Source organism: Panthera uncia, chromosome B1 (genome assembly GCF_023721935.1).
Source record: "Panthera uncia isolate 11264 chromosome B1, Puncia_PCG_1.0, whole genome shotgun sequence".
In the NCBI taxonomy this organism is placed as follows: Eukaryota; Metazoa; Chordata; class Mammalia; order Carnivora; family Felidae; genus Panthera; species Panthera uncia.
Window position 1 is genome coordinate 1794630 of NC_064811.1, and position 71089 is coordinate 1865718.

Below are 71089 nucleotides of genomic sequence, written 5' to 3' on the forward strand. Positions count from 1 at the left end.
TAGTTTGCTGAGTGTTTTTTTTATCATGAGTGGGTATTAAATTTTGTCATATACTTTTTCGGCTTCTATTGAGATCATGTGTTTTTTTCTGTTATTCTGTGAATAACATTTAATGCTTTTTTGAATAACCAATCTTGTATCCATAATTAAAATTCTACTTGGCTATGATTTATTATCCTTTTTATATTGAATTCAATTTATTAATTTTTTTAGGACTTTTGCCTCTATGTTCATGAGAGAGATTTGTCTTGTAATTTCTTGCTTTGCTTAGGTGTTTGGGGGTCATAAAAATGAGTTGGAGAACATTCCTTCTATTTGCTGAATGTATGTAAGATTGGTATATCTTTCTCAGATGTCTGGGAGAATTCACCAGTCAAGTTATCTGGGCCTGTAATTTTCTTTGTGAAAATATCTTTTTTTCTTTTTTCATTTTTAAAATTTTTTTCTTTGGAGAGAGAGAGATTGGGTTCACGCAAGCTAGGGAGAGAGGCAGAGGGAGAGAGAATCTCAAGCAGGCTCCATGCTGAGCAGCCCTGACGTGGGGCTCCATCCCATGACCCTGGCAACATGACCTGAGCCAAAATCAAAAGTTGGATGCTCAACCAACTGAGCCACCCAGGCATGCACCCCCCTTTTTTGCGTGAAAATACTTTTAATTATAGATTCAATTTACTTAATACCTACAGAACAGCTACTCAGGTTTTGTTTCTTCTTGTATCAGTTGCATTAAATTGTGTTTTTCAAGGAGTTTATCTGTCTCATCGAAGTTGTCGGATTTATTAGCATAGAGCGTTCATAGTACTCCTTTTAGAGATCTATACTGATGTCCCTCTGTTCTTTCCTGATTATCAACAATTTGTTTTTTCTGCATTAGTCATGTTAGTGGTTTATCCATGTTATTGGCATTTAAAAGAACTCTTCATTTTGTTGGTTTTTCTGTTTTCTGTTTCATTGATCTCTGCTCTCATATTCTTTCCTTCCCTTTTCTTTGGATTTAATTTGCAGCTCTTCTCTTAGCTCTTGAGAGGGGCACGTAGATTGCTGAATTTTAACCCCATTTTCACTCATTTCAGAGTATTTTCTAATTTCCATTGTGTCTTTTCCTTTGTCCACAGATCACTTAGAAGTGTGTTGGGAATTTGATATTTATCTGTTACTGAGTTGTAGTTTAACCTCACCATGGTCAGAGAACATAAATTCAATGATTCAATTGTTTGGAATATATTGTGACTTGATTTATGCCCCACAAATTTGTCTCTGTTGGTAAGTGTTCCGTGTACACCTGAAAAGAATTCTAGTTGGCTTTTGTTGGGCCTAATGTTCCACATAAGTAAATGACACCAAGTTTGTTAATTATTTTGGTTAAACCTTGTGTATCCTTGCTGATTTTTTTTTTTTCCCTGCTTCTCTCAGTTATTTAGAGGTGTGTTAAAATCTCCAGCTATGATTGTGCATTTATCCAGCCCTCCTTTTGTTTATATATGTTGAAGCTATGTTATTAACTGTATACAAATTTAGGAATGTTATATATTCCTGATAAATTTAGCCGTCTGTCATTATACAGTGTTCTACTTCTGCTAACACTTTTTGTCTTAAATTCCATCTGATAATCATGTAACCACTCTCATTTTCTTGGTTAGTGTAGGCATGGTGTGTATTTTCTATCTTCACCCTGTGTTCTTATATTTAAAGTACGTCTTTGCTGGGGCGCCTGGGTGGCGCAGTCGGTTAAGCGTCCGACTTCACCCAGGTCACGATCTCGCGGTCTGTGAGTTCGAGCCCCGCGTCGGGCTCTGGGCTGATGGCTCGGAGCCTGGAGCTTGTTTCCGATTCTGTGTCTCCCTCTCTCTCTGCCCCTCCCCCGTTCATGCTCTGTCTCTCTCTGTCCCAAAAATAAATAAAAAAACGTTGAAAAAAAAATTTAAAAAAAAAATAAATAAATAAAGTACGTCTTTGCTGGGGCGCCCGGGTGGCTCAGTTGGTTGAGAGACTGACTTTGGCTCAGGTCATGATATCATGGTTTTTGAGTTCGAGCCCCACGTCGGGCTCTGTGCGGACAGCTCAGAGCCTGGAGCCTGCTTCGGATTCTGTGTCTTCCTCTCTCTCTGCCCCTCCCTCACTCATGCTCTGTCTCGGAAATAAACATTAATTTTTTTTTTTTTTAATGAAGTACATCTTTGCTAATGGGCATGTAGGTGAGACCTTGTCATTCTCATGCAGTGTGACAATCATTCTTTCAGTGATCCATTTATAATGTAATTATTGATACAGTTGGGTTTCAGTCTGCCATCTTGCCATCTGTGTTGTCTCATCTCTTCCTTATTCCTTTAGTTCTCCTAGCTTGTCTTGGATTAGTAACATTTTCTGCTCTGTTCACTTTTTAAATATTTTTATTACTATGTTAGTGGTTACTCTAGAGATTATGCTTTCTTATTGCATTACAGTCCACCTTACATCAATGCAAAAACTTCTGTGTAATAAGTTCATTAAATACTCTCCCCCACCTAGGAAGCTCTTTTGGTCATATGCTTGCATGTTTTAAAGGCCTCCAAACATCGTTGTTTAAAAAGTAATTCCTATCTGCCCGCGCCCAGGTTCTTCATTCCTTTCTATATTTTTATCTGGAATAATTTCTGTAGTACAGATTTCTTGTGGTGCAGTCAATTGGATATAAATTTTGTTACCTTGTATTTGTCTGAAAAATACCTTCATTCTGCCTTTATTTTTCCTTTGCCTAGTATTTTCTTTCTTAAGATTTTAAGTAATCTCTACACCTAATGTGGGGCTCAAACAGCTCCAAAATCAACAGTCGTATGCTCTACCAACTGAGCCAGCTAGACACCCGGTCTAGTATTTTCTATTGCATATTGTCCTTGTGATTAATACAGTATAATGTCCTAGACTCTGTTGCCTGTATCTCATTCCAGGTGACAGCTGATTTACTGGTTGATTACCTGAAACTCTTACGCCTTTTTAGAGCAAAGGCTATTTCCATTTTGTCCTAGGATGTCAACTTTACTCCTAATGCAGGGCCCTTACAGGGTTTCAGAGGAAAACCCAAAGTATTTACCTTTGAAGCTTGAGGGACCCAAATTCAAAACTGTCCCCCTGTAATATTCAGCCACTGGAATGTCTGCTCAGCTCTTTCTGCTTTCCATCTGCTGTTCTCACCCCAGAATCCTTCGGTTCTTGCTCAATGCATGGAAAATTGGGGGGTCAGCCAAGGATTTGAGGGTTTCCCCTTGTGTGGCTCCCTTCTCTCTGGGGTGTCCCCATCCCCTGTTTCCAGTATTCAGGTGTCCACAAGCTCTTCCAGTTCCTGAGGTCAGGGAGATTGAGGCTTTCTGCTACAGTCTACCCACCCCATGCCACATAGGCTGGGTCTCTTCCAGCGGGGCCCCAGAGGAAGTGACACCTGAACTCTGACTTGAGGAGGACTTAGCCAGATGGAAGGATGAATTCCAGGAAGAAGTACAGACTGTGCAACTGAGAACATGGGTGCAGATGCCAGCTTTGTCCCTCAGGCACTGTGTGACTTTGGGCAAGTGACTTAGCCCTTCTGTGCCTCCTTTTCCTTGTTTGTGTTGAGGATGATCAGAACACTTACCTCCTGGGATTGCTATGAGGGTTCAGGGAGTGAACCCTGGCAAGCACTTGGCACGGCACCTCAGCCTCCCCTCCCGCCTTCTCTTTCGGGTCACTGATCACACCTTGCTCTGTCTGTGTGGCTCTCGTGTGCTCTCAGCAGGTACCTGCACCCTCTCACCGCATTCCCAGCCCTTGGCTACACATCCTGGGCTGGGGTGGAAACAGACCGAAGGCAAAGCGGGGCTGGCGCCAGGTCACGTGGTCCCTGACAGGCAGGTGGCAAACACAGGAGCGCTTCTCCTCCTCCTCAGCCAGTCTGACTGAAAATACTGCAGCCCCCGGGACACATTCTCAAGAGCAGTCACCATAGCAAGTGTATTTATTATAAAAATAAGTAAATGTAAAATGTCTTTTGACTTTGAGATAGGTGGCAAATGCTATTGCAGTGCATTTCAGTGAGGACACGTGTCTCTGCGGTGGCCGCGAATAGTCCTCGTGTGCAATGTGTTGCCACAGGGCTCAGTCTACAAACCTGGTCCCGACTCAACAGAACCGGGGGCCCACACACGTGGTCCCTGCAGGCAGCCACCTCTTCCCAGCGAGCTGCAGCGGCCCAGGCGCAGGCTGGCTGGGGCTGTCGTGTTGCCTGTGAGCGTTCGTGCGCCCCCTGCTCCTGGTCTTGACCCGACAGCCGGCCGGCGGGGGGCAGGGAGGGGCGCACTCCATACCAGAAGCCAAGCCAGGCCCTCCCAGAGGCAGACGCCCCACGAGAAGTTCCCTCCAACTTGGTCTGTTCCACCACCCAAGGATGACCAAGGTGAAGGATCAGAAACCCCCTCAATCTGTGCTGGGTCCTGGGTCTCAGGGGATCTCGCCCCCGCCCAGGGCCGAGCCCCCTCAGAAGCCACAGGGTCACAGGTAGCTCCAGCCTCAGGGCCTCACTGGCAGCACTCAGCCACGTGCCTGAAGAGCTCCTCGCCTTGCTCGTCATCGAAGTGCTGCAGGCAGTGAGGGCACTGAAGCTCCCCCTGCCCTCTCCGGGTCGTTGCTCCAGGACACCTGCCCTCTGCGGAGAAGTCCGGCCCCTGAGATCCAGTCCCGGCCCTCCGGCCACTGGGTGCCACAAGCTCCAAGACACTGGTCTCTAAGTACTTGGGGGTTTTGCTCCCCGTGTGCGTCCGGCAGGAGCCCCGCTCTCGGCAGTCCTGGAAAGAAGGCAAGTATCCGTTCACATGGGCCGCACTGCAGGCCACAAAGCCAGGTGTCGGGTTCTAGCACTCGGGAAATTTCTCCCGTCCCTGAATGGGACTTGCAGCCCCTCCCCACCTCCTGGAGTAGCCCAGAGCCCAAACACGGTGGGGCCCAGTCGCAGACGTTCCTGCACAAGTTCAGATGGGGCCCGCTCCCTGCCCATCAGCCCCATACGCCTCTGTGGAGAGACAGAGGTGGAGCCAGGGTGGGGGTCTCTCCTAGCTCGTCCCGGCGCACGCCCTCCAGACATCAGTCACGAAGCACCGTGGCCTGCATGCTCCTCAGCCTGGTGCTTCTGAAACTTCACATCTGAACTTGGGCTTTCCTCTGTGGGCCTGGGGCTTATTGCCCGCCCCTTCTGCACTCCTGCCCTGGCTCCTCAGCAACGGCAAGTGTTCCCCCACATTCGAGGGGCCACAGGCTGCAGCTGAAAAGGATGCAGAGGCCACGCAATGCAAACGCCCTGTCCCCCAACAGACTTGAAGTGGGTCCTGATCATCCCTGTTGGCCCAGAGTCACTGACAGGCTGCCTAGAACCACACCTTTAATGACCTTTCAATCCAAGAGCACGTGCTTCCTCAAGTTCGAGGCAGCCAGCAACCCACAGGTGAAACCCGATCACAGAAGACCGCCCCTGCCTGGGCCCATGGTGGAGCGTCCTCAGCCAGAGCCTCGAGTCCCAGGGCCTCAGGAGAACCCAGAATCTGTGATGGGAGCTGCTAAGGCCGCTGGGGACGATGAGGCCCTCCCGCACCTCCTTGTTAGCCTGTGGCCTCGGGGGGAAACAGGCCGCGGGCACGGTCCCCACCCACTTCACCCGCCAGTAGGAACAGCTGCCTCTGTCCAGGCCTGGTGCTCTGGACCGAGTCCAAGAGGGTGAAAGAGAGGGTATCTCCCGTGACTCCCTGCACCTCATGCAGGGTGGGAGCAGAAGCCACCGACGAACCCCAGCAGCATAGTACAGGCAGCACCCAACCAGATGGGGCAGCCCCGAGGTCAGCTCAGCATCCCTGCTCAGCCTGGTACGTCAATCCCCAGAGGTGCCACTACCGTCCAGTCCAAACGTTCTTGGAGGGGCCCAGTAGGTACTGGCTGAGGGGCTAAAGAAACCAAACTCTCCCAGGGTCTCCGCAGAGCACGGAGAGGGTCCAGGGCAGAGGGGAAGAGGCATGTGGGCGCCATGGGTCCTGCACCGAGAAACTTACCAATTCTGACTCACGCCAGGCCTCCCTAGTTGGGGTGGAGGCCTACTGGCCTGCAAGGCCCATCTCCATGCACACGGGCCGTGGGCCCAGGGACGTTACTAGACACCCGGGAATGGAGTAACCAAGTACCTGTGCCTCATCGCGAGGAGGGGACACGTATGAAGGAAGCTCCTAGCAGGAAGCCTGGGGCCCAGGACGTGCTCACCGGGTGCATGACCACGAGCATGGAAGGCAGGACAGGCCCTGTGGACTGTCACACAGTGTGACTAGGAGCTCTTCCACCCCCATGCCCCAGGGGCCGGGCAAGGCGGCTCTGACCTAAGCAGGGCAATCGGGGTCTCAGGCCGATGCTTGAAATTCGCGGAAAGAAAAGTGAGAGAAATGCCAGGCCTAAAGAGGCCTCGTACTCTACCTGCCTCCGGGACGCCTGGTGCCGCAAGGCGGCCACCTGCTCCTCCAGCTCTTGAATCCTCCCCTGAGCACGCTCTCGATCGGCCCTTTCCGAGGTGAAATCATCCTTGTAAGCAAGAATCTGAAAGGAGGCAAGACACGCGGCTGTCAGCACGCGGCGCCATTTCTGCTGCTCAGGACGGACAAGGTGCCCCCCCGGCCCCCCCCCCCCCCAACACCCCCCCCCCCCTCCCCCCCCCAGGGCCACACCTGCTGCTCCAGCATCTGCACCCGCTCCAGTGCCGCATCGCGGGCCCTCCTCACAGCCGTCAGCTCCTCCTTCACTTCCGCACAGTCATTTATCTTCTCCTCCAGCTGCCTGTTGAGCCTGGAGATCTCCTTCCTCATCAGCTCAGGAGGGGAGGGTCTCTCGGGCTCACGGGGGAACTGTAGCCCCTGAAGCTGCGCGTGGAGCCCCCTCACATACTCATCCCTGCTGGCATCGTAGCGCTGCCACTTGGCGTTAAGGTCTTCTACCTGAGGGGGTGTGGCCGAGACACGCGGTGAAGGCGGCCCCACGCTACGCCACGCTTTGTGTTTTTAAGTTTAAACTTTTTCTTCAAATTTTTATTAAATTCCAGTTAACATCCAGCGTAATATTGGTTTCAGGAGAACTCAGTGTCACTTGCAGACACCCCCAGTGCTTTGTCGCCATCCCCATCTAGCCCATCCCGCCCCCCTCCATTAACCCTGTTCGTTCTCTATCGTTAGAGTCCCCTATGGTTTGTTGTCCTCTCTTCTTCCTCCCCCCACTTCTGTGTTCCTCTGCTTGCTGTCTTAAATTCCACACAGGAGAGAAATCACTTGGCATTGGTCTTTCTCGGACTATGAAGCGCTTTGTTAGCGACAGTTAGCTAATGAGTTCTTCCCCTTAAATGGATGTCACCTCACTTTGCTCTTCTATCCAGAGGGGACACGGAGAGCAGCAGACACGTCTGAGGCACGGCGGTGACGTCCGCCAGCAACTGTTAAACACAAGTGGACTCGGTGCGGTTTTCCCTCCTTAAAAGCCATACTCGATAGTAATTCTTGCACCTCCTTTCTCGACCTACCAGTTAGCCTGAGGGGACAGAGCAGGACGGGGCACATTCTGTGCACTTTCAGACAAAAAGGTCAGGTCTCGGCATGGTGTGTGTCAGCCAAAGTGGCCTGAGGGGGACACAACCCCTGAGCACCATGGAGGACAGGACCCCCCTACACCTGCAGTTCACAAGGGCAAATTCTTCTTGAATGAAATATGACAGATACTCACATGGGTCACCTTCTGTCTCAACAGTCGATTTTCTTCCTGTAACTTCTCGATAACATCCCGGACACAGGTGTCCCCGCCTGTACGCTCTGGCTGCATGACAAAGGGAGAGTGGGAGGGCATTATGTCGCTGAACATAAAAAGTGCAACAAGAGGGGAGGAAGCTAGACCCGCGGACCAAGGTCGCAGACATCATCACATCCAGCAAGGCACCAGCTGGCGGTCGTTCATCAGGTAGAGACGAGAAGTGGAGACACAAAAGGACTCCCTGCTTCCCGGAGGTGGTGGGGGGAGGGTGTGCTCTGCCCTGACCCGGGCCCACCACCCACCGGGGCTCCCGCTGCCTGACATGCTCTGTCATGGCTCGGGGGAACAGGGGGCTCAGTCCCATTGTGTGGCAAAGGACACACCGGCCCTGGGCCACAGGGGGCAGGCCTGGCTGGGAACCCATCATGTCTGCAGACCATCAGGGTCAACCTTGGTGGCTTTGTACACAGGGTCTGACCCACACCATGCTCATGCCTAGAAGCCACATCCGAAACCGCCCCTAACAATGGTAGGCAGCCCTAACCGAAAAGTCTCGTTTGAGAAGTCTGTCTGAATCCGAGAAATGCAGTGCATTTAATAGAACAGAGGGCTGCATGTTGGTGACATCATTTTTGAGAATTCCCCTTGAAAGACAAAGGAAGTATGTATCCTCACGGCGCAGCCACTGGGAAGCCCCGGGTGACTCAGCCAAGTCCCAGGCTGAGAAATGATGCTGATTTAGTGACTGTAAGAGCCGCCAGCCCCCGGCCACCATCGTGTGTAGCTACTTTCAAATCCCCGCAAGGAAACGACCCAGTGACTCAACGTTGGAGAAGAGCACCCGCCTCCTCCCAAATAGCACTTTCTTTTGGCTTCTCAAATACGCTTGGTTCCTTCCGAGGTTCCCTTTTAGTGGAATCCACCTGAGAACAGGTGGTTCCCCATGCGAGCTGTGGCAAAGCCGCCGCTAAGGGGCCGGTCAGCCCATCCCCCTCAGAACATCGCGGCGCATTCCTCAGTGAACCTGGTCGCAGCCTAAGAGAACTGCCCGGAAAGGACCCCGCTCAGCAAGCCCACAGCCAGCTGGGCCGAGGTCCACGGCTGGGTCGGTGCCGCTCTGTGCAGGTGCATGGAGCACATGGAAGGCCAGCACCCACGGCCCTGCGGGCCTGCGCATGGGGCCTGTGGGGGAGCTGCCCTCACCTCGCTCTGCAGCTTCCTCATCCGCCTACCAGCCGCGGCTCCACCCTCTTGTCCTCAGCTAACCGAGGCTACAGAGGCCAAGAGGCTGGGCTGGTGAAGCAGGCTGCCCTGCTTTCCTATCACATTTTGCACGTTCCATCTTTCTAGAAGAAAGCCCTGAAGAGACAGGCTTTGTCACAACCAAGAGGAGTCTCCTTACTGGTGGGCTCTGGGCTCCCCAATCCCCGCGATTACTGAGGGATCCTGCGGTCTCTACGCGACGCCTCCTGCCCCGATGTGGTCTTCACTGTAATTTGCTTACCCACGTGCATGGCTTACCTCAGGACTTTTCTCCCTCGAGTCCCCCTGTGTGCACTGTCGTTCATCCAGACACTTGGCCAGATGCTGGCACATGTGGGCAGTGGCGGCCAGAGTCCTCCGCAGCTGATGGGTCTCATCAGCCAAGGAGCGGCACAGAATGTCGCTGGCAGCCCGGGCTCGTTCCTTCTCTGCCACGCTCTGCCGCAGCAGGGCAACTTCCTTCTCTCGCTCATGCTCCGGCTGGCTCATCAGCTGCTGCTTCTCCTTCTCTTTTTCTTCTAACTGCTCAGAAAGTCTTTCAATTTCCTAAGTGGAAGATTTAAAAGCACAGTTTATTTTATTAAAAGAAGGTAAAAAACAAATGTTCATAAGACAAGAGAAAAGTTCGGCACAGACACCCCATCACTAGATGACGAACAAACTCATTCAGAGGACGGCTTTTGAACTATAATTAAACTGGAGTTCTCAGCCTATAATGTTCTTTCTGAAACTTCATCTACAATTCTGTTTTCAGGGACGCCTGGGTGGCTCAGTCAGTTAAGCACCCAACTTTGGCTCAGGTCATGATCTCACAGCTCGTGGGTTTGAGCCCTGCGTTGGGCTCTGTGCTGACAGCTTGGAGCCTGGAGCCTGCTTCAGATTCTGTGTCTCCTCTCTCTGTCCCTCCCCTGCTCACACACACACACTCTCTCTTAAAAGTAAACATTAAAAAAATAGAAAAAAATTTTAATGTTTACTTTTAATAATTCTATTTTTATTTATTTATTTATTTTTACGTTTATTTACTTTTTTTGAGAAGAGAGACAGCATGAGCTGGGGAGGAGAGAGAAAGAGGGAGACACAGAATCCGAAACAGGCTCCAGGCTCCGAGCTGTCAGCACAGAGCCCAACGTGGGGCTGGAACCCACGGGCCACGAGATCATGACCTGAGCCGAAGTCGGACGCTCAACCGACTGAGCCACCCAGGCGCCCCAATAATTCTATTTTTATTTTCACAAACAAGTTCGTAATTTTAGATGGTACATCAGCAAATTACGAAGTGTGGCAACTGCAAAGACTCCTTTATGGGACGGACAGAAGCTGCAGCGGGTCAGTGCCTAGAAGGTACGTCCTCACTCCTGGTACTTGGAATGCGACTTGACTTAGAAGCAGGGCCCTCACAGACGTGACTGGTTAAGAGGATTAGAACAGACCCCGATCCAGTGACTGCTGTCCCTATACAAAGAAGGAAATATGGACACAGACACAAGGAAGGAGGTGGTGTGATGAGAGACCGGAGAGCTGCGTCTACAGGCCAAGGGGCACCAAGGGCTACAGGAGCCACCAGAAGCTGAAAGAGGCAAAGACACACCCACTCTGGAGCCTCCAAGGGAATTTGGCCCTGCCAACACCTTCCTCGGGCTTCCAGGGCAGAAGGCAGATGATTAAATTCCTCTTGTTCTAGGCTCCCAGCTATGGGACCTAATCCACCCACCGCTGATTACTTCTTTAAAAGAAAGTCCTTAAAATTACAGTCTGCTCTATACCTGGCCTTAATTTTGTACCTTCCTGTCTCAAAGAACTGCAGCGCCTGCAAATCTTTGAGGTGACACTGCGTGCGCGAATGTGACCCAGAGATGGAGCACCAGCCTTGGGAGACGCAGGTCAGGTCTGGGCTTCCCCGGGAGGGTGTGGGCAGGAAGGACTGGCCTCCCGCGGAGGAGCGAGCTCACCCCCACCACCCATCCCTCACCCTCACCGCCCCCCCGCCAACGTGAGTGTGAGGGGGAGACACACGGGGACCCTGGAACCTTCTCAGCACAGCAGAACGAAATGCTGGGCCACATTACTAAAGGACCCCTGAAGTATTATTCTCTTACGTGCTTGAAACAAAAACAAAAAATATGCATGGTTGTAACAAATCCAACGAAACCTAATTCCTCTTTTGCCACCAACCCCTCCACCCCAAGCGTCACTTTCCAGAGGCAGCTCCTATCCACCATGTGGGCACAGGTCTTTCCAGAATGTGTTTAGGCATCTACCACACCAGTCTTCATACACAAATGGATCCTACACCAGCACACTTTTCACCGCTGTCTCCCTCCTAAGGAACACCTCATTCCACAGTAGATTCCAGATTTGCAGGACACACTTCCAGTTGATGGACATGGGCCACTTCCTTACCCTCTGGTGCAAATACATCCACAGGAAACATGCCCAGAAGTCATACAGCTGGGACCGTTTCAAGACTGGATTAAGAAGTACCTGGTAAAACTGGGGAACACAGCCCGACACAGGGCCCCACCCTGTTCCTGGGCCCATGCCTGAGCCCATGAGGCAAGGGCTCCTCCACCCAACGCCCTGTGCACCTGGGGTGGCCTCCGCAGGAGAAGTGCAGCATGTGCCTCCATCACTCTAACCAGGTGACCCAGAAAACATTCTGGAATTCTCGCCCTCTCAGGGAGTTAAGGGTCCTTGCTTTCCCACTTTCCTTGAACTTCACTCTAGAAGTTGACAGCAAGAGAAGAAAGAATAAATCCTGGTAGGATGGTCAATTCGGCTCTCTTAACAAAGACCTAGAGGAAGAGACTGTTCTAGACCCATAATCCAAGACAGGCCCGAAAAGAGAGGCTGGAAGAGATGAAGTGAGGAGGTCAGACCCTAGCAAGTGGGACATGTCCGATACCCAGTGCAGAAGAGGTGACAGGATGAGGACAATGGGTGTGACAGAGTATAAGAAACCACACTGGTGATGAACCCAAAACAGATTGTCACCACAGGTGTCCAGTGCCCACATTCCCTCCCCCTCCGTAGATGGCATCCAGCCTGGTGAGGCCATTCCTTTCATTTTTCCACTTTATGACCTCACCCGTGAGTGGAGTCCAGGCCTTTCTGGACTGAAGGAGGAAGAGGCCTTTCCCTGAAAGTTGGCCAGTCGGCATTGCTACCTCCTCCCAGCACACGACCATTCAGCACCAGGCTGGAGCAGTGGGACCTGGAGGGGCTATATCCACGAGCTGGGGGCTGCCAGCTGTGTGCCAAGTGGCTTGGCCTGGATGTGGCCACTACCTGATACACCACAATGGGTATTTACACAGCTGAGAACCAACCGTATGGCCTCCTTAACATAAAATCCTATAAACAGGGAAAAGAAGGCCAAATCCCAGCATGAGCTCAGGTTCCCAGTGCTGATCATTCCTGTGACACTGAGCCTAAAAACACAAAACTAGGCCTGTTTATTAGCCTGGAATTTATTTTAAAAATTGACCACTTTTTAAAGGCATTTCAAGCTGAGCAGGGGCCTTGTCCCATGTTCTGTTTAGACGGTACAGCAAGAGCGTCTCATGACCACCTCTCCCTCTGAAGTGTCCAGACTCCTGGCCGGCCACTGTTCACCCCTTGCCCGGCTTTGGTTTCCCTCTACCTACATCACAGCTTAGGTGTTGCTTTGTTGCTACTGTTGGAAGGGAAGTGCCTGAGGGCAGTGACTTTTCTATTTAATGTTTATTTTTGACAGAGAGACGAGAGCGGAGAGCGGGGAGGGGCAGAAAGGGAGAGAGAGAATCCCAAGCAGGCTCCACCCTGTCTGTGCAGAGCCTGACATGGGGCTCAAAGTCACAAACTGAGAGATCATGACCTGAGTGGAAATCAAGAGTTGGCTGCTCAACTGACTGAGCTTTGCAGGCGCAGTGACCTTTTTTTTTTTTTGCCATTCTCCCTGATCTTAGACCTTGTTACCCTCAACAGTGGCTCAAACTTGTATATGGAGTACACAGTGCCTATAGAGGTCTACCCTGAAATTTCAGTTATTCTGGGACGCCTGGGTGGTTGAGCATCTGACTTCAGCTCAGGTCATAATCTCGTGGTTTGTGAGTTCAAGCCCCATATCGGGGTCTCCATTCTCAGCGAGGAGCCTGCCATGGGTCCTCTGTCTCCCTCTCTCTCTGCCCCCTACCTTGCTCTCTCTCTCAAAAATAAACATTAAAAAAATTTGTTTTTTAATTTCAAAGTTATTCAAATCAGCATGACAGAGAAATAAATGTCTCTATCCTGCTCTGTATCTAATACTGAAGTTTATTCAGGGTAAATACATATCTATGCATGATACAGAGATCAACGTATCTACGAATATATGTAATATGAATACAGACAGGAATCCTGTGAACATACCGATAAGGGCTAGTCCCCGGGGAGTCATGAATTTAACAAGTAACCACAGTGACAGCAAGAGCTGCTACTGCTCGCCACAGCCTTGGTGCCAACTGTGCAATCTCCGTACATCCTACAAGACAGCTTCTCCCATCTTTCCCATTCTACAGATGGGTAAACCGAGGCTCACAGGGTTGGCAGCCACTGGAGTGACCAGGTGAAGAAGCCACTGCAGCCTTGGTGCCTCCATGCAGTACAGCCTCCCTGCGTCCTCTTGGGGCCGGAACACCTCAGGCAAGACCTGCGTTCCCAGGGTCCTTCCTCACTGGTCAGTGGGAGACAGCGTGGACACGTGCATGTCTATAGACAGCACGGCAGCATGTCCTCCAGCTCAGGGGGCTCTGGCTCCACACTCCAGCCCCAGGCTCCGGGCCCAGCCCCATGTGGATGCCAGTAAATGTCTGGGAACAAGACTGGACGACACAAGGATCAGGACCTGGGCCCTGTTCTCAACCCGCCACAAAACAGCCATGTAACAACCAGACCCGGGGCCAACTACAGTTAGTTCTGAAGGACGCACCAGCCTTATTACTGTCTTAAAAACCAGCTTTCAAACATCAGTTTAGAAATAACCTAGCTCGGGGCGCCTGGGTGGCTCAGTCAGTTGAGCGTCCAACTTCGGCTCAGGTGGTGATCCTGGTCCATGAGTTCAAGCCCCACGTCGGACTCTGTGCTGATGGGCACTCCTGGAACCTGCTTTTGGATTCTGTATCTCCCTCTCTCTCCGCCCTTCCCCCACTTACTCTCTGTCTCTCAAAAATAATTACAAAATATATACTAAAAAGACATTACCTAGCTCACATGGAGGCTTGTGGGTGACAACAGTACCCTACTCGGGGCTGGCATCTTCCCTCACAGCTGGGAACCTTCCAGAGCTAGAGAAACAAAAGCAAAACCACTGGGCAGAGGGGGGGTGCAAAACATGTCGGGAACCCCCCAAAGAGTGGCCCGACGTGTCCTCACATGCTGGAGGGACCCCAGGACTTCGGCACACGTCACTCGTTCTGAAATTGGAGAGAGACGTCCTGGCTGATCTGACCAAGTGCCTTTGTTGAATCTATGACTGTTCTCATGGACCACTGTTGTCAGAAAGCCAGGCTTGTCACAGAAGCCCAGCTTCACACACACATGATGCACATGAGTCAGCAGGTGGGCTGATGTCCCCCAAGAGAGCCTTTTGCTGGGACCCACAGTTCCACGGCTCCATACTCAGGACACAAAAGTGTGAAGAATTCCATAGTCTTGTGAGTTAACCTTAAGAGGCATGGCCTCCTGGCCCTCGTCCCTGTATTCGTCTGCCCAGGCTCCCCTAACAAAGTCCACAAACTAGACAACCTAGAACAGAAATTCACTCTCTCACAATCCTGGATGCTCAAAGTCCAAAATCCAGGTATCAGCAGGGCCATGCTCCTTCCAGGGCAAGAAGAATCCTTCCTTGTCTCTTCCAGCTTCTGGTGGCTGCCAGTGGTTCTGGGCTTGTAGATGCATCACTCCAATCTCTGCCTCCATCTACACATGGCCGACTTACACGGACAACCAATCACCAATCCACCGGAATCCAGCTTGCCATCCTTTTTCATTTATGACATCTTGCAAAGACCCTTTTTCCAAAGAAGGCCCCATTCACAGGTTCCAGATAGAAATGAATTGGGGAGGGGACACTGTCCAACCCAGTACAGTCTCTGCCTCCCTCTCTTTCCTGAGCATCCCTCAGTGAGAGCAAGGGCAAACAGGAATTTCAGGAAGGGCCAGTTAACTGAGGCTTTACCACGAGTGAGGCTTTACCACGAGTGTCAAGCATGTATCCTGAGAAGCAGTGATAAGAGAGCAACAGGGTTCTTCCCCTCTGGAAGAGTGTAGTGGGGGAGCAAGGCAAAAAGATAAGGACAAAACCTAACGTCACCTGCAGGGTTCTGAGAAGATGGTGAAGCAGGAAGCACCGGGAACCTACCTCCCCACCAAAAAATGGCTGTGCTGGCAGGACCCATCGACTGTAACTGTTTTGGAAACCTGGAGTCTATTGAAGGATTCCAACTTCTGGAGGAAGACTTGGGCAGTCAGCTGAGGTTAATTTCAACCAATTTCAGCTCTTAGCCCATCCCCTACACCCAGCCACCTGCAAGTGTTTCTGGAGTGGCTTGCAGTAGTCTTGCAGGAGCCAGGGTAGGCAAAAACACCCTGTCCTGTAAACATTGGAAATGTGTGCTCTGATAGCTTGCTCCTTCCTATCAGAGAGGTGCAAACACAGAAAGGCAGCCATGGTTGCTGCACCTCCCCCACTGTTGCAAAGACCCTCCCATCCATCTGAAGTGACTTGAGAGAGATTTAAAGGGATACAGCTCTCCCCCTACTCTGCATTTTTCTGTTCCACACCCCCCCCCGCCCCCGCTTAGGGAACCAGACACCAAAGACAAGGACTTTCATGGCTGCCTATTTACATACATACATAAAAATACATACACACATGCACAAACACAAAATAAAGACACTTTCAAAGGCAACTACATATAAAGAGAAAATTAGAAAGTGCCTACGTTAAAATTTTTTTTAATGTTTATTTTTGGGAGAGACAGCGAGTGAGGGAGGGCTGGGGAGATTGGGAGACACAGAATCCAAAGCAGACTCCAGGCTCCCAGCTGTCAGCACATAGCCAATGCAGGGCTCGAACCTACAAACCGTGAGAGCATGACCTGAGCCAAAGTCGGACACTCAATCGACTGAGCCACCCAGGCACCCTGAAAGTGCCCACATTCGACCAGGAAACAGCACAGGCTCAGAAGAGACCCAAGCAAACCTGAAGTTACCCCTCAGGCTGATCCCTGGCACAGAGACAACCTACAAGAATCAAAGGAAAAAAAAAAACACAAAACCTTGAGGAAGAGGGAGAATCTAATTTCCAGGCATAAAACATTATTAGATCCAAATGCCCAGTTCTTAACAAAATACAAGGCATAGAAAAACATCACAAGGCATACAAAGAAAATATGGCCCATCTGAAAAAAAATAAATCAACAGACATCACTTTTAAAGATCTGATGGCAGATCTTCTAAACAAAGACTTTAAAACAACCATCTTAAAAATGTCAGAGAAAGAAAAGATACGGAAAAAGTCAAGAAAGCACTGTATGAACAAAATGGAAATATGATTAGATTTTAAAAACCTTAAGAAACCAAAATGAAATTCTGAAGCTGAAAAGTACAATAACTGAAATGAAAAACTCGCTAGAGAGTTTCAAAGGCAGATTTGAACAGGCAGATGTATCAGCAAAGCTGAAGATAAGACAATGGAAATTACCAAGGCTGACAGAAAGAAAGAAAAAAAGATTGAAGTGAACAGCCTATGGGACCTGTGAGACACCATCAAGCAGACCAGCACATAACACTGTGGGCGTCTTGAAAGGAGGAGAGAGAGAAAGAGACAGAAAGAATATTTGAAGAAATAATGCCTGAAAACTTCCAAATCTGATGAAAGACATGAATATAAACATCCATGTAGCTCAGTAAACTCAAAGTATGATGAACTCAAAAAGACTTATACCAAAACACATTATAATCAGACTTCTGAAGCCAAAGATAAAGAATCTTGAAAGCCACAAGAGAGAGGCAACTCATCACATACTCAGTAAGATAATCATTAGATTATTCATCAGTCACTTTGAAGACCAAAAAGCAGTGAGCCTATATATTCAAATGCTAAAAGGGAAAAACTATTGGGGGCACCTGGGTGGCTCAGTCAGTTAAGTGTCCAACTTGGCTCAGGTCATGACCTCACAGTTCAGCTGTGACAGCTCAGAGCCTGGAGCCTCCTTCCAATTCTGTGTCTCCCTCTCTCTCTCTCTCTCTCTCTCTGTCCCTCTCCCGCTCATGCTCTCTCTCAAAAATAAACATTAAAATTTTTTTTTTCTAAATAGCTATATAAAATAAAGTTCCCTTTTTAAAAAAAAGAAAAACTGTCAACCAAGAATCCTATACCCAGCAAAACCGCACTTAAAAACGAGTGAGGGTTAAACTACAACATTCCCAGATAAACAAAAGCTGAGGGCATTCGTTACTAGACTTGCCCAGCAAAATGCTCAAGGGAGTCCTTTAGGGTGAAATTAAAGGACGCTAGACAGTAACTCAAACCTGTATGAAAAAATAAAAATGTAAATACATAGGCAACTACAAAATCTAGTATTATTGCAGTAATAGTTTGTAATTCTACTTTTCTACACAATTTAAGAGACTAATGTCCTTTTTAAAAGTTACTAGTCTAGGGGTGCCTGGGTGGCTCAGTCGTTTGGGCGTCCGACTTCGGCTCAGGTCGTGATCTCCCAGTCTGTGAGTTCAAGCCCCGCATCGGGCTCTGTGCTGACAGCTCAGAGCCTGGAGTCTGTTTCAGATTCTGTGTCTCCCTCTCTCTCTGACCTTCCCCCATTCATGCTCTGTCTCTGTCTCAAAAATGAATAAACATTAAAAAATTTTTTTTTAAATAAATAAAAGTTACTAGTCTAAAAGTATTATTGTAACTTTAGTTTACAACTCCACACGTTTTCTACATAATTTAAGAAACTAATGAATTTATTTTTTTTTAATTTTTTTTTTATTAACGTTTTTTATTTATTTTTGAGACAGAGAGAGACAGAGCATGAACAGGGGAGGGTCAGCGAGAGGGAGACACAGAATCTGAAACAGGCTCCAGGCTCTGAGCTGTCAGCACAGAGCCCAACACGGGGCTCGAACTCACGGACCGCGAGATCATGACCGGAGCCGAAGTCGGCCATTTAACCGACGGAGCCACCCAGGCGCCCCAAGAAAGTAATGAATTTAAAAGAGTAGTTTATGTTTGGGGGCACATGATGTATAAGGATGTAATTTTGTGGGGCGCCTGGGTGGCTCAGTTAAGCATCCAACTTCAGCTCAGGTCATGATCTCGCGGCTTGTGAGTTTGAGTCCCACGTCAGGCTCTGTGCTGACAACTCAGAGCCTGGAGCCTACTTCTGATTCTGTATCCCTCTCTCTCTGCTCCTCCCCTGTTCACTCTCTCTCTCGCAAAAGTGAATAAACATTAAAAAAAAATTTTTTTTAAAAAGATGTAATTTTGTGACATCAGCAACTGAAAGGGGTGGGGACAGAACCATAAAGGAGCAGAATTTGTATTACTGAAGTTAACATTCAACTTAAAGTAGTATGACTTTAGAATGTTAAACATAATTCCATGGTAACCACACACACACACACTCACACAAAAGCTGTAGAATATACACAAGAGAAAATGGGAAAGGAGTTTAAATGTTTCACTACAAAAATTTGAATTAAAAAAATATTGAATAAAAAAAATTTCACTACAAAAATTTGAATAAACAAAATACAGTAATGCAGAAAATGAGGGAAAAATGCTTTAAGCCATCTAGAAAACAAGTAGCAAAATAACAGAAGTAGTTCATCCTTATCAGTAATTAGCTTAAATATTAATGGATAAAACACAAGATCCAACTATTAGTTTTCTACAAAAGACTCACTTGAGATCCAAAGACATAAATAGATTGAAAATAAAAAGGATGGAAAAACATATTCATGGAAATAGTAACCAAAGGAGAGGTAGGGGTGCCTATACCAGTATCAAACAAAATACTTTAATGTTTGTTTATTTGTGAGAGACAGAGCATGAGCAGGGGAGGGGCAGAGAGACAGGGAGACACAGAATCCGAAGCAGGCTTCAGGCTCTGTGCTGATAGCACAGAGCCTGACGCGGGGCTCGAACTCATGAACTGTGAGATCATGACCTGAGCCGAAGTCAGCACTTAACCGACGGAGCTACCTAGGCGCCCATCAGACAAAATACTTTAATTCAAAAAAGGTTACAAAAGACAAGGAAAAACATTATACATTAACAAAAGGTTTAATATAGCAAGAAGATAGAACAATTATAAGCATTTGTGCATCTAACAACAGGCTATATGAAGCAAAAACTGACAGAACTGAAGACAGAAATAGTTCTACAATAGTAGAGACATCAATATTTGACTCTCAGTAGTGGTTAAACAACCAGACTAAAGATAAGTAAGAAAAAGGCCTTAAACCACAGTAACAGATGTGTAAACGCCCACCCAGCAACAACTGCATACAACTGATTTTTGACATTTTCCAGGATATGTTAGACCACATATTAAGTCTCAGTAGATTTTTTTAAGTTTATTTATTTCAGGGGAGACAGAGAGCGCGCGACAGAGAGTGTGAGCGGGGGAGGGGCAGAGAGCAAGGAAGACAGAGAATCCTAAGCAGGCTCATACCGTCACATGGAGCCTGATGCGGGGCTCGAACCCACAAAGTGTGAGATCATGATCTGAGCCAAAATCAAGAGTCAGACACTTAACAGAATGAGCCACCCACGCACCCCAAGTCTCAGTAGATTTTAAAATACAGATATCATATAAAGTGTCTTCTCCAACCATTAAAGGATGAAATTAGAAATCAACAACAGAAGTAAATCTGGAAAATACACCAAACTGTGGAAATTAAGCAACACATTCTTAAACCAATTAATCAAAGAAGAAATCACAAGAAAATTAGAAAATACTTAAGAGAAAATTAAAATGAAAACAAAATACACCAAAACTTACGGGATCCAGTGAAAGCAGTGTTAAAGGGAAAATCTTAACAAGCTATAAACTTATAAAACAAGCTATAAACATTTGCCTTTACAAACAAGAAAGATTTCCTGTCAAGAACCTTTAATTTTATAACTTAAGAAACTAGAAAAACAAGAACAAACTACACCCAAAGCTAGCAGAAGGACAAAAACCATAAAGACAGAATAGATAAAAATGAAATACAGAACAGAAAAGAACAGAGAAAAATCAATAAAGCCAGTACTTGATTTTTTTTTAAAGGTCAACAAAATTGACAAACCTCTTGCTAGGCAGACTAAGGAAAAAAGAAGACAAATTAACAAAATCAGAAATGAAAAGTGGAGACGTTACCATTGTAACAGAGTAGTATAAACAACTGTCACTGACAAACTGGATAACCTAGATGAAAGGAACAAATTCCTAGAAACACAAAACTTACCAAGGCTAAATCATGGAGAAATAGAAAAACTGAATAGACTTCTAAGTAGTAAGGAGATTGAATCAATAATAAAAAAATCTCCCCGGGGCAACTGTGTGGCTCAGTTGGTTAAGGGTCGAGACTTTGGCTCAGGTCATGCTCTCATGGTTGATGAGTTCAAGCCCTGCATTGGGCTCTTTGCTGTCAGCTTGGAGCCTGCTTTGGATCCTCTGTATCCCTCTCTCTCTGACCCTCCCCAACTTGTTCTCTCCCTCTCTTCCTCTCAAAAATAAATAAACATTTAAAAAAAAAAAAAACAACCTCCCAACAAAGAAAAGCCCTGGAACTGATAGCTTCACAGGTGAATTCCACCAAACATTTAAAGAATACCAATTCTTCTTAAGTTTTTTCAAAAAAATGAGGGAATACTTCCCAATTCGTCCTATGAGGCCAGCATTATCCAGATACCAAAGCCAGACAGAGACACTACAGGAACACTAGAGACCAATATCCCTTGTGAACAATGAACAAATGCAAAAATCCTCAACAAAACACTAGCAAACTGAAGTAGGCAGCAAACTAAAAGCATTATACACCACAAGTGGAGTATTTTTACTGGAATGTAAAGATGGTTAAACATACAAATACTGGTGAATGGATGTTAACTAGTTTTATTGTAGTGATCACTTCTCAGTATATACAAATATCAAATCATTATGCTGTACACATGAAACTAACAATGTTATATGTCAATTATATCTAAAGGGGAAAAAACGCAGTTGACGTTATAACACCAGTGTATTGGTATTAGTCATTGTATTGGAAACTTAAGTTGGCTTACCTCTATACTTAACTCTGAGTTCAGTATTTTCCCACTACACATTCCTCCATCCATTTCACAACTTGCTTCAGGAAGTGATTATTTATACATCAGGGTAATTAACGCAGGAAACAAACCAAACTCTCCACAGTTAATTGTCCAGAAAAAAATGATAGAAGGGCAGAACCCATTTGGTAACCAAACTAACCTGCAGGACTAACCACAAACAGAAGGGGCAATCAGTGGGGATTATCACTAAGAACACTGAGTCCCTGCCCTTAGAGAGACAGCATAACAAACAATTCCACCTAGAAGCAGTGGTTTGAAAAGTGCCTGGGGTATATGGGAAGGATTTATTTACTAATCTGAGCACGCACTGGAAGGGCCAGCAGGGATCGTTAGGAGACTTGTCCAAGAAGAAAAGAGCTAGTGGCCACCATTTCTCTTCCCCTCCCTGCCAACCTAGATACCCAGACACCTGTGGGAGCCAGGATGAACACTTGCTACCTAGCTTGCTAACACTACGGCCATGCTCTTGCCCCCACATTCTCCTATGGATCCACCCTATCTTAACTGCCTCGCTCAGCAAGAGTCCCTCCAAGGCATCTGATGTCTCATTGAGCAAGCAGCCCTGACAGTGGCCAACACTACTCCAAAGTGACTCCTGCCCTGGGAGAAGGAAAGATAACCACAGACACCAGGTCAACTGCAGCCCCTGAACAGTAGGCTGGGGCAGACATCTGATCTGACTGCTGGCCCTACCCACAAACAAAAACTTCATGCAGGGCAGCACAAAAAGAGAGCCCTGTGGTTCAGGGACACTGCAACCCTAACAGACTGGGAGCAGATATCTGGTCTGATGGCAGGTTGTCCCCATCAATAAAAGCCTCTCAGGGGACAACACAGGGAAAGAACCCTGAAGTTCAGGGGGGAAAAAAATCTCAACTTTCCAGAAATAATAAAGATTAGGGCAGAAATAAATGAAATAGAGACTAAAACCAATAAAACAGATCAATGAAACCAGAAGCTGGTTCTTTGAAAAGATCAACAAAATTGATAAATCTTTAGCCAGACTCCTCAAAAAGAGAGGAAAAGAGAGAATTTAAATAAAATCAGAAACGATAGGGGAGAAATAACTGACACCACAGAAATACAAAGGATTAAGTATTCTGAAAAATTATATGCCAACAAATTGGACAAACTTGAAGGAATGGATATATTCCTAAGAATATATAACATACCAAAGCTAAATCAAGAAGAAATAGAAAATTTGAACAGGCCAATTACTAGCAATGAAATTGAATCAGTAATCAAAAAACTCCCAACAAACTAAAGTCCAGGATCAGATGGCTTCATAGGTGAATTCTACCAAACATTTAAAGAAGAGTTAGTACCTATCCTTCTCAAACTGTTCCAAAAAATAGAAGAGGAAGGAAAGCTTCCAAATTCATTCTATGAGTCCAGCATTACCCAGATACCAAAACCAGATAAAGACACTACAAAATACAACTAGAGGCCAGGGGGCGCCTGGGTGGCTCAGTGGGTTGAGCATCCGACCTTGGCTCAGGTCATGATCTCACGGTCCGTGGGTTCAAGCCCCACGTCAGGCTCTGTGCTGATAGCTCAGAGCCTGAAGCCTGCTTCGGATTCTGTGTCTCCCTCTCTCTGACCCTCCCCCGTTCATGCTCTGTCTCTCTCTGTCTCAAAAATAAATAAACATTAAAAAAAGATTTTTTTTAAACTACAGGCCAGTATCTCTGATGAACATAGATGCAAAACTTAACAAAATATTACCAAACTGAATGCAACAATACATTAAAAAAATCTTTCACCATCATCAAATGGGATTTACTCCAGGGATCCAAGGGTGGTTCAATATTCTCAAATCAATCAACATGATACATCACATTAACAAAAGAAAGGATAAAAAACATAAGATCATATTGATAGATGCCGAAAAAGCATTTGACAAAATACAACATCCATTCATTAAAAACTCAACAAAGCAGGTGTAAAGAGAACACACCTCAACATAGTAAAGACCATATATGAAAAACCCACAGCTAACATCATATCAATGGGTGAAAAACAGAGTTTTTCCTCTGAGATCAGGAACAAAACAAAGATGCCCACTCTCACTACTTTTATTCAACACAGTACTGGAAGTCCTAGCAGTAACAATCAGGCAAGAAAAATAGAGAAAAAGCATCCAAATTAGTAAGGAAGAAAAAAAAGTGATCATTTATGTGCACATAATGTGAATCACATTTATGTGATTCCACAATTTGAAGTGCAAGCTTCAACCTCAATCATCTTTGCATTTCCCTAGCCTAGCGTGTAAAAGAATGCAATTAATTAACACCTTTATAAGGTAGTAAAGGCAGTCTCAGTCTGCTCCAATTTAACTTTACAGCCACTTCCTGTATTATTCTCTACACTCTTCACTCTAATTATACTGGATTAACACTGATCCAGAGCCTTGTACAACCCTGACACATACACATGCTTGTAAAATGAATGTAAATATAATCAATACTGGGAAAAATGGAAAAACAACCCATAGTGCCTGCTCATACACATTCCACTCCTATGCAGAAGATGCTCAATAAACACCTAACTGGCAATGGTAGATGACATTCACATCTTCTGAGTACCACCTGTGTGCAGATTATGCTATGCTCTTTATACATGTTAGATCATGTGCTCCTCATAACATAAAACAATGTACTATACACCCATTTTGTGTATTTTCTACAAAGGCTATTATTTCTATGGTATCTGTTTTCTCAACTAGTATATAAGTTTCATAACAATAGGAATCTGCCTTTCTTGATCCTTTCTGCATTCCCAGGGCCAGTCAAAACATCTGGCATACAGTAGGCATTCAACAACTGTCTAATGACTAATGAATAAATACATAAATTGTCCTATGAGCTAGGTATTGTTATTTTAGTTTTACTGATGAGAAAACCAGAACATTAAGTGACTTGCCCAAACTAACATAGCTAGGAAGCAGCAGAACAAGATTTAAAATGTACTGTTTTTCAGTGTTTAACACTTGCTTCTCATTGGTGCCCAATAATGAGAAAGAATTATAGCCCAGAGTACTTCTATAAATCCTTTGTGAACTCCCTACAAGGCAACTTTAGCAAGCTTCATCATTTTCTTAAAGACAGTGAAAAGGTGATGCTCATGACTAAGGTTACCCATGGCTTTTTGAAATAAGAGGTGCAGCATATCTATCTTCTGGACAGCAGTGTAGAAGGATCGGAGGCCAATGTGGACGAACTGGGCAATTATTAAGCATTTTAGTTATGTATTGATAGGCTCTGAATTATTTCTGTTTGCACTTTAGTTCTATTTTCTACATGTTGCAAATTGATCGTGTTCTTGACATACCTATCATTTATTCTCATTTATACTATACCTCAAGATAATTACACAATTGTTGATAAATATCTAATAATAATGACCTGAGAATTAAGCCTTTTAGGTGGCAAGAAGCACAATGTACGTGTTTGATGTTTGTTTTCTATGAGTCAACATCAATCCCTTAGAGTGAACAAAATGTTATTATTAAACCTTTCCAATCAGACAGTTTTTCACTGGATTTGTTACACAATTATACTACTGTGCTTAAGTTCACAAACATATTTCATTAAGAAAATAAGGAAAACAAAATTGATCAATGTAATAGACTATACTAACAGTGAAGGGGGGAGACACATACTCATATCAACTGAGGCAAAAACTACCTCCACGCAATAAAAGCCATATTTGAAACACCCACAGCAAGTATCATACTCAATAGTGAAAGACTGAAAGCTTTTCCTCTAAGATCAGGAACAAGTCAATAGTGCCCACTTTCACCACTACTATGCAAAATAGTACTAGACATTCTAGCCAGAACAAGTAGGAAAAAAAGAAAAAGAAAAGGCATCCAAATAGGAAGTAAAATGATGTTTGCATATGATATAATCTTATATGTAGAAAACTAAATATTACACACACATGCAAAATAACTTAGACTAAATGAATTCAGCAAATACCAGGAGACAAAGTCAACAAATAAAACACAGGAGTATTTCTACACACTAACAATGAAGAATCTGAAAGAGAAATTACCAAAGCAATCCCATTTACAACAACATCAAAAAGAATAAAAGACTTAGGAAGTCATTTACTCAAGGAGGTGGAAGACTTGTACAGTGAAAACTACAAAACATTACTGAAATTAGGACAGGGGCGCCTGAGTGGCTCTGTCCGTTAAGTGGCCAACTTCGGTTCAGGTCATGATCCCACAGTTCGTGAGTTCGAGCCCCACGTCAGGCTCTGTGCTGACAGCTCAGTGCCTGGAGCCTGCTTCAGATTCTGTGTCTCCCTCTCTCTCTACCCCTCCCCTGCTCACACTCTGTCTCTCTCTCCAAAATAAACATAACAAAAAAAAAATTTTTAAAGAAAAGAAATTAGGACAGAAATAAATGGAAACACGCCCCATGTTCACACACTGGAAGACTTAATAGTGTTAAAATGTCAATACTAATGTGAAAAGTATTAAGGGAAACCTCACTAAAATGGAATCAGGGCCCTCATGCCCTGCCACTTGTCAACTGCAGAACCAACAGGAAAAGATGTATCTTGCATCTGGACAGGAATGTTCTTAATTTTCTTAACATTTTCTTTTTGCTAGTTTACTTGAAGAATACAGCATGTAAGGACACCCGCTGACTCAGTCAGGAGAGCATGAAGCTCTCAATCTTGGGGTTGTAAATCCAAGCCCCATGTTAGGTATGGAGCCTCCTTAAAGATTTAAAGAAAAAGCATACAGCATATAATACATACAACACAAAGTAAGTGTTAATCAACTGTTTATGTCATTGGTAAGGCTTTCAGTCAACAGTAGGCTATCAGTAGTTAGGCTTTCTGGGGAGTCAGGAGTTATACTTGGATTTTCAACTGCACAGGAGGACGGCACCCATAACCCCCATATTGTTCAAGTGTCAACTGTATTTCACTATCCCAGCAGAAGGAAAAAAGGTTCTCTCCTCCACCAGCAACAGCCCAGCCCATGAAAGACTGTCACAACTCAACCAATGAGAAGTCACTACACCTCAAACTCTGTTTACTCCAATGGACTGTTTGTTTATGACAGCCCTCCCAGCTCCCCCTTTCCTCTATAAAAGAGCATTCTTCTCCTTTGTTCTCTGGACTTGCTTATGGTTTTGCTGTACCTTGCATGAATTGCAATTCTCTACTAACCCGAATATGGTTTTGCTAGTAAATAACTGAGTTTTATTCTTAAGGTTAACATTACCCAAAGTGATCTATAGATTCAATGCAATTGCTATCAAAATCCAGATGATTTTTGTTTTTGGAGAAATAGAAAAATTCATCCTAAAATTCATATAGAATCTCAAGGGACTCCAAATACTCAACACAATCTTAGAAGAAGAAAAAAGGAACAAAGCAGGACTCATACTATCCGAATTCAAAGCTACTGACTACAAAGCTACAGTAACCAAGACAGTGTGGTACTGGCATAAAAACAGACATTTACACAAAGGAAACAGAATAGGGAGCCCAGAAATAAATCCTTGCATATATGGCCAAATGGTTGTTGACAAGGGTGCTAAGACTGGGAAAGGATAATTTTTTCAACAAATGGTACTGGGAAAACAGGACATCCACATGCAGCATAAAATTGGACCCCTACCTCACACCATATACAAAAACTAATCCAAAATGGATCAGACTTAAGACCTAAAACTATAAAACTCTTGTAAGAAACATAGGCCAAAACTTCACAATATTGAATTTGGCAATGTTTTCTTAGATAGGACACCACAGCACAGGAAACAAAAGAATTTCTCTGTAGCACGTGATGGTGTTTGATAGCATTCTACCCACAGAACTTTCAAAATTGGAGTCAGTCCTCTCAAACACTGCCACTCTTTGTCAACTAAGTTTATGCAACATTCTAAATCCTTGTTGTCATTTCAACAATCTTCATAGCATCTTCACCAGTAGATTCCATCTCAAGAAACCACTTTCTGTGCTGCCCCAAAGAAGCACCTCCTCATCTATTCAAGTTTTATCATGAGATCTTAACAATTCAGTCCCATCTTGAGGTTCCACTCTTGATTTTAGTTCTCTTGCCATTTCCACCACATTTGCAATGACTTCGTCCATTGAGTCTTGAACCCCTCAAAGTCTTCCATGAGCGCTGGAACCCACTTTTTCAAAACTCCTGTTAATATTGATATCATGACCTCTTCCATGAACCATGAATATTCTTAATGGCATCTAGAATGATGAGTCATTTCCAGGTTTTCAATTTGCCCAGATCCATCAGAGGAATCACTATTTATGACATCTACAACCTTATGAAATTTATTTCTTAAATTAAGACTTCAAAGTCAAGATTATTCCTTGCACCACGGGCTGCAGAATGGATGGTCTGTTAGCAGGCATGAAAACATTAATCTTGCTATACATCATCAGAGCTCCTGGGTGACTGGGTACAATGTCAATGAGCAGTATTACTTTGAGAGGAATCTTTTTTTCTGAACTGTAGGTCTGAACAGTCGGCTTAAGATATTTGGTAAACCATGTCGTAAACAGATATGCTGTCATCCAGGCTTTGTTGTTCCATCTGTAGAGCGCAGGCAGAGTAGATTCAGCACAGTTCTTCGGGGCCCTAGGATTTTCCCAACGGTAAATGAGCACTGGCTCCAACTTCAAGTCACCAGCTACATTAGCCCCTAACAAGGGAATCTGCTTGTCCCTTGAAACTTTGAAGTCAGGCACTGACTTCTCCTCTCTAGCGATGACAGTCCCAGTCTTCTCCCCAAATGAGGCTGTTTTCGTCTACACTGAGAATCCATTGTTTAGTGTGGCCTCCTTCATGAATTATCCTAGCTAGACCTTCCGGAGAACTTGCTGCAGCTTCTCCATCAGCACTTGCTGCCTCACTTGGCACTTTTGTGTTATGGAGACGGCGTCTTTCTTAAATCTCACGAACCAACCTCTGCAAGCTTCAGATTTTTCTTCTGCAGCTTCCTCTCCTCCCCCAGCCCTCACGGAATTGAAGAGAGTCAGGGCCTTGCTCTGGAAGAGGCTTTGGTTTAAGAGAGTATTGCAGCTGTTTTGATCTTCCTTCCAGACCACTGGAATTTTCTCCCTACCGGCAGTTAGGCCCTTTCTTATCATTCATGTGCTCGCTGGAATAGCACTCATTTCCTTTAGGAACTTTTCCTTGGCATTTGCAACTTGGCTGTTTGGAACAAGAGGCCTACCTTTCGGCCTATCTTGGCTTTAGACATCCCTTCCTCACTCAGCTTCATCATGTCTAGCTTTTGATTTCAAGTGAGAGATGCGTGACCTTTCCTTTCACTTGAACCCTCAGAGGCCACTGTAGGGTTGGTTGTTAGTTGGCCTAATTTCAGTACTGCTGTATCTCAGGGAGTGGGGAGGCCTGAGGAGAGGGAGATAGATGGGGGAATGGATAGTCAGTGGTGCAATCAGAACACACACATGTATTAAGTTTGCTGTCTTATATGGGCATAGTTCCTGGTGCCCCCCAAAATTACAATAGTAACATCAAAGATCATTGATCACATATCACCATAACAACCATGATAACAATGAAAAACTTGAAATATTGTGAGAATTACCAAACTATGACACATAGACATGAAGTGAGCAAATGCTGTTGGAAAAATGTGCCAAAAGAGTTACTTGGTGCAGGGTTGTCACAAACATTTTTTTTTTAAAGATTTTATTAAAAAACAAAAACTCTACACCCAACACAGGGCCTGATCCCACAACCCTGAGATCAAGAGGCACACACTCCACCAACTGAGCCAGCCAGGCACCCCATCACAAACTTTCAATTTGTAAAAAACAGTATCTGAGAAGTTCAATAAAATGAGATATGCCAATAGAGTATTCCTACAACTCCGCAACAACCAAGTAACCAATTCAAAACTGGGCAAACGACTTGACATTTCTTCAAAGAAGATATACAAATGACCAATAAGCTTGTGAAATGATGCTCAACATCACTAATCATTAGGAAATTGCAAATCAAAACTGTCATCATTTTGTATTAAATCACCACATACCCATTAGAATGGCTACTGTTAAAAAAAGAAAGAAAATAATTAATATTAGTGAGGATGTAGAGAAATTGCAACTCTGTGCACTGTGGAAAACAGAATGTGGTACAGCACTGTGGAAAACAGTATGGTGGTTCTCAAAAAGTTTTTTGGTCTCAAAAAGGACCAAACTTTTTGTGGTCCTCAAAAAGTTACACAAAATTACCATATGATCCAGTAATTCCACTTCTGGGTACATACCCCAAAGAATCAAAAGCAGGGTCTCAAAGATAGATTTGTACACATGTATTCATAGAGGCAGTGTTATTCATAATAGCTGAAATATGGAAGCAACCAAAGTGTCTATCAACAGATGAATGGATAAGCAAAATGTGGTATATACATACAATGGAATATTTTTCGGCCTTAAAAAGAAGGAAATTCTGGCACATGATACAACATGAATAAACCTACAGGACATTATACTAAGTGAAATAAGCCCATCACAAAAGGACAAATACTGTATGATTCCATTTCTGTGAGGTCCCTAATCAAATCATAAAGACAGAGAGTAGAATACTTCCCAAGGTTGGAGGTTAGGGGGCAGGAAGATGGGAAATTTTTTCTTAATGGCTAAAGAGTTTTAGTTTTACAAGATCAAAAAAGGTATGAAGATAGACGGATGGTTAAAAACAAAAACACAAACAACACACACACACACACACACACACACACACACACACACACCTAATATAGTTTATTGTAAAGGATGTTTGCCGTTCCACTCAATAGAAAGCATGGCAGAACAGGGAAAGAAAAGCTGGAAGGGAGAGAAACTGGTATGTCAGGACTAGGCAGGGTCCACCTAGTACCCTGGGTGGTGATAAGATGGGGTTGAGCAGTTATGGGCCACATAGTGAATTAGCACCATTATCCCAGAAAGTCTTAACTAGAGGAGCTTGTAAAGTTACCCGTACAGGCCTTGTGTTACAAATGAGATACGTAGGGGCGCCTGGGTGGCGCAGTCGGTTAAGCGTCCGACTTCAGCCAGGTCACGATCTTGCGGTCCGTGAGTTCGAGCCCCGCGTCAGGCTCTGGGCTGATGGCTCGGAGCCTGGAGCCTGTTTCCGATTCTGTGTCTCCCTCTCTCTCTGCCCCTCCCCCGTTCATGCTCTGTCTCTCTCTGTCCCAAAAATAAAAATAAAAAACGTTGAAAAAAAAAAAAAAAAAAAAAAAACAACAAATGAGATACGTTCTTGAGTCTTACTGTGGCGGCAAAAAGAACCACAATTCCCAAGAATGGTCTGGCCCTATCACATGCTAGCTACAGCTCAGTCACCTGGCAGTCCCTACACAGCTGAGGATACAGCCTCAGCATCCTCTCTGGGAACTCCCGGTCTCCCAACCCAGGCTCCCTGCTCCTAACAGGCTGGCTGACATGGCCACTGACGAGACCAACCTATTGATCAAGTCTTCTCATTGTTTTCACTCTGCACAGTGGGAAATCTCTCTATTCCTCCACAGGTTCTGTGACAGACCCAGACAGATACAGGAGTAAGCAACAAACATGAAATCACATAAGATACCAGATTGTTAAAATGCTCCTTAAATAGTTAAAAATCCTAAAACAAAACCTACATGTTGGGGTAAAGGACCATACAGATGTAGGACTTTAGATCTGGTTGTGTCTGGGACCTGCTTAGAGGCTGTGGGGCCACAGCATGCCAGTGCTGAACCTGTAGGCTGAACACCAGTGGCCGCCAGACTACAGGGAGAGTACTGCTACTCGCAGGTGTGTGCGAGTAGGTGGCAGATATGATGTGCTCGGGTCCCCACTCTGCACTCATCTATGGCTCCTGGTGTCCATGACACTAAGATCAGCGGTGCAGACCAGGTGACTTCTAAATTTTTCTTCTGCCCTGATGAGTTATGAACCACTCTCCCCAGAAGAGAGAGAGAGCTGGAGTGAGGGAGACATCTGGCTTCCAGAGGCATTTAAAACAAAGCAGATGAGAAAATACTGGCAATGTGATATGAAGTAAAATGTACAGACAGCAGGAACTCAACCGCACCCAGTGTGTAAAGGAAAAACAGGAAGGAGGCATGCCAAGAAATTAACACTGGTTATCCCCCACATTGTGGGATTACAGTGGCTGTTAGTTTATTCTCTGTCCTTTCCTCTATTTTTCAGATATTCAAAATTACTTTTATAGTAAAAGGGGGGTGGCGGTGACGGAAAGTCTCTTTTTCAGTCTACAATCTGGCTGCAGGACAAAGCTAAGAAGTGAAAATTGTCTTTTGCAGTGTAATCCCTTTGTAGACCTAGTTTCTTTCCTGGGACAACCCAGATGATAGCTATGGCCCAAATGGAACACTAGAGTTCATCCAAACGTGTGGAGGCACTTCCAAACAGCTGTTCTAGAAAAATACTGTTACTCTTGCTCCTGGTCTGAGTGCTTATGGTATTTCAAAACGACAGACATAACATCAATGACAAGGATGAGGAGGAGGGAAAGTAAGACTTAAGTGCGTTACTTGACACTCTAGCAGGCACTGCCATTGTCATGGGTCCCAGCATCAGGGAGCTATTGCTACTGAAAGATTCATTTACAACCGGGGCTAAAAGTCACCCCAGAACATAACAGGGGTTCACATGGCCCAGAACCCAGTGTGAACACATACACACCGGGAGTCTATACCCATGTACTACACACACACACACACACACACACACACCCAGAATCTAGTGTCTACACACACAATTAAACGAAACATAGACATATTAGAACCTTCCATGTGCACACACACATATCCCTGAAGCCCAACATAGGTGCACACTTCTCAAACCTAAAAGTGGCACACACACACCTTAGAACCTAACAAAGACATCAGAACCCAAAGTCCCGCAGAATCCAACACACACACAAACCCCCCATAACCCACAGGGTCACACACATGTCTCAGGTTTTCAACATGAGAGCAGACTCCTCTGAACCCAAAACAAACACGTTCATCAGATTCAACACTGGCACACACAGCCCTCAGCCCTAACACAGGTACAGACCCCTCAGAACACAACACACACCCCGTCTCAGAACCCAAAACAGGAACACATCCTTAGAGCCCAAACAGGCAAACCTTTCAGAACCCAAACGGAGCACACACCCCTCTCCCAAAACAGAACACACCCCCTTGAACACAAAATGAATGCACACGGCCCCAGAAACCCAAAAGGGGCACACACACCCGTCACACCTAACATGGGAGCTCACAGCTCAGATGCTAAAACAAGCACACACAACTCAAAACAGACAGTAAGAGACACACCTCAGAAGCAACACAGGCTCACACCCTCAGATCCATCACGTAAGCACGCAAAGCCTTCAAAACCACCACAGACACATCCTTCAGACCAAACACTGGCACACTCCCCTCAGCTCCCAGCACGAGAACACCCCTCAGAACCTAACAGATGCTGGCATCTCTCAGAAGCAACAGGAACACACAGCCTCAGCCTGTGTGTTGTTGACACACACAGACAACCCTTAGAACCAACACAAACACACACCCCTCAGAATGAACTCAGACACAACCCGCACACCAACACAGGCATACACAACCCACAGAACCCAAAACAGGTGCACACACCCACAGACACAACATGGGCACATTCCCCTCACCCCCACATACACACACAAACCTCAGACACGACAAAGGTATACACTCATCAACCCAACATGGAGTCACATGCCCCTAGGACCCAACATGGAGGCACTCACACTCTCAGAACCAAAACAGACAAATACCCGTCAGATCCAAAAGGGACACACACCACTCAGAACCCAATGAGGGAACACAACCCTCAGATGTCAACAAGGACAAAGCCCTCAGAATAAACAAAAACACACAACCCTCAGATAAGCACACATGCCCTTTAGAACCCAACACAGGCATACAAGCCTCACACCCAAAACAGGCAAAACACCCAATTGTGCACACATCCTCAGAACCCACCTACAGGCACGCATACCCTACAGAACCACCGTGGGAGCAGACACCGACTCTCCATGGGGCACACAGATACCTTAGACCCAATATGGGCACACACATCCATAGTCAACAAGGACACACACACCTCTCAGAATCCAAAATGGATACACACCTATGACACTCAACATGGACACACATCCACCCCTTCCACCTAACAAGAGCACACAGACACTTCAGAACCCAAACGGGCACACATACCTCCCAGAATCCACCACATGCACACAAACTTTCCTCAGACAACGTGGGAGCCCTTCCTCAATATCTGATACACCCACAAAACTTCATAACCAACAAGAACACACACCCCTCAGCACAACACAAACAGAAAACACCCTCAGAACCAACACGGACACACAACCCTCAGACCCAACGCAGGCACACACACCACTCAGAACTTAACACAGAGCACATAAGCACATACCTTCAACTCAAAACAGGAACACACACCCCCTTCAAAATGAACACCTACTCACACCCCTCGATACACATGTGACCTGGCACAAAAATCCCTCAGAACCCAACATGAGTGCACACATACTCCAGAACCTACATGGGCTCACACACACCTCAAACCCTACATGGACAAACATCTCAGAACCCAAAACAGGGACACACACCCTTTAGACGAAACACAAGAGCAAAAACACACCTCAAAATCAACAGGGACACACACCCTCACCCAATATGGGAGCACACCCTTCAGAACCAACACTGAACATGCACATCTCAAACCCAACACAGACAGAACACCTCTCAGAAACCAACATGGCCACACAACCCTCAGAACACAACACTGGCACACACCCCTCAGAAACATCATGGACATACAACCAGTGGACCCAATATGGGCACAACACAGCAATACACGCTTCTCAGAACCAACACAGACACACAACCCTCTAATCCAGATGAGCACACACACTCCTCACGACAAACACGGGAGCACAACACTCTGAAGCCAACATGTGTACACACACACACCCCGGAACTGACACAAATGTAAACACCTCAAACCTAAAATAGACACACACACCACTGCGAAGCGACTCAGGTGCACAAGCCCCTCAGAACCCAACATAAACACAATGCCTTAGGACTTACGCAGGCACACATACCCCAGAACCAACATGGGCACATACACCCCTCACAACCCATAATAGGCGCACAAGAGCAGACCCCTCGGAACCCAATCCCAAGGCACACCTCTAAGAACCTAAAACAGGCACGTCACCTCTCAAATTAACACAGACACACACTTGTAGAGCCAAGGACACACAACCCTTAGACCTAACGGAGGCACGCCCCACCACAGAACCCAACAGAGGCACACCCCTCACAACCGACATGGGAGCACACACCTCAGACCAACACAGGCACCAACATTCTCACCCAACTTGGGAGCACCCCCCTCGGAACCTAACACGTCCTCATACCTCTCAGAATCAACACAAACCCATATCCCTCAGATCCACCACGGAGAGACCCAGCTATCAGAACCGACGAGGACAGCCAGCCCTTCAAAACCAAGTGGAACTCAACCCTCAGACCCAACACGGACCCACCGCTCAGAACAACAGACACCCAACCCCCAGACGCAGCTCGGCACATACCCTCAAGACCCAATATGGGAGCACCCCCCCCAAGAGCCCAAGATAGGCACGAACCCCTCAGAACCACCACAGGTGCCCCCTCAGGCCCCACACAGGAGCACAGACACCCCTCGAAACCAACATGGACTCACAACCCGCAGACTCAGACGGGCACACGCCGCTCCGTACCCAGCACAGGAGCACACAACTCAGAACCTAACACACACACACACACACACACACACACACACACACACACAAACACCGCGCCGCCAAAATCCAGGCCCACTCCCCCCGCCCCCCCGCACAACCCAACACAAGCATCACAGGCCGCACACCCGAACACACACACCTTCGGACCAACAAGGCCCCGCAACCTCAACGTGAGCACACACCCCTCAGGTCCCAACACAGGCAGACACCCTTTGACCCAACACAGGATACACTCCCCAGAATCTAACACCCTCACAAACCCTCAGAGCGAACACGAACGCACAACCTTCAGACCAAAACAGGCACGCGCCCTCCTCAAAACCCACACGGGGCTTACACACCTCAGAACCAACACAGACCTACAACCCTCGTGCCCACCACGGCTGCACACACAACCCTTAAACCGAACACAACCTTCAGATATAAATGGACACACATGGAGCACACCCCTCAGAACACAACACACGGACAATCCTCACAACCAAGCGGAAAAAACACCCCTCCTACAGGACAACCTTCAGACCCAACAGGCGCACGCGCCCCTCAGAACCAACCGACACACACCTCCCCACACAACACGGGAGCACACCGTCCGGAAGCCCACTCACGCACACACACCTCAGAACTGACCAGAACGCTCCTCCCTCGGAACCCAGCACGGGCCAGCCAACAAGCACGCGCAACCCTCACACGCAACGTGGCACACGCCTGTCAGACCCAAACTGTGAGAATCAACAAAAGGAAACTTTAGTGAGAACCACGCCTCCTCCACTGCAGATCCCACCAGAAGAGGGGCCTGGCGAGGCCCAACTGCTTCGCGATCTCAAGAGGGAGGAAGGTTTCCTCCGGCTCCGGCAGCAGCCCAGCCAATGAGAAGCCACCACACTTCCAGCTCCCAGTTTCCTCCAATGGGCTTTCCGTTTACAACAGCCCCCGCCCCCCATAAGACGGCGTCCTCGGCGTTCCGTGCCCTAGCGAAGGCTTTTTTTGCCTTAACGTGCTGGTCCTGGGTGGCAGTTCTCTGCTGTTCCAGAGAAGCCTACCCTTTCTGGAACAGTAACGGGCAGTTTTGTTTCTAAGGTTAACGGTGCACGTGCACACACTCCTCAGAGCCCGCCGCCACCCACTCCCCTCACCCAACCCTGGAGCGCACGCTCTCAAACGTGTCACAACCCACCGGGACGCAAGCCCGCAGCCCTGACACGGGCTCGCCCTCCTCGAAACCCACACGCGCCCACACCCGCTGCGGTCTGAGGAAGCGCGGCTCGCCCACAGGGCCGCACCTGGCGCAGCGCGGCCTCCGCGGCGCCGCCCTCCCGCTGCCGGAGCTGCTCCCGGAAGCGCGCCACCTGCTCCAGTAGCGCGTCCACGAGCGAGGGCGCCGCGTCCCCCTCGAGCGCGGCCAGGCGGGCGCGGAGGCGCTCTATGAGGGCATCCCGCGCCGCCAGCTCGTCCTGCAGGCGCCTCAGCCGCTGCCCGGCCTCGTGGTACAGGCCACAGAGCGTCGCAGCCGCGCGCGGGGCCCCCTCCCGCCCGCCGGACCCAGCGCCCCCCGAGGACATGGCCGCGGGCCGCTACCGGAGGGCGCGCGGACGACACCAACTTCCGCGCCGGGTCTGGACTGGCTCACCTTCCCGGAACTTTTCCCGGAGCGTCCCGCCCACCGCCGTGACCCCGGCCCCGCCCACGGCCCACAGCCAGGCCGCGCCCCCTGCCAACAGCAGGCCCCGCCCCGCCATCGGCGCGGCCACGCCCATGGCGGCCAGCGTGGCCCCTGACCCACGGAAAGGTCGGCCCCGACCGGCCGCTAGCCCGCCCTGTCCGCGGCCCGCAGCACGTCCCAGTCTCCCGGCCCACAGCAGGCCCCGCCCCCCGCCGACAGCACAGCCCCTCTCCCCCGCCCACTGAACGTCCCCGCCCCCCGCCGACAGCCAGCAGGGCCACGCCCCCTGCCAAGAGCTGGCCCCGCCCCACCGACAGAACGGTTCCGCCCCGCACCGAGAGCAAGTACCCGCCCTCTCTCCCGGCCCCAGCCTTTGGGGCCTGGCCTCCCGGGGTGGCTGGCTTGTCCCAACGGCCCAATTCCCCCCCCCCCCCCCGCCCCCCCCCGCCCCCCTCCTCCCTCTCCCCGCGTGAGGGGAGTTTTAAGGGAGTCAGCTGAGAGGAGGAGGGAGAGTGAGACACCTCTCATGCAGCTACTGATGGGAGGGAAAGAATGGGTCACTGGCGACTTCAAGTACGGGACCTGTGCGTGTGTCAAAATCCCTGGGCTGCAAGCCAACTTAGCCACATAAAACAACAGGAACGGGGCCACGTCTCCCTGAGCTCAGGGAGATGCCCTACCCACCCAACTGCATGGCGGTGGCCCCTGCATGCCCCTCTCTAAGACAGGAGGGAGCTGCCCTGTCCTACCCTCGCTTCTCCATCCCTTTCCTTCCCCCAACGTCCCAGACCAACCCCAAGGGTTTTTCTGACTCCTCGCTATTTTCTTTTTCAGTCTGATCTTTCCCCCACAATGACACCCAGGCACATCCGTGATCTTTCAAAGGTTCCCTCCCTCGCAGCGGCTGCACCCCTGCCCTGCATGTGTGTGCTCCCCCCTTCCGCCCAGGCCTCGTCTGGTTTTCCCCTTTAAGTAATCCATAGCCAAGCTTGGGCTGGCCCCAGGGAAAACACGCACAGGCTTGTAAATCAGACAAGTGTATGAGCAAAGCCAGCTCACACTTCCTCCTCTGTAGAGGGAAGATCAGAGCCAGTACCCTCCCTACTGGTTAGGGGTGTTGTGGGGACTAGAAGATGAGGTGCACTTGTCCTACACAGTGTAAATCCACAATCCCCGAGGCTATGGCTATGGATGACACCTTATGTTTGGCTGAGGCAGTGGTGGAGAAAAAGAAACAGCACTGGCCCCACAGCTGCTGGAGGTGGGATGAGTCCTTATTCTATTCTTATATGTACAGCTTGGGGCAGGTTACTCAAGTGCCCTCGAGCCTGGTTCTCAACTGTGAAGTGCATATTCCAGTCTCTCATCCAACACTAGAGGGACCTCGGGCATCAGTGATACTGGCTTTGTCTGCTGATTTGTTTTGTACTGTTTTGCCCCAATGAGTGAGGCTTTGCTCATCAGAAGGTGGTGGCAGACTGTGGGGTGGGCTTCACCCTGGGATCAGGGCCACGTACAGAGGATGTGCACCTGGGTGCACCCAGGAAGCAGGGCTCGCAGTCGCTAGTGAGGAGGTCACAGAACAGACTGTGTTGCCTCAGCTCCCGGAAGAGAGGTCTTGAGCTACCCAACATTGCCTCCCAGGCCCAGTGTCCATGCCTCCTTCCAGCCCCTGACCACCTCTCCTCAGCCCCACATGAGGCTCTCTGAGGTCCAGCTCAGCAGGGAGACTGCCATCAGGGGCAAGTTCAATGTGGGAGGCTCAGTCAGGGGCAAGAGGGGGAGTCAGAGCCCCCACCTTACCCACCCTTCCATGTCCCTTCCTCCAGGTGCCTCTCTGACCCCAACGGGATCCCAGCTCCAACCCCGACTCCCCCTGGCTTTCATTCAGAGTCCTCAAAAAAGACAGGTGACCTGTGACTGGACACCAGAAGGGAGGAGAAAGCCATGCAGGTGCCTGGGCAAAAACCTTCTAGGTGAAGGGAACAGAAAGGGCACAGTCTCAGGGCTGAGTGCTAGGCCTGGTCAAGAACCTCGAGGAGGCTGCACCCACAGGAGTGGGGCAAGCAGGAGAGGGCATGAATGGGTCTGGGACAGATTGAGCTTCCAATGTGGATACTCAGTTGGGCTCCTGAGGGGCACGGGTCTTCCCCAAAGCCCTCAGACTGCCATGTGCACATAGGGGCCACTGCTCAGTCTAACTCCTGGCTGGCCTGCCCCCAGTTCTAATGCAGTGGGATCTAAGAGGACCCTCCTCTCCTTATCCTGCCAGTGGAACTAAAGCATATGCCCTGTAGACTCTTGGGAACCAGGAAAGTATGGGAACACATGAATATGGCCCAAATGGTGTATTTGAGTAGTTTGTAGCCACCATCATATTTGCTCCTGAGAGGCAGGCAAAGGAGAGAAAATTCTGGACTATTCTAGGACCTGAGGCCAAAAGTGGGAGAGGTTGTGCTCAGCCAATGCAGTCCCAGCCCACCCCACACAGCCTAAACTGCTGGTGGTTTGAGCTGGAGGCAGCCCTTTGCTTCTGTCCTGATGACCACTTCGGTCCCCAAGGCCCCTTCTATCCATGTGGCCCTCTCTGGCCTTGCACCCTCTCCCCCAGTGGGCGTGGGGCTGAGTGCAGGGACTCTTGGTAGTAGAGACTCAGCATCGGGGAGAGCCAGAGCCCCTGAGGAGCAGGCTGCACCGGACCCTCAGGGTGAGTTCCTGGAAGGCCCTCCCTCCAAGAGACCTCTGGCCACACTGCCACAGTGCCAAATGACTCACAGATGGCCCACCATTAGCTCACCTGGGGGAACAACGCCTGACCCAGCACCTACAACAATTTCTTGACTTAGTGATCAAAATGCAAATTTGGTGGTATTCATATTTAGTTCCTGGTGGGCACAGGGTACCTCAGGGCAGCTTGTTTCCTGGCCAGAGCTCAGGGACGTCTGACACCAAGGAAAGGGCCCCAGCAGGGCCAAGGAGACTTGCCTGGGTGCTGGGCTGACTGGTAACCTAGGCTGCCCTCCTCCCTCCTTCACAAGAGGGCGCTCCGGGACCCAGGATGCCCAGGCTGTACCCTCAGCCTTCTGAGGGCCTGGGAAAGGGTCTGCCACATGAGTGTCCACAAGGGGGCAATGTGGGCCAGTGCTTCCAGGGGCCAGCCAGCCTGGGGACCAGAGCCTCAGGCAGGACCCAAAATATGGTGTGAATCCCACCCTCGCCCTGTGTGGGTGCTCAGGGGTCTCATCATCGCTGAGCCAGCCCCTGACTGTCCCTGCGCATGCAGCCTGCCCCTGCTGGGCTAGAACCCCTCTGTATATCACTCAACAATCTTGTTCATCACCAAGTTCATCACAGAGGTAGAGATACCAACCTGCTCTCTCTTGTGTAGGCCCCAGTGTGTTAGGGGGAGAATTTGACTTCAGTCCTATTGGTCTAAAGTGTGGTTACATCCAAAAGCTTCCATGGGCCTGAAAGGAGGTGTTTGTTCAGACTTTGTTATGGCACACCGCCTCTGTTCTCTGCTTCTCTCCCTAAGACAGTGTCCAAGGAGATTGAGAGAGGGAACTCATGGGCCCCAGAGCTTTGGAGAAGGGGATTGCTAGCAAGTGGTGTGGTCCTCAGGTGAGCTTGTTGATGTCTGGTCTCCATGGGGATGACCCTCCTGCCCTGGACCCTACTCTGCCTTCCTCTGCCTCTGTCCTCCCCATACATGAGAAGTCCATATGGCTGTAAGAGCCTGTGCCCCACTGCTAGACCACGCTTTGGGGGCCAGGACCTGAAATTCCCTGGGCAGATGGCCCTGGCAGGATTTGTCTCCAACTCTGTCCTACCGAGGATAGATTGTCCTGCTGGTGTGTGTGGCCCTAGGGATACCTAGATAGAGTTTGGTCATGAGCTGATGAACCCTTCGAGGGGGTACATACTGGGGACACTGAAGGTCTCAGAACAGGGGCTCAGGCCAACATTCCCTCTATGTTGACTGTTCATGCAAAGAACTCAGGAGAGCCCAAGACTGTGAACCCAGACCTAGCCTTCCAGGATGCTGCAGGGTGTATTTGCCAATGAACAAGGAGAGAACATGTCTGTTTCATGGTTTAGCGCATGATGCGTAGCCCTGAAATATTTAAACACGTGGATGTAGCTCTCCCTGGGGAAGAGATGCGTCTGACACTTCCCTGCTCTCAGCCATTGTCCCTCCTCCCATGGTCTGCAATCTACCTCCCTGTCGCTCTGCCACTGAAAGCATCCCAACCACACGTGGGAGAAGCCTTTATCTGAGTGCACTAGCTCAGCTGTGGCTAGACCAAGGGGGAGAAAATGGAGAGTGAAGTATGATGACCCGGGGCCCTCGACAGGCCAGTGCTGTTGTCTCGCAGGGTGATCTGGTTTGGGAGAGGTTGCTGCTTCCCTAGCAGGCTCAGGCAGGTGTCAATGCTGGGACAGAGGCAGGTGGTAGTGTTCAGTAAGGCTTTAGATCAAGGACTTGCAGGAGGTGAAGGAGTGAGAATTGCAGATTTCTGAGGGAAGAGCCTTCCAGACAGAGGGAACAGCTGTGGAAAGGCCCAGAGACTGACTGAATCTGTGGTTGGGGCTTTGAGCATGGGGGAAGAGGCCACAAGCCCAGAAGTGCGGCAGTCCCCGGCGGGGCAGGGGGGAAGCAAGCAAAGGCATTCTGCCCTGAGAGCCTGCAGAAGGAATGCACTTCTGCAGACAACACAAGTTTAGCCCTGTGAGGCCCATGGCAGACTTCTGATCTCCAGAACTGTAAGAGAATATATTTGGGCTGTGTTAAACCTCTGAGTTTGGTGTGATGGTTACCGCAGCTCTAGGAAACGCACACAGACTGGGGTGGGGTGTGAGAGAAAGTGAAGGAGGGTCTGAAGTCATGCCCCTGAGCAATGAGACAGGTGGCGCTGCCCTCACCTGGGATGTGGGAGGTGGGGTGCAGAGGGGAAATGACCCCGCCAGCCTGCTCACCGTGGTGCCCTAGCCCCAGGCATAGTGCTGTGTGTGGGATGCCCTCAGCCGAGGTTTGTGAAATAAGCAAATGTTTAGGTGCTCAGTAAATATGCGTGGCACGAGGGAATGAATTAATGATTTGACAAGGCTGAGCTGGGACACCCCCCCCCCCAGTGTCAAGGGGTTGCTGGGGGTGGGGAGCCAGGAGAAGGTCTACACAGACATATTCCTTGCCAGTCTCTGGAGCTCAAGCAAGCTCCCGTGGTCCTGCAGGGTTGGGGCCTCCTCCACAGGGTACTCCCCAACTCAGCTTGCCCCTCCCGCTGCCTTCCTCCCAGCCAGCCTTTGAGTCCAGTCCTGCAGGCCCCTCCCTGCCCCCCACGGATGCTACATCCCCAAAAGCCCTTCTGGAAACATCACTTTTTCCTCCATCTTGCTATTTAGTGCTAGGACATCTTTTCAGACCCTTTGGCCCCAGAGTGAATTCAGGAAGGTTCTCGTCCTATGGAAGCAGAGAGGCCCAAATAGCCCTGCTTTGGGCCAAGAAGCCAATTCTTGGGACCCTCAGTGTCCTCTTCTAGACCTGGGTGGTGGGAGTTTTCTAAGGGGCTCACTAAGGCAGGGGTCTCTTAGCCAGGGTCCCAAGGTTTGGAAGAAGCACCTAGAGGCCAGGCACCTCTGTCAAACTCCAGGGCTAGGTGGGTATGGGTGATGGCAGCTGAGGACAGGAGGGGCAGGAAGCCAGTGCAGCCCTGGCGGGGAGCCTTGACAAATGTCCCCTCTCTTTGGTGCCAGTGTATGCATCTGTCCCATAGAAAAGACATGCACAGCCTGCTTTTATTATGTATTAAACACATTTGTACCGCGTGCCCACCATGTGGCTAGCATGTGGGCCCTGCCCTGGGGAAGTCATCCTATTTGGATGAGGGTGATGTGGAGGTAACCTCACCTGTGAAGGTGATGCCCACTGGAGCCCCCAGCTGGTCCCTTAGGTTATATGGTTATGGTGGCTCTGGGGTTTCGGCTCCTCCATTCTTTGTGGGAGTGTTTTCCTTCTTCCAGGAGCCACCCTCCACCCCCTCCTCCATCCCTGCCCCCAATAGGAGAATGAATGTATTTCGTTCCCAGACACAGCCTTCTTCTTGGTGATGGCAAGGGTATTGGCTGACATTTGAGGTGTCGGCTGATAACCAAGCTGTTACCTGTCAATACAGGTGTTGGTGAATGCTGAAGTGTTATCTGTTAAGAGTTATGATGTTCAACGTGAAAGCTTAATGCTGATTAGGGTAATTTTTAACAAAGATTTTTGAAAACAGACTGCCGAGGACAGACAAATCCAGAGTGAAGGCCTTGGGGTGGTAAGTCAAGTCCCCAGCAATCAGCTGGGCTCCTCAGGTGTTTGCTGAAACTCTGGAAAAGCTTCAGGTGTAAAGTCCCTTCAGGTGGGAAGAGCCCAGGGAAAATGTAGTCCTTCCCCAATGCGTGGGGACATTGGGTTTCAGAGAGAGGGACTAACTCCAGCCTTGGTAGCCCCAGAACAGAGGCGGAGCTCCCCATGTCCTCCTGACCCCAGTGCCTCACACTGCCTTCTAAAAGGCTCAGAAATTCATGGCCCAGGGGACTTCTAGATGTTGGGTACAGTGGAGCTAAAATAAGGGCTGGCTGGAGAAATGGCAGAGAACCAGATCCGTCTACAGTGCCCACCCACACCTGGGCCTCTGGACCTCCCCCACCAGGCCACACACTGAAGGTTTCTATGCTCGACTGGACTGGACAGAGGGTCCCTGGACTGGGGGCCATGGGGCAGAAGGGGTAGAGGTTGCAGCACACATTTTCACAATGCTGAACCCCCAGACCTGCCCCCGCTCCCCACCTCCAGAACACTAGAATCTGGGCCTTTCCCTTCCAGGCAGGACAGCAGAGAGATTTTCTCCAGCACATCTGATCAGCCAGGAGATACTGGGGTGCCATGGCAAAACTGACAGTCAGCAAGCCCCATTCATGAGTCCCACTCTGCAGCCTGAACAGCCAGCCAGGATGACCAGACATCTGAGGGACACCTGTGACGTGGAAGATCAAGAAGAAGCAAACGAAAGGTGTACCTGGGAGGAGACAAGGACTATGCTGGAAGAAGACTTAGAAAATTCATCATTAATGTCCTCAGGAAGAAAAAATTATAGTCATGGAACAAGAACTGGGTGTTATAAAGAAGGAATATTCACCAGCTATAAAGAGCTCTTGGGGTGCTCGCTTTGGCAGCACATATACTATATAAAGAGCTCTTGGAAATTAAGAACATGATGATGGAAATTGACGACTCAGTGGAAGAGCTGAGAGCTAGGATTGAGGAAATCTTGCAGAAAGTAGACCAAACAGTTGAAAATAAGAGGAAAGTGTTAGAGAACTGGTCAAGTAGGTGTGACGTCTACATGGCAGGAGTTCTCAAAAGAGAGAATAGGCGGGAGGAAAAGCATTGAAGAAATACTTGAACAACCTTCACATAAATTAAACCTGAATTTCCAGATTGAAAGGATCTACTGAATGCTCAAATCCAAGTGTGAGAGTAGGTGCACACTAAAGGCCCAGTAAAGGGCAATTTCAGAACACTGGAAACAAAGAGAAGTTCTTTCAAGCACCCAGAGAGAAGTAATGGATACTGTACAAATGACAGGGCTCAGAATGACTTCAGACTTCACAAAAGCAAAACTTGCAGCCGGATAAAAGTTCTCAAAATTCTCAAGTTAAATGCTTTCTAAGCCAGAATTTTACACTCAGCCAAACTATTAATCAAGAGAGAGGGTAGAAGAAAGACTAAAGATTCTTTTTACCAGCAAAAATGGGTTTATTCAGGACAAGCAAGCTACAGCAAAATCATAGGTGCGTCCAACAGACAAAGGAGGGGACATTATTTTACGGAGAAGGAGGAGGAAGTTGGGGGGGGCTGTTTCCAACAAAAGTCTGTTGGAGAAAAGCGAGGGTTCAGGGTGATGAGTTGCAATATAGTTGATTTATAGAAGGTGCAGTGTCCATCTTTCCCTGTTGAAACCTGTCATTGATGATTTGGGACTGTTGAGGATGCTTCTGTTAGAGATCTGTAGTCAACAATTCTTCCTGTAGCCCACACCGAATGTTCCAGCTCCCCCTGCCAGCCTTCCCTTCTAGTATCCCCAGGCCACTGTAGTGAGGTTTCTTTACATTTGTTTTCACATTTCGGAAAGATAAGACCTCAAAAAATGTAGGCCCCAGAGCCCTTTCTCAGGAAGCTGCTTGAGGGTGTGCTCCACCAAACAGAGGGGGGAAATCAAGAAAGGGGAAGTCACGGAATGGAGAACACAGGAAATCCTCAGCAGAGAGAAGGACGAAGGGATGTCGCAGTGCTGGGGCAGGCAGGTCCCGGGGTGAAGGCTGTCCCTCAGCTGAGAAAGCAGGGTGTATTTTGAGTTGATAGAATACATCACACACCAGGAGATCTTGGGGGAGAGCTGGACATTTGACAGAATTTAGAGTTGAATTTGTTGTGAGAAATTAAACAACATAAACAAAGATGACATTAACTTCAGGGCAAATAAGAAGAGATCAAGAAAGGAAAAGTTGTCAGCACATATTACATGGCTCAGACGTGAGTGGTGTTTACAACCAGCATCACGCTACCAACCATGACCATTGGTCTGAACAAAATGATGATGTAGTGATATCAGAGGTCAGGAAGTGGCAACGTAAGTGTGTTACTTGGGAATATGGAAGTGAAACCAAAAGAATGAGCTCAAACTTGCCATGGAAAATGAGGGGTGGGGGGACGGCTGTGTTTTGTAAGAAGACTTGTAAAACTACGTAGCTCTCTACACTACATGCACGTAAAACTCTGGTAATGAGTCAAAACTAAATTTAAAACACACACTCTAAATGAGTTGTGTGCCCAATTTTGGCTCGTTGGTGAACTGGCAGGATGTGAACGTGTGCCTCAAAACCGGCTCATTTTTGTGCAGCCCCAGAAAGAGTGAAGGTAGATTCTCCTTGTAATAAGTAAATACACGGGTGTGTAGTAACCAAATGCTGCTTTTACCTGTCCTTAGATACTACGGTGCCAAATAACAGTTTTATCTTCAGGAAGTTTTTTTTTAAATAGCCATCTCATTGTTCTCATCTGTATTTATTTAGTTGTTAGTGAGTTAGAATGTGTTTAAAGTTGTATTAGTGGTAACATATAGTTCCCATTTTCAACTAAAGGGGTAGAAACTTGTAAATAACTCGTAAAAATGCTTAAAAAAATTTTTTTTAATGCTTATTTATTTTTGAGGTGGGGGGAGGGGCAGAGAGAGAGGGAGACACAGAATCTGAAGCAGGCTCCAGGTTCCGAGCTGTCAGCACAGAGCTCGACGCGGGGCTCAAACTCAACAAACCTCGAGATCATGACCTGAGCAGAAGTTGGATGCCCAACAGCCCAGCTGATGGAGCTTTTTATACTCACCCCTTGTTAATGCATGCATTTTGCACATATTCCTTCCCAACTTGTCCCTTTCCTTTCAATTCTGTTTATGGTGTTTTTAACATTCACCTTTAGGGAGTCACTTTTATGTTGCCCTATCTGCTGATTCTTTCCTTTATACTAAAAAAAACAGTTGTTTTCACCTTTGGTTTGTGTGGGGAGAGCCCGCCTCCTCTCATAGTGTATAATCACCTACATGCCCTTTTAATGTATTTTTCTTTTTTTAAACATTTTAGATCTTTGATCTGGGGTGAAACTTATTTTGGCATAAGATGGGAGGTAGGCTTTCTTTCTCTCTCTGATGGTCAGCCAGGCATTCCAACCCTATCTGTGAATGCATGGAGATAAACAGACACAACTTTGCCCTTAATTTTTTCCAGTATGAAACAAGAAAAAAAAAGCAATCTTGTATTTTTTTTTAATTTTTTAATGTTTATTTACTTTTGAGAGAGAGAGCAAGAGAGCGGCAGAGAGAGGGAGACATAGAATCTGAAGCAGGCTCCAATCTGTCAGCACAAAGCCCAAAGCAGGGCTCCAACTCACAAACCGTGAGATCCTGACCTGAGCCAAAGTCGGAGGCTCAACTGACTGAGCCACCCAGGCGCCCCAGCAACCTTGTATTTCTGTGTGTCTCTGTGGGAGCTGCCCACACACAGGCTCTGAAGCCAGACTTGCTGAGAGCAAGTCTCACACTTCTGAGAGCCCCCGTTTTCTCATCTGAAAATGGGGCTCCCTGCCATCCCGTGGTGGGTGTGGGATGAGCTGGAGGAAGGGATGTGAGCAGGTGCTCAGGGAAGGCCACGGGTGCCCCCCTGACTGGGCCTGGTTCAGCCACACCTCCCCACTCCTGTGAGCCCCGCCCCACTCCCCTCCTGGCCTTCCTCACATGCTAATTAACCCGTTTCCCTGTGAGATGGAAGCATCTGCTTTTGGAGTCCTTGTCAAGCAGACTCTGCCCTTCCTCCCCCCAGCTTCCCCCCTCCAACCCTGCCCCCCCACCCCACCCCTCCTCGCAGCCAGCTCTGGGCTGGGCACTGCTCAGAAGTTCACTGTAGGTGGGCCATATTCATCTTCCCCCAGTCCCACCGCTGTCGAAGGCTGGGAAGAAAGGCAGGGGGCTCAGAAGCAGGGCATCCTGGACCTAAGCCATTCTAAGCTGCCGCGGTGGGTACAGGCTGAGCACTGCGTCTGGGGCCCAGGAGGCTCCCCCTCAGCCCGGGTGGGGATGGGAGCACAGGAGGGCATCACAATGTCAGGTGCAATTCATGAGTCCCACTGATTGATTGGCCCGAGGGTGGCACATCTGGAGGGGTGGTGTACCCAAACCAGCAGCTGCGGGCCTCGGAGCTGCCCAGCATGGTTAGGAGGCCCATGAGAGCAGGGACTGAGGGCCAAGTCCACTCAGAAGGGGGAGAGGAGTGGTGCCCCCTGGCAGGCGGCAGCAGGCCTGGTGAGACTCTCCCGGAGCCCCAGAGGGGCCCAGCTGGGCAGGAAGTTCTGGGAGCCTGGTGGGGCAACTCCCTCATTCACTCCTACTGAGGCAGGGGCCTGGAGGACAGCCACGCCCTCTTGGAGGTCTCCCTTCCTGGGAGGAGCCCTCCCAGGCTGCCCCTTATTCCTCTTACTCCTGGTGGAGGAAGGCTTCATACTCCCACCTCATCCCAGTGTCCACTGCTGTTGGGGAGGGCCACCTGTCCCCTGACCTCAGGCAGGGTGCTAGGTGGGGCCCCCTGGGGGTGCCAAGAGGCCTTCCCATCCTGAGGACCACAGCTTCCCCTTCCCAAGCCCCATGGGCTTCCCCTGCCAGCCCCCGGGCCTTCTGGAGGTCATGTGGACAGCAGGCTGCAGGAGCTTTGGAGTGGGGGTTTGCAGAGGAGGATAGAGAAGGCTCCATGTGTACAAACACCCACCTCCTCCACACCACCAACTCCGGAAGTGGGACCCAGAATAGAATGGGCCACTTTCAAGTTCCAAATTGGGCTGGGGGTGGGGGCTGAGGGCAGGGTGGTTGGTTGTAAAAATAGAAACAGGAGTGTGTGCGTGGGCTCCACGTCCTCTACCGAGGGGGTTGGTGTCTAAAAATAGAACTTCCTAGTGGGGCCGGCCTGACTGTTGTTCTCTGTGGAAAATTCACCCAAACAAACCCCTGGGAGGGCAGAGACAGTAGTGGCCTGGGCTTCAGGGGATGCTGCTGGGCTTTGCTGGCAGGGGGCAGCCCATTTGGGGAGGGGAGGTGGGTGTGCAGGGAGCCCCACAGTTCAGTGGTCCTTCTTGTGTGGGGAGAGTCCTCCCAGGACAGCAGGGCCGGCCGGGTTCTGTCGTCCCCAGAAAGGCTCCTCTGACTACATCACCCTACACGTCTCTCAGGCTGGCCAAGAAGGGAGCCAGGCTGAGCCACACACTCAAGCCAGGCCGGTACCAGGCATGAGGGGCAGCAGGCAAAGCCGGATCCAGGCACTGCCCTCCAGGCTATCACAGTGGGCAGCCCACCCAGAAGCCCACAGACAGGGCTTGCCACCGGGGGCAGCCTCCGATCAGGGCCCAGTGCTGGACAGTGCTGGGATGCAGACTGACTGACAGGGCCCTGCCCCCAGGACCCCTCCCTGGTGGGGGTGCTAGCTAGAAGTTCCAGCCAGGGCTATCCAGAGCGGTAGGTGGGGCTGGGCTGTAGGTGGGCTTGTGCAGGAATGCAGTGCACGAGAGGCCTCCTGGGGCAGCGGTACTGAGCTGCTTCTCCCAGGAAGGATGCAAGAGGGCTAGGGGGCAGTGGGGAAACCAGCTGTAGGAGTTCTGGCTTGGAGTCTGGATGAGACTCCCCATTTCCACCCGGCACTCAGGCATCCCGTAAGCCACTGCCTCCACTGTCCACCCTCTGGCCCCCCGCTCCAGCTCTACTGGTCTCCCCTGGCCACCAGCAAAGGAGGGTAAAGTGGAGTGCGGGAATGCTGGAGGCTGGGCCCGAGGTTCAGAAATGGCCTAGAGCTGAGGCTGACCACTCCCGCCCAGCCCGTTCTCCTTGCCAGAGCACGTACCGCTAGTGAGTCCCCTGGAAGAGGCACCTCAGAGCCCAGCAGCCAGCACCCCCTCCCGCCTTACAGCATCAGTCCCTCTCTGTCACCTGCTGGGCCCTGTGGCCAGAGGCCCTGCTCCTGCGGTCCCAAATGGCCTCCCCCAGAGGGGGCTGGGACAGTGGGAAGGGCACTTGTTCCCTGCTGTTCCAACTGGGCAGGCAGACTGCCAGAGGGGGCAGTGGTACAGCCAACGGCCTTGGCCTGGCCCTAGAGCAAGCCCACCAAGGTGTTCCAAGCCCCTTTCCTTTCTCCCCATAGCCAGGCTGGTGAGGCAGTACTTGGTATGACTAAGGGCCACTCCTGGGGTTGGGATGGGTGAGAAGGTTGATGCTTCTGGGTCCTCTGGACACAGCTCTGCCTAAGCCCACCCTTTCCTCGCAGCTGCCCCTTGAGGCCTTTGTCTATTCATCCTACAACTATTTTTTGAGCATCTACTCTGTGCCAGGAAGGCACTGAGACCCTGGAGAGGCTGCAGTGATGCAGTCAAGTATGGTCCTGACCTTGTAAGATGACATTCCAGAGGAGTCCAACCATAACCAATAAAAATATATAGGGATTTAGGGAAGGGGTAGAAAAGATATGTATGTACGTGTGTGTGTGTGTGTGTGTGTGTGTGTGTGTGTAATAAATCTGGGGGAAGACCGATGTAGGAGCGAACAGCAAGTGAAAGGTCCTGGGGCAGGAATGTCCCTACAGAGCTCCTTCCCCAGCAGCAAGAAGGCCAGTGGGGCCGCTCAGGGTGGGAAGTAGGGAGAGAGGAACTCAGAGAGGGAACAGAAGTGTTGTGCAGACACGTGCCCTCAGTGAGAACCCAGGTGTTTGCTCTGGGAGATTCCACAGTGGACAGGTAACATGATCTAACTGACATTGTGACCGAATCCCTCTGTTGTGACATTGGATACTGTAAGGCAAGGACAGGAGCAGGAGACCAGATGAGAGAGGATGGTATGGTGAGGGTCTGAGAAGGGTCAGGATTCTAGATGGACAGAGTAAGCATAGAGTTAAGAGGAGGAGAGGCATGAAGAACGAGGCTGGACATGGGGAGGGCAGGGGAAATGAAGTGCCTGCTTTCCAATGTGTTAAACCTGAGATGTTTGGAGATACCCTGGAAGACATGGCAAGTGGGCCGTGGATCATGAGTCTGTGTGAAGCCTGGTGGTCAGCACAGAGGCTGGTGATGTGACTTTGGGCATGGTATGGCCAGGGCTCGTACGGATGTTGACAGGGAGTGAGCCGCTTAGAGCTCCAAGGCTTTGGGGGAGGGGTGACCTCTGGGCCAGCAGCAGATCTTGCCCCTCAGCTCATCTTAATGTTAACCACCCTCAGACTGCAGCTGCCGCCAGTTGTTCTGGGCCCTGGCACAGCCCACCAAGTGCACAGCCGTGGCTACCCTAGTGATGGGTGTGGTAGAGGGACTAGCCCTGCTCTTTGGCCATCATCCCACGAGCGTGCTTCACTTGACACTGGTGTGCCTCTAACGTGGTCCTGCTCTAGGGAGGACTGCCCCACTCTTCTCCTCTGGCCGGCCAGAGCTCGTTGCCTCACCTCTGCTCACCTGCGGGGCCGGGCCTGCCTGCACACCCTCCCTGCAAGCCAGAGCTGCCTCCTCACCAGCGCCGGCCCTGCCAGCTCCCACGGGGACCCCTGGGCGCCCGGCTCCTCTGGCCTGTGCCTCCTGTACTCCCTAGCTTGACAGGCTACTTTGAGGTGCACTGGGGTCCCAACCAGCATTCCCTTCCTCCCCAGGGCCTAGAGTTAGACTGGCGAGGAAGGACAGCAGCAACCTGAGCTCTCGATTCTCTCCAAGGCTGGGGCTGCACACTCTTCCCCATTCGGCTAAGATCTCCTGCACACACAGGCAGTTTGCATTCCTGGGAGATATTTCTCTGGACCACCTGGTTTGTCCAAACCATCTGCAATGAGCCTCTCTGTCGTCACCCACCTTGGAGTGTGGCATCTGAAGTCAGCCCCTGCCCATCCTGTCCTGCTGTCATGCAGGGGCTGGAGGCATGGATGTCTGGCTTTTTCCCACTCTGTTCCAGGTCTACCCCCCCTCCCTAGCCACCCACTCCAGGAAGAGGTCACTCATGGATGACACAGCAATGTCTGCTCATGTGTCTCTCTGCTCCTTCCCACAAGAGAGAAGCAAGAGCGAGGATTTCCCTGCATCACCTTGGGGTCCCCAGGGCCCAGCAGGGGTCGGCACTTGGTCTGCTGAACTGCCAGAAAACATGTATGTCCAGCCACAAGGTAATGAGCACTGTGTCAGGAGCTCCAACGCAGCCGAGCCGGCACTGAGGCTCCTTCACATGGAGCCCTGTTCCAAGAGTGAGGTGCCACGTGGGATGCTAATGGTGGCTGAGGCCAGCCAGTTCCACGGTGCTTCTGTGGGCCTGGAGGGGTAGAATTTCAGAGTCTCTGGGGTCTAAGTTCAGCCCTGACAACCAGATTCAGTTGTGGATGGGTGGGTGGGTGGAGTCACAGACTGGGGGCAGGGTGAGGGGAGGTGCTGGGCCAAGCAGGGAGAGTATCTCCCAGAGATACCGGAGTACCCCCCTGAGAGGGGGCTTTAGGGCTGGGGTACCAGGCCCTTTGCTTGCTCCTATTCTTCCCCCAGCTTTTGCCAACTCTCCAGCAGATGCCCCTTCCCCCATTTCACAGATAGAGAAACTGAGTCTCTGTTGGTTGAAGGCTTTCCTGTAGCCTTACCAGCCTCCGACTACCCCTTCCTTACTTGGCTTTGCCCCTTCCTCTCAGGTGGTCTTGACTTCATCGTGGTCTCTTCCTGGTGGGCATGGGCCTGACTACTTGGTTTTCTGGCGTGTCCTGGGCAACTTCTCTGACCCCAAGTGTGTCTCACCAGAGAGCACATGAACTGTTGCAGCCAGGTCTCCCCATTTGGGGGCTGTGACCGTTGCCAGGCAGCTCAGGGACAGGTAGACAGCGAGGTGCCTAAGCTCTGTCCAGCTGCAAGTGGACAGCCCCCCTTGCCCGGCAACGTCTCCTTAAGGCCCTCAGAGACCTCAGCGTGGGCATGACCTAAACCCAGCCCCTGGGTGACCCCCATGCCTGTGTGGTTCAGAGCCATCCAATCCAGCCATTTCCCCTTGCTGGACTCTGGCCCTTCGTACCCAGTGCAACACAGAGGCAGACCTTGGTCTCCCACCTGGGCAAGGCCCAGCCTCTGCTGGGCTGGCCTTCTGCTCTCCCCAGTCAGCCTCTTTGGGCCCCCAGACAGATCCTGTCCTTCCTCTGCTCACAGCTTCCTAGGCTCTGGGACCAGGATCCAGCCTCCACTCATCTTGGAGATGAGCCCTGCCTCCTCCTCCTCATGCCCTAAGCAGTGAACCCCTTCACCAGAAGGCTTCACTCACCTGCAAGCTTGCAGGCATTGTTCCTTCTCCCTAGAATACATTTACTCTATCTCCACTGCTCACATTGCCTACCTGGCCCTTATGGTTCCCCGCCCCCTACTCCCCAGGCCGGGGAGAGCTATTCCTCCCAGAAAGGCCCTTCCCCAAAGAGACCTGCCAAGCCCCCTTCCTCCACTAAGCCCCAGCCCCTTAAACAGGGTTATTTGGGTGTAAACCTGGATTGTAATCCCCCCTCTCTTCCTCAGCTATTGGGAGTGGCCTTGCTGGCTGGGAGCTTCCCAGGAGGCAAAGTAAAAAGTACCCTATTTTCTGGGCCTCACAGTGTTGGGGCCAGATCCCTGGGCCTTAGGAGTCCAGACCTGGTCCACGGGCTGTGTCTTGGTTTGGAAGCAGCTGAAAGTGCCCTGGCGACTCTTTCCTGACAAGGGCGAGGTTCCAGAGGCTCAGTTCCCAGCAAGCTCTTCTCTGCCTGGGGGGATTCAATCCATATCTCTGCTCCGTACCTCCCGATCAGAGTCAGACTCTTGAGTCAGGGGTCGGATCAGGGACATACACCACCTCCTCCAGCAGGATCAGGATTGCAGGGTTGAGAGGGGGGGCAGCGCCACCTCCAGGGGGGCCACAGTGTCAAGGGCGGCCTCGCAGAAAGAACAGAAACGCTGCTCATTCGTTCATATTTGCATTTACTGGGCACCTACTGTGCGCTGTGCACTGACTGCGTGTCTACGCCCGCAGCGGACGCCCACCTTCTCCTCCCCGGGGCGGGGGCGGGGCGGGAAAACGACCCAGCCCCGCCCCCAGCCGCCGCGCAGCAGATAGGGGCGGGACCCAGAGCCTGGGAAGGCGGGGCCAGGCTCGCGGGGAGGGGCGGGGCCCTGCGGGGCGGACCCGGGCGGGTCCCAGTGCCTGGCCGCGGGTCCCGCGGGCGGGAGCAGCCGCCGGCACGCAGGGCCCGGGGGCCGGGTGCAGAGTCTCACCGGTAAGACACAGGCGGGGCGCGATCGAGTCCCCCGGACCGGCCCGGTTTCCCTGGGCCAGGGTCCTCGGCGCTTCTGCCCGAGAAAGCGCGCGGGTTCGGGGGCTTGCACGGTGTACCCCGGAGGTCCAGGGGTGGAGGGCGGTTGCGTCGCGTCCGGCCCGCGTACCTCTCTTTGTTCTCCCCGCTCCTGCCCCCCCCGCCCCCCCCCCCGCTTCCCTAGGCCCTTGGGGCTCGCGGGCCCCACAGCGCCCCTCCGCCCCCAGGCGACCCTCCGGACCGAGCCTCCAAAGGCTCAGAGCGGAATTTGCTCCCACCTCCTCCTGGTAATCCAAAAGGTGAGAGGAAAGCTGCTTATTGGAGCTGATTCACATTGAAGTGTGAGTGACTGATAGATCCGTGGCTCTGGGGAGTCTGCGAGTCTTATTTGGGGAAACAGTGAGTGCCAGAGAGGGTGGCAGAGAGGATGGGAGAGTTCGGGGTTAGGGACAGCCTCCTGAAGGCCGGTCTCTTCCAGCCGCGCAACACTTTCCTGCTGCTCCAGGCCTTGGCTGCCCCTGGTGAGGTGGTGCCGACCTGGGCTTCCTCTGAGAGTGTTGGCAGGTACTGAGCTCTGCTGCCCTGTGTCAGCCTGGGGCCGGTGCTCTCTGCCACCCTTGGTGACCACGAGCGCCTCACATCCCCTTTCTGTGCCTTCATTTGTTCATCTGCCAGTGCTGGTCATGTCTGTGCCTTGGGCTGGTGGCCAGACCAAGTAAGCCGCCCCTCAGAAGTGGCTCTGGCCTGGGATGAGGGCTCTGTGTGGGACTGCTGGGGTGTCTGTGCGCGTGACAGACGTGTGATCTTCCTTATGAGGCGTCAGCCAGTCCCCAGCACAAAGGGGCTCAGAAAAAGTTACTTGCAGTGACAGCTATGATGGTCATGATGACATGTGCAGACTTTTTTCTCAATAGTTGGGGGACCAAGGGGACACGGTGAATCCTGGAGTGGGAATAGGGTCCCAGGTTCTTGTCCAGCTCAGCACTGACTCAGTGTGACCCCCAGGGGTCAGCCCCCAATCCTGTCCATGCCTGGCTCTGCAAAAGCAGAGGAGGGGGCTGGGCCCCATCCCCTGCTGGAACCTCCTGCCACTGTGTCCTTTACCCAGGAGGGCCACACAGGGCGCTCCTGGGAGTCAGGGCTCCACTCCTGGTGGAACAGGGGGCCAGGGTGGTGGCTCTGATGGGTAAAGACTGTCAATCTCCCCTTCCCGACCTCCCCACCCCTGTTACTTGGCTCTGTGTCCCATACTGGAGCACACCTGGGCAGAGGGAGCAGGCAGAAGGGCAGACAGGTAGATGGTCCAGGCCAGTCCCTGTCACCTGTCTGGGAAGAGGGTACTGATGGGGCCCTGGCCCTTTCAGGGAGTCCCTCAGAGAGGGAGAGTCCTCACAGAGTCAGGAAAGAGCCCCCCACGGAGGCTGGCCTAGGAGAGAGAGAAGGCAGATAGGGGGATGCAAATGTGTTTTGTCCCTTCCTATTCACATGGACAGAGGGAAATGAGGTGCTGAGTGAGCCCCTGCTGTCCTCTTCTTCCCCCTCCCCGCCCCCCACCCGCAGGCAGCCCTGCAGATGGGAAGCCTGAGGGAACACAGACAGACAAGGTGGCCCAGCTTGGTCACAAGGGGCTGGGTCCTGGGTTTGAGTTTGGCCATGTCGATTTATCAGCTGTATGATCTCGTCCGGGAGATCTCACATTGCTGAGTCTTGGTTTCCTCATCTGTAAACTGCAGTAGTGAACCCCTACCTAGTGGGTGGTTCTGTGCGTCTGAGGGGCTGGTGGTGGCTCATGGTTGGTGTTCAGTGATTGTGAGCCTCCAAACTGGACAGCAGGGACAGCTGGGCCGCCTCTGCTTGGGAGTAGGGGTAGGACCAGACATGGAAAGGCCTGGGGGCAAAGGGCAGGCTCTGCTTGGGTCTTGTGGCAAAGGCCTGAATCTGTGAGGAGTGGCCAGGGTTGGGGAGCCACCTGGGTCCTCCTGGCTTCTGTCCTTAAAGCTGTGGTGAGATACCCAAGGTCAGTGACTGGCAAGGTAGTAGGTGGCCTCAGTAAGTTCCAGGCACATGCATATGTGGTCCTTAGGTACCCCCGGGTAGTGCGGCCATCCTGGGCAACCTGGCTGGTGGGCTACAGGTGGCCTGTGCAGGCAGGGGTTGCAGTCAAAAAAGAGGGGGGCTGCTCTCTGAGCCATGGTGGATGGCCTTGGAGGCAGGGACAGACTGAGCCAAAGGCTGGAAGTGGACCAGTTTGACCAGAGTGGCCTGGTGTGTGCCGGGTATGGTGAGGGCATGGATGGGGCAACAGGTAAAGGGCAGAGGGGATCTCAGAATGCCCCCCCGGGTAGGTGGCCTCTCTCCAGAAGGCCTCTGGATCTCTCCAGTTGCCCTGACTGGGCATTCACGGGCCGGGGCTGGCCCCATGTGTGTGGACCACGTAAGTCCCAGCCAGAGGGAGTGGGGCGGGGCGGGGGGGGGGGGGAGCACATTCTGGGCTCATCATAGCCTCGGGCAGGCAGGCCCAGCGTTTCTGCCAGACCACCTTTCTCACCACCTCTGAAGGCCTGCGCAGGGGAGAGTGGACAGGATGGTGCCTCTTAGTCTCAGGCCAGGAGACCTGAGGCTCCTTAGTGACACTCTGATACTTCCTGACCCTCAGGTGACAGAAGCCCCCGGCTCTGGCTCACACTGAGGGATTTGGCCTTGGGGGCCAAGCTCCTGAGCTGCACGTGAAAGCCAGGAGCAGTACAAGTGAAATGAATGCCAGCCCTGCTGGGCTCTCAGTGGGGAGGGGCCTCACTGTGCTTGAGGTGACTTCCAGCTCTGAGGCCACCTGAACGGTCAGCCTCTGCTCACCCCTGCCCCAGATTGTAGGCCGTGCTGGATCCTGATGGCAGGGCTGCTGTTTCCTTCACCCCTGGCCCACGTGGGCTGGCCATGCCCGGTTCTAGTAGTCTTAGCTAGCTGGTCTCCCGGGATGGGGTTGGTGTGCTTGGTTGCTGGAGGCGGTGTCCTGGGGAGGTCAACAGGGCCTGTGGAGCTGGTGGGGCATCCGTGTGGTATCCACACCCCTAGCCTTTGCAGCCACGTTCTGATTCCGAGAAGTGCCCTCTGTTTCCTCGTGAATCAGATGTTTATTGCGCGCTCGCTAAGCCCAGGGTGGGGATGGCCTGCTGCCAAGCATGCCTGTTCCAGGCCACTGAGTGGGGTGTGGGTGCCTGCCTGCTGGAGCCTGCAGAGGGAGCGAGGTCCCCGCCCCAAGTCTGAAGTGGTGGTGATGGCCGTGCTCCCCCACGGAGGAGTGGTGGGGGGGGGACTGAGCCTGCCCGGCAGGCTGTGTCCACTTCAGGTCTGAGTGACTCCCTGGACTTCGGTCCTTTCCGTGTGAAATAGGGTAAAACCAGTTCGAATGCCTGATGTCCTTGGGAAAAGTGAATGAGAGGCTGCCTAGGAGCCCTCATGGGCATCTCGAGCCTCGTGAGGGGCTCCATCAAGGCCGCACCCCAGACCCTGGGCCAAGACATTCCTGCCCTTGACCTTGCACAGACTGTGCAGCTCCATTTTGAGGGTTTCCTCCAGCCTGGCCCGAGGTGATGTTGTAATCTAGCAGCCCTGTTCTGCAGTTGGAGGGCCACGTGTCTGCATACCCTGGCTGGCCTTGAGGCCCCACCCATGTCCTGAGCTACACTAGGAACCAGTCAAGCTCCTATCCCTCAGTGCTGGTTGCCCCCAGCAAGGTGGGGAAAAAGTCAGAGGTAGACCTTGGGGCTTGGAATGCCGGGGTGGGGCCTTGGCTTGTCCCCACAGTCCACTTGGGGCTCTGGCTGGGGGCCTGGGCCCTTGCCACCTGGCTTCAGCCCTTGCCTCTGGAGCAGAGGTGGACCCCTTCAGAAAGCTGCTGCCCCCCAGCCCTCTGCTCCTCTGCATATGCTGGGTGCTCTGTGTACCATGGCCTGGTCAGCATGGGCCCCAGGAGTAGACAGGCCTGCAGGTGGAGGGCAAGACCCGCTGGCAGATGCCACACGAGGCAGCTTGGCCTTGGCCCACCCTGCCGCTCTGTCCCTCAGAAGTAGTTTAATGAAAGGCCTAAGTGTCTGTCCTGCTTGATGCTTAGGGGACCCTTTCTGGCCAGTAACCGGGTGCCTCCTCTGAGCCTCCCAGTTCATTGCCTGGTCACCGTGTTTACTGGGAACTCATAAAGGACAGGGTGCCCACATAGGCCTGGTCTGGGGTGGGGGGGTGAGGTGCATGTGGGCCCCCCCACAGGGAAGTCCCACTGTGGAGCATCCCAGGAAGTCCAGAAGGCACGGCTTCAAGTGCCGGCGGGCAGGTGGCACCGGGGCAGGGGCAGGGCAGGGCCGGGCCCTCTTTGAAGTTGGCTTGTTACTACCTGCCTACATTTAACTGTCCGCTCAGCGTCTGAGACGAATCCGTGCCGTCATCCTGGAACCCTCTGCTGCCCAGCTTGGTGGAGTTGCCAATCAGATAACCATGGGTTGTTTGTTGTGCTTCGGCCTAGCTCAAAGGTTTCTGTCATCATTCCCCACCCCCCACCCCAGCTGACTGCCCTGCCCCAGCTCTGCGTTCCAGATGCTCTCAGTGGCCCCAGCAGGGTTCAGATGGGGAGACTGAGGTGGGGTATCCTGGGGGTCCCACCCTAAATGGAAGCAGTTCTTTTCTCTGTGGCTGTTTCCTTTCCTGAAGATGTGTGTTAAGGCCAAGATTGGGGTCAGCCTGAGCTCCCCTGAACTGCAGGCCACTCTGGAAACCCAGTCTTTGGGTCCCAGGGAACCAGTCCCCAAGGTGGAGTTGGTGTGCAACCAGCAGGAGAGCGATGAGGAAGGCCCCAGAAGCCCCAAGTGGACAGGTGTGAGGACCACAGCCTTGTGTCAGAGCTGGAGGGAGGTGCACCAGGGCACTCAGCGCCTGCCTTGTCTCCTGAACGTCCCTCCCTAATCCAGCTACTTCCTTTCCTCCTATTTGGGTCCGGAAAGGGACAAGCTGTTTGTGTTGGCTCCCTGGGTCCCCTGATAGCCAGGCGGACACAGCACTGGGGGCCTGGCCCTGACAGGCAGATCAGTGGTCAGCTGGGCAGGCAGAGGGTGCAGTGGCTGTGTCTCCTAGCCCTCAGCCTAGGATGGGAGGTGGCCTGTCAGGCCTAGAACCTCTAGGAATGCAGGAGGTGCTAAGCAGGAGGCAGGGTGGTGACCTGGCTGTGAGCTGGACGCAGCAGAGGGCCTCAGAGCCCCTGCAGTTGGTGTCAGGCCACCAAGGCCTCCCTGCCGACCCACCCAGCTCGGGTCAGAGCTGATGGTGCTTGGTGGTAGCCCCTCAGGCTCCAGTGTCTGCCTCCCCGCACCCTACCCTGTCTCAGGATCTTGTCTGCATTGTACCCCCTTCCTCAGGCAGTCCTCCTGTCTCTCCAATCTGGCTCAGGAAGGATATGCTCCTCCGGGGACCTTACCCCGACCCTGCTGCCTGGCATGTAACAGGGCCGGGACCCCCAAACTCCCAGCGCTGGCTCCTTGCCACAGCAAGCTACTTGGGGGAGGGGGGGCCTGGGAGCAGGAGACTCTGGAATCATTTCCCTCCCAGCCCAGTTTGGTTCCAGACCGTGGGCTACAGCTGCCAGCGGAGGGCGATGCCTGCCCTTAGGTCAGGGCTCTGTCTCTGGTCTGGTGGTGGGGTGTAGGGAACGCCCCAGGCTGGGAGCAGGTCTGGGTTCTGTCCCACCTGGGTCAGCACCAGTGGTCCACAATGGAGTGAGGAATGGAGCCCGTCTCCGAGGCCCTGACCTGTTTTAGGGTCCTGGGCACCTGGCCTCAGAAGGTCTGCCACCTGGGGCAGGGGCTCTCTGAAACCAGTCTTCCCATTTTCCTGGGACTGTGATGGGAGGGTGAAGTGCTGTGGTTGGTGGTGGCCATGTTCACTGCGGAGGCAGGAAGTTGCTGAGGAAGGAAGAAGGTTGAGAAAGAGATCCTACTCCTGAGGCGATCTAGGAGGCCCTGCCCCAAGCCCAAGCTTCCCAACAGCCAGGCATGGGGGCGGGGGTGGGGGGCAGCTGTTCCGGGGCCAAGGTCTTGGGAAGCAGGAGGAGACTGCCCACTCCAAGCCCAAGCCAGCGGCCTCCATGTTGAGTCATGCACCCCCTCAAAAACCTGCACGGAGCCCTCCTGGGTGCCTGGCCTGGGGGTGGTCCTGGCCCTGCTAGTGGGCAGCACCCAAGAACGGCACAGGAGGTGCCGTGGGGGGCATCCATGATGGGGCCTCCTTGGGGTGGGAGCAGGAAGGGGAAAAAAGGAGCCAGGCTAGGGGCCCTGCGGTGTGTTGGCATAGAGACTCTGAAGGAGAGGCCTGGAGAAGGCAGAAGGGGTGCAGAAGTCAGGCCCGAGGGCATGGGAGGGTCTCGAGCAGGGGTTGGTTTCTATTTTCAAAGTTCACTCGGGTCTGGAGATGCTCCCACATGCACAGCCCCCCTGCGGCAATGGCTGTGAAGCAGCTTGGGTGGGAGTGGGGGGGTTGGAAGGGGGCTTAGACATGTAGGAGAGCTAGGTGTGTGGTGGGGAGAGGGGATCAGCTGACCAGGGTGGAGTCAGTGACCGCAACCGAGCAGCTGTTGGGCCTGTGGGGGAGGCAGTCCTGGTCAGACGGGGTAGCGCTGGGCCCTGCTGTTACTGACTCTGCACCGCCCCCCCCCCCCCCCCCCCACGTTGTTTGCTGGCTTTTCTGGCCCACAGTGATGTGACCCCACAGCTGTCTCCCTGGGGATGGGGAGGGTGTTCCTAGAGCACCCACCGAGCCGTACCCCCTCCCCCTCCCACCCAGCAGGCTGCCCCAGGCAGGAGGAGGCCTTAGGGGCTGGCACCCAAGAGCTTGGCTCTGGGCTCTGCTGGCCAGCAGAAGCCTCCTTGCCTCTGGCGCCTCAGTTAGACTCCCTGTCTCTGTTGCATGTGGGGATCTGAGGGAGTTCTCTAGGGCTCTGGTTCAGGGCTAGGGTGTGGGGTGGGGGTGGGCAGACGGGAGATCTCCGGCCGTGGGGCTCACACAGGTCTTGGCTGTGGTGTCTGGGGGCACCAACCAGAGCTGTCTGTGCCTCAGGAAGGGCCCGGCCTGGGATCCCTGGGCAGCGATGGGGTAAGCCCCTCTTCCTGCCCTGCGTCACGCTCTGAGAACCCTCAGGGAGCCATGCCCCAGCCTGATTGTGGGGCATCAGGGGTGTCTTGGGGTGTTCTGAACTGGGGCCGAAGGCCAGGCAGGAGTTTGTCAGGTGGAGATGATATGAGGAGGTCAGGGAAGGGGTGTGACGTGTGCACTGTGGTTGAGCACCGGCTGGGTAAGGACCTTGAACTTGAGCCTGAGTGTGATCACCTTTGAGAACCTTGAGAACCACCAGTCTGCTGCGGCTCAGAGCCAGGAGAGGGTAGGGTGGGGGGACAGGAGGGTGGGCCTGGGGTACGGCATCTCACAGGACACCTGGCCTTGGAAAGGGGACAGTGTGCAGGACAGCACGGTGGCTGGACGTAGACCCCCTGATGGAGGGCCCAGACTGCTCGCAGGGGAGACTGGGGACTGGGCTCTTTTCCTGCCAACCTGGGCCCCCTGCCAGACCCTTTTCTTCATTGGGCCTCTGAACAATGGGGCAGTATGAGGGCGCCTGGGAGCAGTCTGGTCCCCCTGTGGGGGGTCTGTGCTAAGGGCGCGGGAGGAGCCAGTGGCTGAGTCATCCTGTCCAGTGCCCAAGCCTGGGTTCCTAGGCGAAGGAGGAACACACTGCTCTCAGTTCCTCTAATGGGGGGCTGACCTGCTCCCCCTTCCCTCTTCTGCCCCTCTGTCCGGCCTCTTCCTGTGTCGTCTCTCTGGCTCCCTCCCTCTGGACCTGTCTCTGTCTCCCTGTCTCTGTCCAGCCAGAGATGGAGGCCTGGGAGTGGCCACAGCATGCTTCCCCAGGCCCTGCCCACTGTAGCCCCAACAGGCGGGCTAGCCTGTCACCTGGGTGTTCCCCTTTGCTGGCCTGTGAGTGACCTCAGGTCACCAATGAGAGGGCAAGACCAGGCCGGTGTGAGACCTCCCGAGGCCAACGTAAAATTTACCGATGGATACAATGTGACCAAAAACAAAAGACAATGCAATAAAAATTTAAAAAAAAAAAAAAAAAAAAAAAAGGCAACAAAAAAAACTCAGAAAGTAAAAACTAATCAACAGCATCAAAGAAAAAAATGGTTTGAAAACAGCTTAAAAATGTTCTGTTGGGGATGAAAGTATAACAGTAGGTGGATTAAGACAGAAGAAAGACCTCACTGTAAAAGGCTGAAATGAGCAGAATGAGAGAGAGATTTTGTCGTGTAGACTCCCTGCTCTGAGTTCTGGCCTGGGGCAGGGTCAGCAGGAGGCCAGAACCCCATTGGACAAATGGTGACCTGGGGTTCCTGGTGAGTAAGGAGTCCCTGGAGGATCCAGACTGGGGGCCACACCTCATGACCCTGCCCTGACCTAGCAGCCCCGAGCCAGTGAAATGTTGTAGAGTGCTGAGGGACACCACGGTTTCCTGTGGTCTAAGGGAGGCCACCGTGGCAGGAAAGATACTAAGGAGAGGGGTGGTGGGACAGATGGCGGAGTGACCAAGGCCACTGACCGCTGCAGGGGTCAAGGCTGTGTCCCTGGTGGCCTAGCCCGAGATGCCTTGTCAAGTGGCTGCCAATGTGGAGGGCTCACACAGCTGCCTTGGCCTGGCACAGGTGGACAGCAGGTGTCCTTACAGTGTGCCCACGATGGCTGACCTTTGGTCTCTGACTTCGGCTCCCTCGAGGAGCAGTGGGGCTGGATCTCTCTGGCTGCCTCCTCTACCCACATCCCTCCCTAGCATCAGTTTCATGGCCTTGGCATCCCTGCTGTGTTCCCTTCCTACACCTTGCCCTGGTACTGAGATCTGGGCTGAGTGCATGCCCTCTACCCTCAGAGGCCCTGAGACCCAGTGTTGGGACAAGTGGCTGTCTCAGAGTTCCAGTGAACGGTCGGTCTTCTTTGGTCCTCAGGGTGCCATTAGCAATAAGCCCATTTGGGGAATGAGGAAGTGAGGCTCAAGGTGTGAAACAACTTGCACCAGGACCCCATTGCAAATCAGTGAAACTGGGCCCGGAGCCTAAGCCTGAATGGGATCCTGGCCTGGGACCTCACCCTGGGGACAGGCCTGGGATCTCATCCACACTCAGCTGGGCATGTGGCCCTGACAAACAGCTCTGAAATGAAACTGCTTTTGTCCCTCTGGTCTGAGGTGCGTGTTCCCTCCTACCCCAACCCCAGGCCCTTTGCACAAGTTGCTTCCCATCTGGGACACCCCCCATGTGGTTTCCGTGCTTGGCTACTTCATGTGGAAGATGGCTCCAAGGATGCTGGCTGATGTGTCACCGTGTCTGGGTGGAATAGTGGTCACAGGGACATGAGTCAGAAGTGGCTGCCTCCCCAGCAGATCGGGAGCCCCGCTCTGGGTGGGGCCAGCTTGGATCCTGGGGTGAAGGGTGTGGTGTTTGTCGGCAGGTGGCAGTACCCTGACTGCCTCCCTCTGCCCCAGTACCAGGAGAACTTGGGGGTTGCGCTGATGCTCTGTGCAAGACAGACAAGCACCCCAGCCCACCCTGGCCCAGTGGTGGACGACACTTCCTGCTCTCAGTTTTATTAGCTACCCAGTGGGGTTTGGCTCTGGCTCTGTAGGGGCCCCCCCGTTTCTGATGGAGATACTGTTTCTGGGATATCTGATGGCCTGCTCCTTTACTTCATTTGACTCTCTGCTGAAGTGTGGACCTCTCCATCCACACAGCCCTAGCACTGAGCGCCGGGCCTCCTCGGTTCTCACCCCGCTGAGCCTGCCAGCTCTCGGAACAGCCTGAGTTACCAATGGAGACTCTGAGGCTTCGGCTTCTGCTTCTTGCCAGACCTTGTTCTGGGGTGAGCACTGTCCTCCCCCTGCAGCACTGGCAGCAGTGAGCCAGGCTCAGGCTGAATGTCTCCCGACTGGGCTGTCCCTGGGCTTTGGACGTGAGTGTAAAACAAGCAAACCCTGAGCCCACAAGGACAGGCTGGCATGCACCAGCACGCCGCATGGTCCGTCCCACCCCCTGTGCTGCAGCCTCCTGCCCAGAGCCTGGGGCCCCCCTCCTGTTGCCCTCTGGGCTGCTGTGTTTTCTGCCCAGGTGGGAGCCATTGTGGGGCTCCTCCTCTCCCTTCTCGCCTCTGGGAGCCAGCCTCAGCAGGAAATGCCGGACTGTGTGGTGTGGGTGAGGTGGCCCTGGGCTCCAGGCCCCATGGGCAGTGCCGGCTGGATGGCTGTGCTGCGGCCTTCTTAGCCTCCCTTTCCTCATCGGGAGAGCAGCAGAGTGTGTACCCTTGAGCAGCTGGGGACCGCGCAGGCCACAGAGCTGACACATTGGTGGACATTCCAGGCCCCTGCCCTGGCCCGGTGGCTTGGCCATCCGTAGCGGGAGGGGACTACAGGAAGGAAAGCACCCTAGCCTTCGTGACCCCCTGGCCTTGGCCTCAGCAAGTGGGGAGTTTGCCCCCGTGGGATGTGTGTGCGACACAGGGGTCCCCAGGAGGGTCTGGTTGATGGTAGCCTCTGTTCCTGAGGAGGCCGGCCTAGGGCTGGTGGCAGGAACCAGGCCCCCTGTTGGGGAGGCAGGCCTCGCACCGAGCACCAGAACTGCCTTCTGGAGCCTTCTGCTGCCCAGTAGGATGGGCGCTCAGTGAGTATGTGCTGAGGGAGCCGATGTGGCATGGCCTGCGAAGGACAGAGGGGAGCAGACTGGATTTGGGGAAGTCTTGGTCTCTGTGGATCCCTCATCTGGCCAGGGATCAGCTTATCTCTGACCTGAGAGGAGATGGTGTCTCTGTTTTTGGGCATCCTGCCAAAAAAGCAGATCTCCTGCCCAACCACATTCCCTGGACCCCTGGAAGGTCAGCAGCAGTGTTGGGCAGTCTTGTCGGCCTAGGGCCTGGCCCACCAGGTGCTTGGGGTGTGAGGGTGCCTGGTCTGGCCCCACATCTGCTCTGTCGGTGACGGTTGCCAGCCTTGCTTTGTGGACGAGGACACAGGCTGGGAGAAGTCACTCTGGGGAGGGGTTCAAGCTCTGCTTGGTGGGCACCAAAGCCCCTATACTGGGCATATGTCATGTAGCCAGAGGCCCCCAGGGGTGGAGAAGTGGGGGTACTTGAGGCAAGAAATGAGCGTCCTGGGCTGGACGCCATGGGGAGTAAGGGGCACCCAGCTAGTCAGGGATACAGTAGCTCATGCTCTAGAAAGTACTCAGTGCCTGCTTCGTGCTGGACACACTGTGGGGGGTGGACATGAGGAGTGACCGTCCTCTGGAGCCAATGCTGAAGGAGGGACAGGTGGTCCCCAGACAGACTGAAATGCTCAGGTGCGGGGTATGAAGGGAGGGGCAGACTCTCCCGGGAGCTGGGAGAGGGGTCCTGCGTGTGGTTGGAGGCCTGTGGGTGCGGTGGGTCACCTCTGGGTGCAATTCCCAGCGCTATGGGAATGTGGCTCAGAATGGGGCCATCGGTGGCCGGGGATCCTGGGGTGCTCAAGGGTCCAGACCCCGAGGGGCCGGAAGGGAAGGTGTAGCCCGGCTTCAAGCAGGATGGTTTGAGAGCACACTCCCCCTTTCCAACATGACTGTGCTGACAGTGTTTGCAACAGAACCCCAGTGACCAAGTGCCCCTGGAGTATCCCTGCCCACCAGCCGTGCCAGATGGTCCTGGGGACATCCTGCACCAGAACTGTCAACCCCATTCTTCACATGAGGAAGCTTAGGCTCAGAGTGGGCCACAAGTTTAGAAGAGGGGATTGAGCCAGGCCTGTCCCCAAGGAAGCCTGTGCAGTAACCACTGTGCTATTCCTGCCCACCCAGGTCCTGAGGCTGGAGCAGCCCCTTCATGGGGAACCACAGGGGCAGGAAGCCCTGAGCATCTTTCTTGGGGCTAGCACTTTGGGGCAAGGCTGACGAGAGGCAGGCTGCCTCCGCGGGCACGGGCCAGGAACTCGGGGCACACATCAGTGCTCTGGGACATTTTTTCTTGATCAGTTAAAAGGCACAGACTTGTTTAAGTTCTGATGAACCGAAGCGTGAATCCTGAGAACCTCTGCTGGCCTGTGGTTTGAGGCAGGAGAGTGGTTCACGCCAGTGACGATGCCAGCGTGGTTCCCCCCAGACCTAGCCTGCCCCTCACCACAGCCCACGGTGGACCTTGTCCCTCACACAGGGACCTTGGCCCGGGGCTCCCACCATCCTCCCTCCTGCCTGCATGCTGCTCCTTCCTGGCCAGGCTCCAGCTCCCTCCTGGGGAGCCTCCTTCTCCGGGCTCTGCTGGAGGGAGCTCTGCCCTGGGTATGAGCCCAGGGGTACCCCCGACTCTGTGAGGGCCCCTAGCTCTGCTCTGCACTCTGCCCAGCTTGGGAATGTTTGCTGGAGGCAGAGACGCCAGGCCAGGGAGAGGAAAGCTCCGGGGTGCTGTGTGACTGGGGCAGTGTCCAGGGATGTGAGGGCCTCATGAGTCTTCTTTGGGGACAGAGCTTGAGGGCCAAGTGTCTCAGAGTAGAAGCCCCACCCCCACCCCCATGCTGACCCAGAAGCCCAGGCCCCAGGGTGGGCAGCCATGCATGTGGGTCTCTTTCTGCACTTCCCTTAATTTCCTCTGCGCTTGGACACAGGAGTGACTGGACGCTTCCTGCCTCTATCCTGGGCAGCCCTGAGACCCTGGGGACCTTCTGGACCCCAGCACACCGCTGTCCTTCTGGGGACACTGGTAGGCTCCAGTGTGTCCAGTTCATCTCTGTTTTGCAGTTAGCAGTCTTGAATATCTGCTCATTGCCGGCCACCCCTCATCTCACCGAGGAGGGATCCTGGGCCATGGATGGGCCTTGGTGGTGGCCACACTGGACATCAGTTCTTGTTCAGGGTCAGATTAACTCTAAGTACACTCTGGCTCTGAGGGATGGCCTAGGCAAGGGCTAGTTACAGCCATGTGAGGGGCATGGCCGTGTGTGTAGACGTGACTCTGAAGCCATCTGTCCCATCTATCCATCTGGGCCCTGCATGGGTCAGGCACCAGCCTGGCTCTGGGGATTCAGCGGGACCCAGGCCAGTGGGGAGTGCTGGGGTATCCGTGTGATACTCTGGTGTATCAGGCTATGCCACTGACGGAGATTTCAGAGAAGGGTGTGAGGTTCTAGATGGTTCTGTTTTCCAAGGATGAGGGAGCATTTTGGAGAGGATTTAGTTTACAGGTAGAAGAGATTGGCAGGTACTGGGAATGGGGCATGATTGATGGGCCTATGTGGCAGGCCCAGAGTTAAGGGCCCAGGGCTGGAAGCAGGAGCCAGACCCCATATACCTGGCCAGGGAATCAGGCTGACCCCTGCTTCATGGTGGAAATGTGCTACGGAGGGGCTGGCCAGGGGTGTGAACCAGAGGCAGGAGGAGGGCTCAGCAAGTGTGATGGGTGTGAGCTGGGTGTGGCACCCAATCCCCTGCTTGGGAGGGTAGGAAGTGGTGGGCCAGGCCCGCAGGAGGTGTGCACAGCCAAGGAGGCCAGCTCAGGTTTGCTCCGTCCAGCTGGATGCCCATGGCAGGGGCTGCCCACAGAACCGGTTTCTTCCTGCAGGATATGCTCGGGCTTCAAGTGAAGTTGGCCCAGGGAAAGGACTTTGGAGAGTCCCTGTGTGTGATAGTTTCCTAAGGCTGTCCTAACCCAGCACCACCCCCTGGGGGCTTAAAACAATAGACATTCACTCTCTGAGTCCTGGAAGGCAGAAATCCAAAATCCAAGGGTCAGCACCGCCATGCTCCCTCCGGAGGCTCTAGAGAAGGATCCTTTCTTCCTTGCCTTTTCCAGCTTGTGGTGGTTGCAGAAATCCTTGGCTTCTCTGGTTTGGGGCCACGTCACTCCAATCTGTGCCTCTGTCTCTTCTTTCTCTTGTAATCCAATCCTTGTCACTGGATTTAGGGCCCATCTGGCCAGTCCAGGATGAGATCCCTAACTACATGTGCAAAGGTCCCTTTTCCAAATAAGGTCACATTTGTAGCATCTGGGGACTAGGACTTAGACATGTATCTCTTACACTGGGTGACTCTGGGTGGGCCCTGTCCTCTACATCACCCGTTCCCTCTGCCCAGTACGACCCTTGCAGCCCTGCTCTGGAAGGCAGCCTCTAGCCTCAAGTATGGAGAGAAGAGTGAGGCTCAGAGAAGGGAGGGAAGCTGTGTCTACGGGTCCTAGAGCTGGCTCTAGGTGGACCGAGGCCCTGCAGGAGGGGCTGATACAAAACATCTTATTTTGAGAACTTGATGTTTTTCCCCATCGTGGGTGCCAGCCACCCTTTCCTGGGCCCAGGCCCTCCCCAGAGCCCAACAGGCTCTTCTCAGCACCTTCAGTGCCTGAGCTGCCCCTGAAGGTGGCAGATGGGCACCGGGTTGGGCACAGGGGCCCGGGGTGCCTGAGGAAGACCTGGGGCTGGGGTTCCCAGGGACATGGTTCCATTCCTCACCCCTCCGTTCTCGGGCCATCAGCCTGGCCGGTGCCAGCATCTCTGAATGGCAGTGTTCTCACGGTCAGCGCAGGTTACAATAGGACCAGCTTCGTGGGCTGTGAGCACACGGGTGAGGAAAACTCCGTGCCCAGCTGCAGAGGTCACGCTGTGCTAGGTGTTTGCCTTGCTCCTGAGGAGGCTGAAGACCCCAGGAACTCAGAGTGAAATCTCTCTGTCTTGCTTTCTTTTCAGGCTGACCCTTGGCCCCTGCTGGCCCTGCTGGCTGGCTCCCACCCATCCTGGTAAGTGCCCTACGTTTGGTGTGGTGGGGTGGTCCCCAAGCCCGGCACTTTGAGGCACCTGCCCTTGGGGCAGGGGGAGGAGCCGCAGCTGGGGGAGGGTGGGCTAGAGACCACAGCCATGCTCCACCCTCACGCGTTTTGCTGCTGGGATCCTGGCGTGGGATCATTTCCATGGCTATCTCCAGCACACCGTAAAAGGTCACGGAGCTGCCATTATTGGAGGGTCCTCTGTTTTCAGGAATATAAATGGCAGTGTTCTTCGCTGCAAGGATAAAGTGATGCCTCAGGAGGTAGGAGGGCACATGAAGAAGCTGAGGCCCAGAGAAGAGCGGCCTGCAGAGGTCACATAGCAGCCCAGGATTCCTGACCTCCACCTCCCAGAGGGAGACAAAGGTTGGAGAAGGGGCCAGCATGGGTCTGACCCCTGATGGGGATCCTATTCCCCTCATGGCCCTCTGCCCCCTCCTACCTCTGCTGTTGTTTAGGCGCTTGGGGACCCTCCAGGGCGCAAGGGCGGGGGAGGCTCTGGCTGCTGCCTTGACCTCAGGCCTCTTCATCCATCCACCTGTCTGTCCGGTGAGGGGCGGTGCATCCTGGGGAGTGTTGGCTGGCTCCCGGTCCTCGTCTTGGCAGCTTCTCACCCCCACGCCTATACCCCAGCCTCTCTGGGCCTCGGTCACCCTGTTGCCCCTGGATTCCTCCCCACCCTGTGATGTTGCCCTGAACCCCTGTCCTGTCTTTGACTTCCTCACCCCAGCCCCTCCCAGCAAACTCTGCCTCTCTCTGTCAGATCCAGCCCCCTCCACTGGAGGCCTCCCCAGTCTAGTGCCTGCTGGGCCTGCCACCTTCTGTTGACCCCATAGCATGGACCTTGAGGCCGAGGCCCCCACCCTGGCCCAGAACTGCCCATTGGCTTGTCCTGGCTGGATCATGGCCCAGGAGCTCCTCACCTGCTATTTTATCTCAACCCTCAGCACCCATTTCACAGATGAAGAAACTAAGGTTCAGAGGTACTAAGTAAGTTGAGGCCACAGAGCTGGCACAGGACAAAGGTAGGCTGAGTGTCCAGCTTTAGCTTGCTCTGGGGCCCTCTATCCACCCTGGGCAGACTGCAAAGAGGAAGAAGGGGCAGAAACCCCCCTCTAACCCTCCCCCTTGCTACCTGTCTGTCTGTTGGTGTCTGTCTGTCATGGCCAACTTTCTGCCAAAAGCACAGTCTGCCCTTAGCCACCAAAGGGGATCGAGGCTGGCCTAGGCGTGGGGAGGCCAGGGCAGCCATGCCTATCCTGAGGAGAGCTCAGACACAAAGGTCAAGCCCCCCATCCTCTAAGAGACAGCAGGTGGTCTGTGACCCCCAGATAGGCCCCCAGGTAGCACGAGGCCCTTGGCAGATGTCTGGGGCGGTGGACGCTGTGGGAGATGGAGGTCCCCCGGCCTGGGAGCTGCCCTCCAGTGCCCTGACTACAAGTATGTGAGACGGCTAGGTGCCCCAGGAAACTTGGTGGACAAGACCATCAGCAACTCCCGGAGACCCTGTGGTCTGTGGCCTTTCTGACCCTCAAATCCTGCTGTGGGGGGGGGGGGTGGTGGTCCCAGAGTGCTCCTTCCTTTGGTTGGGCCTGTCCTCTGTGGGAGAGGTATGACCTTGAGACCCAAGCTCGGGAGAAGAGAGCCAGGGGATGTGGGGGCTCAGCACCGAACAGCCTGGGCTTGAATCCCTGCTCCCCAACTCTTTGGCTGTGGATCTGGGCAGGAGAGGCACCCAACCCTTGTGGGGCAGTGTAGGCTGTGGAGGGGACTCATTCTGAGTGGGACCTGGGGCAGGACCGGACAGTGGCAAGAGCATGCTCTGATAGTCGTCAAGCCTGGTGTTGAGAGTGATGATTGCCAGAGGCAGTAAGCCCAGCTTTGTCACAGAGGCCATGCCTGGCTGGGGGAGACGGGGAGGCCTGTGGTAGAGGAGGGAGGGAGGGTGGCAGGCAAATGCCTGGGCCAAGGCTGGGAACCTGGTCCCTTGGTCCCTTGGTCCCTTGGTGTCAAAGGGCAGAGGGGTGGAGGTAGTGAGTTCCCAGTGTTGGGTGTAAGCATCAGCTTCGTGAGGGGAAGGGGCTTCTGGGGCCAAGGAGACACAGTGTGACAGCCCATGGCTGGGAAGGGGCTTTGGTCGTTTCCTGGAGAGAAGCCAAGTATGCAGAGGTGGCCACAGGAAGTGTGTGTGGGGCATCAGCAGGGAGCTTCCTCCCGGGGGACAAAGCTGGTCTTGCCCGGGGCCTGGAGAGCTGTGGTCTCCGGCTGCAGTAGGGCATGGGGGCAGTGCTGGCTAAAATCCAGCAGGCCTAACAGCGCTGATGGGTGCAGCCCTGGGTCTCACTTCGGCCTCAGGACCTGGGAGGGTAGAAAGCAGGAAGTGCTGGCTAGCTGGGGCTGCCCAGGGACCCGGCAA

At 52.1% G+C, this 71089-nt stretch overlaps 1 protein-coding gene across 2 annotated transcripts; it reads right to left on the reverse strand.

The window, feature by feature from the left end:
- Positions 1 to 3949: 3949 nt before the first annotated feature.
- On the reverse strand, positions 3950 to 36880 carry TNIP2 (TNFAIP3 interacting protein 2). 2 transcript variants are annotated; one of them, XM_049630192.1, is made up of 6 exons: positions 36542 to 36880; positions 9292 to 9579; positions 7747 to 7836; positions 6705 to 6971; positions 6457 to 6576; positions 3950 to 4793 (listed from the first exon to the last, which is right to left on the reverse strand). In XM_049630192.1, the coding sequence occupies exons 1-6, from the start codon at positions 36818 to 36820 to the stop codon at positions 4527 to 4529; spliced, it is 1311 nt and encodes a 436-aa protein (XP_049486149.1). In that variant the 5' UTR covers positions 36821 to 36880; the 3' UTR covers positions 3950 to 4526. The 2 variants fall into 2 exon arrangements, with proteins under 2 accessions (XP_049486149.1, XP_049486151.1); XM_049630194.1 differs by lacking the exon at positions 36542 to 36880 and adding an exon at positions 21332 to 30580.
- Positions 36881 to 71089: the final 34209 nt, after the last annotated feature.

Coding starts and splice junctions, on each gene's coding strand:
- TNIP2 (XM_049630192.1), bottom strand. CDS start 36,820: ATGTCCTCGGGGGGCGCTGGGTCCGGCGGGCGGGAGGGGGCCCCGCGC. Junction 7,837..9,291: donor CGAGGGAGAAAAGTCCTGAG/GTAAGCCATGCA, acceptor TTTGTCATGCAG/CCAGAGCGTACAGGCGGGGA. Junction 6,577..6,704: donor TGCAGATGCTGGAGCAGCAG/GTGTGGCCCTGG, acceptor GCCTCCTTTCAG/ATTCTTGCTTACAAGGATGA.